The sequence below is a fragment of the Chenopodium album genome, chromosome 9, assembly GCF_948465745.1.
Source record: "Chenopodium album chromosome 9, dcCheAlbu1.1, whole genome shotgun sequence".
Taxonomy (NCBI): domain Eukaryota; kingdom Viridiplantae; phylum Streptophyta; class Magnoliopsida; order Caryophyllales; family Amaranthaceae; genus Chenopodium; species Chenopodium album.
In genome coordinates this window covers 7,468,532-7,528,744 of record NC_137842.1, presented here as the reverse complement: position 1 = coordinate 7,528,744, position 60,213 = coordinate 7,468,532, and the positions used below count along the sequence as shown (strand labels likewise).

The window sequence follows — 60,213 nt, the reverse complement described above, 5'->3', positions numbered from 1 at the left end:
TTAGTGACATGCTAGAGTTTGTTATTAATCTTGTTAGTATCATGCCTAGGATCTTGCTAATTATATTATGCTTTAACATGATTAATTTAATTATGATTATAATTGTTATGATGATGATCATTATGTTGCTTAATTATATTATTATTGTTATTACTTGATCACGCCTTTTATGCATGTTTATAGGGAATTTGTACTTATAATCACGCTTAATTAGATAATTAATAATCTTGTTTAGGCTAATTTGATTATAATTCAAGTGATCGCCAATAATAAGTTTATTTGTGCATTAATGTTCAACCAATATAGATAAACATGTTTAGGGTAAACCTATTGATTGCATGTTAGTAAAAAAGCGCACATGAATACGAGAAGAATAAATTAAAGGCCTATTATTAGGGCAAGTTCAATCTCTTTTAGGTTGGATTTGTACCTTCATCCCCGAACTTTCAGTCATAGTTCCAGACCTATTGGAGTTAACGATCTCCTGGATCGTTAAGGGGTGTAACTTTCACCCTGTGAACGGTTTACAAGTCCCTAAACCTTGTTGGCGACTCTTTTACTCTAGCTTCCTTCCCTTTGGACGTCACCATGCTTAAGTGTATGATCACAGTGGGGGCTCAAGTGTGGGATGGCTTGAAATATTCCCTACAATATGTACCGTTACAATTTTTAGATCAATTCCCTAATATAATTTTCATGGGTATATTTGCCTTTTACTTTTTAATATAAGCATATAAATTTAATTTACATAAACATGTTTAGATTTATTATTTATCAATTTTATTCCTATCTTTATGTGTATTTTTTAATTATTTAATTTTTATTCTTATTCTAAGCATTTTTCGTTGTTATGTCAACCATTGTAACATACGAGCTTGAGAATAAAACTAATGAGTTTTATTATATTGTTATGTATGATTTTATTAATTTTAACATCCCAATTGTTTTGTATTATTAATTCTATTCTTAGACTTATCTAAAAAAATTAAAATAACAAAAAATAATGGTAAAGATCACGTTATAAGAACCGTGCATCGCACGAGCTTACATCTAACAATTATTGTTTTGGGGCAAAAACCTTGATATTCTAATGAGAAGGTTTTATGTAGAACGGACTCACGTGAGACCGGGCTCAGCAACAAAAATCGATAATATTGTCTTATTTCTTGAAAAAAATTATCTTATTCCTGACTAAAATAGTTTTATTTCTGATAAAAAATATGTTATTCCTGACTAAATTAGTCTTATTTCTGATAAAAAAATTATCTTATTCCTAACTAAAATAGTCTTATTTCTGATAAAAATTATCTTATTCCTGACTAAAAATTTATAATTCCTAACAAATATTAAACCAATTAATATTTATCTAATACCTGACCATACTAATCTAAAACCTGACAATGAACGTCTAATACCTTGCCCATCTGATTCAATTCACACCGCATATTGTCAGTGTTATATTCATCCCCATATTCATCCCCTTGTTCTCTAGTGATGTATGTATGTGTTTCTGTGGATTTGACACTTTTCTATTCCGGTGTAGAAGGCGGCTAATGGACTGAAATTCGCTCCAGAAATCGTCGGCGTCATGCTGTCAACAGAAGACGCCATTGAAATTGAGGTCTCTGAAGTTTTATATGGGCTGATGAAGCAATCTCAAGCCCCATCGAAGCAAGAGGTGGGATAATAATTAAATGTTTTAGCTAAATTGGATTCTAGATCTGTTCATGATTCTAAATCAATGGAATTTGTGATGAATTCTCCCTCTTTTTCGGACCAAATTGATGGAATTTGTGATGAATTTCTCCCAAAATCGAAACAGGACAGAGATAATGAAAGTTTCGAAGGTGCGTAAATGAATCGACCCAAAGGTTGAGGATGAAGAAGCAGCATTGTTCTCAAGTCCGGACTCACGTGAGTCCGTTCTACACAAAAGTTTCTTTATTCTAATTAATGTTAGTGCACACGAATGAAAAAATAGGAAAAAAAAAGAAGTTATGGAGTAGTTGATGATAATTTCACAATATTTTAGTTCACGAGAAATTATAAGGTGATAACCAATAGATATCAAAGTCGCATTAAAAAAAAAAACCTTAAACATGGTGCATGTACATTATTACATTATAGATCAGATTTTAATGTTGACTGAAAAATGTATTTACAATTTAAATCCAATTTAAGCTTCAACCTCTAGTTTTGTGTATCTTTAATGATATTCTAATTTATATTTCCATAAATGCAGAATATGGACAAACGATGTTAGGTCATGTTCTGATTGATTGAACTGAACGGAAAATAATGAAGCAAATAGGCCCTTAACCATTGATTTTTTGGTCTTGAAAGAATGTTAACAGTTGATTATCTCATACGAATGTAAAGATAGACAAAGTGAAAACCGATAGATTTAAAAGATCCAGTCTCATAAATAACAAAATCCTTAAACACAATTAATGTACATTATAGATTATATTTTAGCGCTGACTAATTGAAGATAAACACGGTGTGGTTACAATTTAAATCAGGTATTAACTTCAACCTCTAGTATATATATCTTTATTAGTATTCTAATAAATATTAGTGGGCCGCTTCACATAAATGCAAAAATGGACAAACAATGTTAAATAAAAACAAAAACTGAGTATCAAATTCAAATAAATAACAAAAAATCCTTATACAAAGTGCATGTACACAGGCCCGTCGCTGACCCAGGGCAGCCGAGGCACCCGCCTAGGGCCCTAGGATAGAAAGGGCCTCATTTCCATCTTTAAGTCTAAGAGTACAGTTATATTAAGTTTAGAGATGCTTTTGTTAAGATCAATATCTTTGTAGCTTGGTGGTAAGGAACGGTTTGTGAGTACTTGTTGTACTCCTAAGTTAGCAGTTCGAATACTCTTAATACCTCTTCTATATTAACCAAAAAATGTCTAAATATAATAGGGCCCTGATTAATTCTTTCGCCCATGAGCCCCCGAAATCTCAGAAACGGCCCCGCATGTACATTCTAAATTTTAGAGGATTTTAGCCACGAGAGAAGATAGATATAATGTACCATATTCACATTATAAATCAGGATTTAGACTTAAGAGAGATTATCCATTAATATGCGTATTTTTAACTCTCTAAAACCTACAGTACAAAAATCCTACTAGAATGACCCAAACCAACCCACCACAACCCACAAATATAAAAATCCATAATAACCCGAAAACGTAGATTCGTTCAACTCCCACAAACATTTCTCTCTTTCCTTAGTTTCTCTAACCTGCAAAATATCATCATCAACAACATCAACATCATCATTATCAATTCATCTTCATTTTTACTACAACCACCGCATACGGTTGTTGTTGTTGTCGGCGACAAACTCTGTCACCGGCGAATCTGGTCGGAAATTGGATGTTTGAAGTAAAAGCAATCATCAATACTGGGTAGTGACGGCTCCGAAACTTGTCGATCCGGCAACTGTTGTCGCTGTGTTGATTGGCTACTTAAGCTTCTCAAAATGGACAACGATTCGCCTTCGCCGTCTTCATCGTCTCCGTCTCTTTCTCCTCGTCATCGGATTATTCAGGTATTGTGGTTTTATTATTGATTGAATATTGGATGAATTGTTTCAATAATTCATTTTTTTTTGGTAAACGGTATGATAATGTTGTGCTTTTTGGTCAGACTTTGGTTTTTTTTTTTTTTTTTTTTTTTTAATTTGAAATTATTAAATAACATTTTGGAATAATTCTATACTCAGTCATACCTAATTTAATTAATTATGGAATCTGAAGTTAAATTATTATCAAATTTGAAGAGTGATTTTATAATCAATTAGCATATTTTTAGCTGTTTTGCTGGCTGCAAGTATCGTGCTGAACCGTCATTTATTGGCGTCAAAGGTTGTGGCTTTCAGTTTCACTGACATTTGTTGACATTATGGAAGTATTTGTAGCTTGCTTACATAGTTGCCATTAATATTCCTTACTCGACACGACATAAGTCGGAGTTTGGTTGTATCAATAAGGAAATAAAGGCGGTGTAGTTGATATGTTGGGCTGATTGTAATCGTGCACTTGCTTACGAACATGATCTAACATTTTGACACTCTATGATGTTGTAGTGAGATTTTAGAATGAAACACGGTCGGGTTGTTTTGTACCATGATTGGCTGTAGTATAACCATATGTATTGACAATACTGAGGCTATTTCTACTGAAATGATGCTGCAGTTTATCTTGTGGCGAAATTTTGGTGCTTTTCAGTGCATGTTTCTTCTCGTGCATTTTAGATAGAATCTTGGGATTGATTCTTACTTTCTTAGGTTTGTTAGACACATACCTTTCATGGACACTTGCAGTCTTATTTTGGACCAAAAAAAATGCAAAGTTTGATATGATAGTCATGTTTGACACACTTTAATGTCCTACACAATAGATGCAAAAGCTCTATGTGGGTATTAAAGCTAAATTTGTAATTAGAATGGGGTGGAGCTTGGAGATGTTAGGAATTTTGAAATGGGTTGGATAAGTTGTAGGTCAATTCAATGTAGTATGAGCTTTGGTTAAATGATCTTTATGGAGCTGTGGGCCATGACGATAAGAAACATTGTAATCTTGTACTCCCCTTGTCTTTTTTTTTTTTTTTTTTTTTTTTGTTTTTTTTTTTGTTGTAGTATTCTACCACTTTCCATTTTGGGGTCTTTTTGCTTTTTTTAGCAAACTTTTACCATTTTAGCTGATAGTATTTGCATCTTTCCACTCACTATCTCTTACTATATCCATCCTTTTTTCACCCGCCCATCTTTTTGCTCTTTCTTACTATTTTGTTGTACCAACTTTCCTAGAAACAAGAGTCTGCATAAGTAACCAAAAAAAAAAAAAAAAAAAAAAAGGAGTTTGAAGTTCACACAGTAATTCTGTTATCGTATTATTGATAATGTTCAGAAGTGATATCAATTGTCAATTAAAAATATGAGTTATGCATTTCAAAGGAGTTTTGGCTCTGATTTTTTTAAAATTTTATTTTTTATTTTATTTTTTTTTGCTGATGAGGGATTGTCAATTTTTAAATGTCTCCTGCATGCGGAGAAGGTTTGCCTTACACGTGGTGGAAATATTTAGAGTCTCTTTTTTAGGTTGTCGATTTGACAACCTGTACCATTTTCTTAAAAACGATATGAAATCTGCAGTGGAAATATCTTTTTGTTGCATCAGTGCTTCTCACAAGGTTCCTGCCCTAGCGGAGATGGGAATTACCTAACCCTTATTGCGTTGAAGGTGTCTCCATAATACCATTTATAAAAAATATATATGTTGTATCCCTAAGTGATAATGTAGTAATTTTACCTTAAAGAGGATCAGGAAAGAGTCAAAGGGGAGTGCCAATGGCACTTTGGCGAGAAAGTCTTTGATGCATGAGAACTTCAGAGAAACCAAAAAGACAACTCTATCTCATGAGGCCCTGAGTGTCAACATGAAATTCTTGCTCTTTGAATCTCTCTATATCAAGCCATTGGCACAACACTCAATAATGATCCACAAACGCCGAGTGTCAAAGGTTTAATGAGCCACTTGCAAACCTATGCCTAAGCTGATATCTGCTTGTGCTCTTCAAATGTGAAGAACATCAATTGAACTACTATTTCACACCCAAGAAAGATGTGCTATTGTGACACTTTCAGCTCTGTTTAAAATAAAACATCAAATTATCTCTGGCACAATTACTTGCACACAATTGCTCACACACAACTTCTGGTCATGTATTTTTGTACATTCATCTTGATTTCGCATTCTTTAAAATTTTTATTGTCTTCTGTGACAGAGACTGGCAGTAATTGGAGTTCCTGAGGATTATCTTAAAGATCTTCAGTCTGGTTTGATTCGTTTCATAAAATTCAACAAGCATCTGTTGCCTGATATAGTCTCAGCCATTTTGCCTACAGACACAGATATTGAAGGAGTGGTTGGTCAAAAGAAATTTGGGTCTAAGAAGGCTCTGGGTCATCCTAGTTTGAAAGATGTCTATAATGAAAGCATGATTTGGCTTAAGTGGTTGATGTTTGAACATGAACCGAGTATTGCTTTGAAAAACCTGGCTAGTTTGAATGTTGGTCAGCGTGGTGTGTGTGGTTCTGTTTGGGGGAGGAATGATCTAGCATTTCGGTGTAAAACATGTGAGCATGATCCAACTTGTGCAATCTGCATTCCATGTTTCCAGAATGGAAATCACGAGAATCATGACTATTCAATCATATATACTGGAGGGGGTTGCTGTGATTGTGGTGATGAGACTGCCTGGAAACGAGAGGGCTTCTGTTCAAAGCACAAAGGTGCAGAACAAATACAACCTCTCCCAGATGAGATTGGTAATTCAGTTGGACCAGTATTAGATCTTCTTCTCAGGTGTTGGAAAGGTAAGTTATCAGTTGTTGAAAACATGTTGAGAGGGGATTCAGTCACCAAACATGACACCGATCCAAGAATAGTAGCTAATGCGTTTTCCTATGTTGTGGTGGAGATGCTTCTTGATTTTTGCAATCAAAGTGAAAGTTTGCTGAGTTTTGTTTCTAAGCGGTTGTGTGACACAGTTGATTTACTAAATATGTTGGCAAGAGCTGAGAGGTTCTTAGGTGATGATGCCACAAAGATGTTGCATGAGTTGCTATTGAAACTTCTGGCTGAACCCATATTTAAGCTTGAGTTTGCTAAGGCATTCGTTGATTATTACCCTGCTCCTGTGGCTGAGGTTCTAAGGACATCGAGTGATAATGTTCTTAAGAAATACCCTCTAATATCAACATTTTCTGTGCAAATTTTAACTGTGCCAACACTAATACCATACCTTGTTAAAGAACGGAATCTTTTGGCTATGCTTCTGGAATGTCTAGGTGAAATTCTCTTTTCTTGCTGTGGAGAAGATGGTCAGTTTCAGGTAATTTGCTTTTAGTTTATTAAATTTCTGTGCTGTATTTTTTTTGCGTTTATATGCATCGTGATATGAGCCTGGTTTGTTTAGTGTAGAATAATGAACATGCCAGCTTTTTGGTATAATTAGATTCAAACTCTTTAGTTTTGGGGACAGGGTGAGTTAAATATTGAAAGCTTATTAGGATATGATCCATTTAGTATTATCTTGTGCCAATAGTAGTAAATCTTATTAGTTAAAGGGAAAATTGCTTTTAATAATTCCACCTTTGGTCGGTTTGCTATGAATAATCCACCTTTTAATTAATATCTAATAATCCCACCTTTATGTGGTATTCTATTCTACCGGTCCTTTGTGACAAGTAACTTGTAAATTGGGTAAATTTTTTTTATTTTGATTTAAATTACATGTGTTACTACGTGATTGGTCATAAAAATTATTTAAATAATAAAAAACGATGTTAAAAAAAAAAAAAAGAAAATAACCTCAAGCCAACCCCCACCGCCATCTCTCCTCCGGCAGCACCCTCTCCCCACCTCCCACTTCCATTGCCGTTTGACCCCCTTCCTTTCCTCCTTACCCCCACCACGACCACCTAAACCCATAGAATAAAAACACGGTATCGGTCGCGTTCGCGGAAACGGTTGCGGTATCACGGTAACGGAATTGATGCATTAGTCGCAGGCTAGGTCGCGGTTGTAGCGGCAGAATTTTGTTTAAAATTTATTTAAACTAAAAACTATATTTTAGGATTTTATTTTACAATTAAATTTTATAATTAATCAATATAGTTTAAACTTTTTAGCCTAAATAATAGTCGAATTTCACTAAACATAAATTGAAAGAAGTATTACACTAAGTTAAAAGTAGTACACATTTGTACAAAGTAAAGTTAAATACCTATTCAACCAAAAAAAAAAAAAAAAAGAAGTAAAGTTAAAAACTTGGCTAAGTACCTCCACGTGGGGATGTTTAGGTTTTTTTTTTTTTTTTTTTGGTTAAAAACAAAAAACCTGCCCCACTATCCCCATCTACCCCCACTTATGGATTTTTTTAAAATAAAAAAAGTCAGATCTCTTTTCTTTCTCCTGTTCGAGTTCAGCAAAGAACTCTTTTGATTCTAATGGAGGTTTCTCCATTGTTTTATCATTTTTTCCCATTTCATTCTTTATAAAGCAAGAAATTCATTGGAAATTAACGAGCTGTGAGATAAAATCGGTCAATGCGGGCGAAATTTACTTTGTATCGGTTGAATCGGCTAAAATTTCGACGTTTTTAAAAACACCGTGTCAAAGCGGCAAAACTCGGATCGGTAGGCTTGAAATTCGGTATAACCGGCCAAATCGCGACGTACCGGCCACATTTTTATACCATGCCTAAACCCTAATGAAAAACCCACTGCTTCCCTTTTCCCACCACGAAACAGTCCCCCTCCTTTTCCCCCACCATGAAAAAACCACAAAACGAGGTGTGGGAAAAAGAGGGGAGGCTGTTTCGTGGTGGTGGAATGGAGGGGGTGGATTTTTTGTTAGGTTAGTGGTCACGGCGAGGGTACATGGGAAAGGAAGGGGGGTTCGCGGCGTAGGGGAGGGGTTTGGGATTAGGGTGGGTTTGGTTAATTTTTCTTTTTAATTTTTTTTAAAGGTTTTGTTTTATTTTTAAGTTTTTGTTCGATTTTTTAATTTAACTTTTGAACCAATTGCAAAGTGACACTTAACCTATTTATCTATCAAAACTGGTTACCAACGGGTTAGGACCAATAAAAGAGAATGACCTATAAAGGTGGGGTTATTAAATAATACTTCCTCCGCCCCCTAATACAAAACCTCTTTTGGTTTTTGCGCGGGAATTAATAAAATTGTAAATTCTTTAAAGCTAATGATTAAAAGTACATATGTGCATGTGGGGTTATAGAGAGAAAGAAAAAGTAGTTGTGGATAATTGAAGAGATAGAGAGAGGAAGTGTTGAAAATTGATGTTTAAATTACAAAACAGTAAAGGAAAAAAATGACAACTCATAAAAAGAGGATAATAATGTAAAAAAAAAATACAACCTTTAAATAGAAAGAGGCATTGTATTTTGGTTTTCCCAAAAAGAAAATGAGGCTTTGTATTAGGGGACGAAGAGAGTAATCAAATGGTGGGTGTATTAATAGCGAATTGGCAAAAGGTGGGATTATTAAAAACAATTTTTTCTTCGTTAAATCATCTAATAAAGTAATAAGATAATGTAATTTTGTAAATTAAATTATTAAAATTTAAAACTACTTACAACTTACAAGTTAAAAAACCCTAAGTTCCTCTAGGAGGAGGCAGTAGCACTACAAGTGAGGCTAAAGGGGGTTATAAAGTAGGAGATCCAAATCAAGACCACCACTTTACTTTTGAAATTAAAATATTGTTAATTTTAAAGTAATTTTTAAAGATCCGTTCCAAAAAAAAGAAAAAGTAATTTTTTAAGATTGTATTTCAATCTTTATTACATATTTATAAGCTTGTTACATGTTAATTTGGTATTCCTTTGCCTAATTGCCATATGATGACCAAAAAGACCGGTGACATTTATAAATGCATATAATTTTAAATATGTAAGTTTCTTGTCTTGAGTTTCAAGATTCGAAATCAACCTTGTAATGCAATCATACAATTCCTAATACTTCCTTAAAAACTTATTGATTTGGATTATCAATATTTCTCTAGATTTAGAATGTAACCAATCACATGTAGAGATTGAAGTTGAAAATCCCATCTTTTATTAATGCTTATATAGGCTTGTGTGCTGAATTGCTGTGCTCTTTCCCCATTGCAAAAGTCTTAGAAGTAGCCTCCTTTTCTTTATCTAGGGCTTCATAATCACATTCCATAGGTGCCTTTTTTTTTTCCTCAGACTAATCAGGTATAATTCAAAAGAGAGGTTCCCCACCCTTCATTTGTCCACTTGGAAGTATTTTGCTTATGTTCTCAAAGGATTCTTTTGTTTTGTAATTGATCAAGAGTGATGAGTGATGTTACAAATCTAGTAATCGTGAGATTTTACAATTGTGAATCTCGTCATCATAAGGGGTGAAAGTTCGGTTTTTGGTTTGATTTATGGCCCAAACTGAAATAATTCGGTTCTAGATTTTTCAATCCAAATCCAAATCGCACCGAAGTTCTTATACATAAATTAAATCCATTCGAAAATCATATTTTTTTAGCCTAATTTTAGGTTTGCGACATTAACAAGTAAATTATATGATTTTGAAGACATATTAACAATGCATAATTTGACAAATAATCTTAACATTATTTTTTATGGCATTAATTCTTTGAACAATAATTTTGACATACAAATTACATAAAAAAAACCCAAAGATTTTGTTGGCTTGTTGCTTGCTTCCTTACATTCAACCTCTATTTCATCATAAAGAACCCTTTGAAACATGGCGTGGACTAATCCGTTCAAATTGAAGTTCAGAGAGAGAGAGAGAGGAGCTCAATAGTTGCTTAATCTAGAGCAGATAATGAGAGAGGAGATAGAAGTTGCATGAGATCAAATGGGAGAAATAGTGGGAGAAGACTAGAAGAGAGAGGAAGTAGAGTAGCAAATAGAGGAGAGAGTAGCTAAGTATGGGGGCTAGGGTTGTTTTTAGTTTATATATATTAAAGGCATGAAGGGTCTATGTGAAAGGGTGAGATGAGCTTACATATTTTGGCCTAAAATTCGGTTTGGCCAAAACCGAAAATCTAAAACTTTTAAACTTTCCAATATGAAGCCAAACTGTTATTTTTTATTTTTTATTTTTTTTTTAAAAAAAAAAAAAAAAAAAAAAACATCTAATTCGGTTTGGTGTTAATCGGATTACTTTTATCCTTACTCATCACGTTCTAAAGAGAGCTATTGGTATATATATTCTCAATTAAAGGTTGCTACTTTATTCCCCTACACTTTATTTGGCCAATTCCTCTTTTGTTCTAAAGTCTTTCTTCTCTCAAGCATTTTTGACCTTTGGAAGTAATATAATGTCCTCTAACATTAAGCCGAAGTTCACAATATCTTTTTGGACTATCTAATTACACCATTTGTTGTTTAAACTTTTACATCCATTTGTTGCCCTCTGATTTTGCTCCTTAAGTTTGGTTTTAGTGTCATCTATTTTTAATTGGAGAGAATTTCTTAACCCATGCGTACTTATTGGCTTTAATCTGGGACCATTCACCATATTGTTGTTTGTTTTTTCTATCACTTCTAAACTATCAAAAGTAGCTGCATTAAATGCAAAACTACCAAATTGCCATTTTTATTTAATGTGGTTATCACATACCCTAAAGATGCCATTGCTTTTTTTTTTTCTTCGTATCAATGTATATTTGGGATTAGTAACAAGAAAAATGGCCGTAGGCCCCTTTATATCCAACGGGTTTGCAACTTATTTGACCCGAGCTACCCTTACCGAGTTCAATGTTACACAATCCACCTCTTCCTTATCAAATGTCATCAACATCAAGTTTATTATATTTTGGCATTATTAAAAATTAACCTAGCTTAAGTCGTTAGCCATTTGATAACATAAAGGATTTCAGTCATTTCACCTCCTCCCTCACATGCCTAGAATACACCTAGGGTAATTAGCCACATTTCTGAAACCTTCTAGGCTTCTACCAAGAGTTGCTTTAATAGATGTGCTCCTCCCTTTGTCAATCAACACAATGTCTACAATGCCAAATTATCTTTTTCTATGTCGTGGTTCCTAGCCAGAATCAAATCTAATGAATTATAGAAGATGTGTTGGATTCTTCATTCATCATAATAAATAGGAAGAAAGTTGAATTATAAAATTTAAGCTAATATAAAGAAAATTTTGTATCTTACCACCCCTTAAAATACCTTCTTTTGATTTAACCACCCTTTTTTGATGCATTTTAAAATACCACCCCTTAAATGAGAAAAACTTAGATTTCATCACATGTTGTTGGATTCCGGTCATGTTTTCGGCCGTGGGTCCCACTTTTATAACTACCCTTCCTTTTTCTACGATTTACAACAGTAAAATGGCTAATAAACTAATAAACACTGATTAAATGTATAAAACCTTATATGAATATGATTTCTTTGCAATAATATTTCAACTTTAAGAAATCTTCAATTTCATTTACATAAACCTTAATTTCTCCTACCACTCAAATTAACTACTTCACTCAACAATTAAGCAATTAAAGGAGCAATTCACCACATATTCAACAACAATTAACCTAATGATTGGATCGCACATGATTCTCAGACAATGAATGTGAACTCCCCTGCGTGCTTCCAATGAACCACCCATTGCCACCATAGTTGCCGCCCTCCACCCTAAATTTCTGTCGCCGCTTGTGCCAATAATGCAACGACTGATTATTGGTGTCCTAATTTCTCATCTCTCTTGCTTCCGCTTCAACTGCACACAAATTTCCTTGAAAAATCCGTACTTTCACAACCCAAAATCTCACACTTCCTATTTCTCCCACTTTTTCAAAAAAAAAAACCCTTTGTTTTAGCGCTTTTATTCTTCGACCTTTCTATGGTTTTGATGAGATTAATTTCTCCCCATATTAGGTTAGTTGAGAGAAAGAGAGAACAATTTCATTAATGTAAGGGAGATCAAAGGAATTGACAAGAGGTTGTATGAATTCAATGGAGGTTAGAGTAGGGATTTAGTAGTGAACTAGGTTAGATCCTGTGCCATGCACGGTAACTATAATTATATGTAGTTATATATTATTGATTGATAAGAATTATAATCATATATTAGTCGAGAAATAATAAAAGTATGTGATAGGTTGATTTGTATTTGCATGAGTTTCTAATACACAACTAAAACAAAAGTAGGCTAAAAATCCAAGCAATCTTTTTTCTTGTTGAAAAATACGTTATAAATTATTTTAAGAATATATTTTTTTTTTTGAAAGAATTTTAAGAATATATTTTTGGGCTTGTAGTTGCCAAAACTTTTTTAAAAAGATTTTTGAATTCTATTTATATTCATAATAATAGATACCACATTAATGTGGAATATGTATACAAAAATTACTACATTAATATGGAGTATGTATACAAAAATAATTTTTTTTTTTTTATAAATGATTTGTTTTCTTAATAAGTAGTTTTTTTAAATAAAAAAAAATAATAAAAATAACTAAGGACACACCAAGAGATGACACGTGTCATCGATGGTGTGTCTTTTAGTATATAGTATTGATTAAGAAGAATTCGTGGAAATAAAGGTGAAAAGGGGTGGGAAATTAATAAGCGGGGGGTTTGGCAAAGGGTGTTGAAATCTAGCATTTTTAATTATAGGAAAAATGGACAAGAATAATACCAACTTTGCCTCATTTGCCCAAAATAATCCCAAAATTTAATTATTTTTGTAATAATCCAAACTTTGATATGAATTTGCTTCTAATGGTCCTAGCAAGTCTTCAAACTTTTTATAACAAGTTTCTTAATACGTGTTCGTGTCGAAACATGAGTGGACAAAAAAATAAAAATAAAATTATAAAAATTATAAAACAATTAAAAAAAAGTTGTAAGAAAAAAAAAGTAATTAATTAAAGAAAAACCACCCCACCAACTCAACCACCCTCCCCGACGCCTACTCTGCCAACCCGACCCGGCAACCCCCGCCTCCGGCCTTGACCAGGCGCCCAGTTCCCCCCGTACTGATCCCCCTCCCCTGAACCATCCACCCACCCACGCCACCCAAACCAAAACCCCTTTCCCGTCCCAGAGATCGGCTCCATCTCTTATTTCTTTCTTCAAAAGCAGACCATTAGCGGCTGGACATCAAGGCTCGGATAGTCGATCCTACCCTGAGTAAGGGTGCTTTCGGTTTAGGTGGTAATTAGGGTTTTGGGTGTGGGTGGTTTTGGTTCAGTTGAAGTAGGTTGCAGTTCAGGTTGTGGCGGGCGAGTGAGGATAGAAAAGGATAAGGTTCTGATTGGTAGTTATGGCGAGTGAGGATAGAGAAGGATGAGATTTCGGTTGAGGTAGTTATGGTGGCTCAGGAAGGGTGGTGGAGGTGGCTGGGTTGGTGTTAGGTGGTTGGTGGGTGGGGTTAATTTTGTGTTGTTTTTTTTTTTAATTTATTATTTTGAAATTAATTTGTATTGATTTTTTTTTAAAATAGTTAATTAAGTGTTAATTTTTAAACTTATAATTGGCCAATTACGTGGTGACACGTGTAACTTAAACTTTTAATTTTTTTTTACCTAATCAACAGGTTACCGGTCAATTGGGACTATTAGAAGCAAATTCATATTAAAGTTCGGATTATTAAAAAATAATCGAAAGTTGGGATTATTTTGGGCGAATGGGGGAAAGTTGGGATTATTTAAAGCAATTTTTCCTTAATTGTGGGTGATAATATAAAAAAAAAAAAAAGGGGGGGGTGGTTAAATTTAAAATAGGTGTTTTGACAGGTGGGTTTGTATATTATTTCCTGATATAAATGGCGGAGAAGAAAAGGAGTAGTGGGAAAAGAAAAAATGTATAACCTCTTGATTATTTTGTTTGACTAATTAACTGTAGATACGTAGTTTAAAAAACATATGAAAATGATGAGTGGTCGTTAGAAAAAGTAAGAGAGTGAAGATTGGGCGGGAGAATGTAAAAAAGATGATGAATGTAAGAAAAGTAAAGCCCCGTTCACTTCACCTTCTTTTTGCTGAATAGAAATTTTCCTTACTATATTGAAATGAACAATTTTTCCTGAAGTGAAATTTTTTCTTGCATATATTTTATTCAAGATTAAGTGAATAGGGACTAAGAGAGGGTGTAAAAAGGTGGTTTAGTGTAAGATAAAGTAAGAGAGAGAGTTTGAAAAGGTGTAATTATTGAGGTGTGAGATGGTTATGATGGTAAAAGTAGTGTGCCAACAATGGAATGAAGTAAAGTGGGTAGAACTTAAAAAAGCAATAACCATAAACGGAAAGCGAGTAGGACAAAAAAAGGTAGTAAAATATACCAATAGAAGTAGAGGTAGGAAAGTAAGCAGAAAAGAAGAAAAAAACTGGAAAACAGAAGAGAGGAAAGAATCGGAAAGGGCGTGCACAGGGAGTGTTCCCACAATCCAACTGAAAAGTTAAGGAGAAGAAAAAAGGCTGATAAGAAGAAGATATAAAGATCTAGAGGAAAAAAAATTAGATAGTAGAAGAAAGGAAAAATATGCCTGGAATCACCGTCTTTGAAGGACGAGGTTTTGTTTAGCTGGGTGAGCATATGGCTTTTCTTATTTAGTAATGGGTTTTTTTGCTCAGTTAATTGCCTGAATGTTTTGCATCTTTCATTTTCTTCATTTTCTTGAGGAATGTTATATATTTTTTCAAAAAAACCAGCTAGTAGACATTGCTTTACATTTGCATTCTCATGTGTTTGGAAATTTTATGCAGTTTAACAAGTGGGTTGGTGTGTTTGATACATGTAGCCGTGTGATGGAAGACATAAAATTTGTTGTTAGTCATTCTGTGGTAGCCAAGTATGTGACACATGAACGACCAGACATTGTCAAAGTTTGGTTGCAGATTTTGTCTTTAGTGCAAGGCATGAACCCTCAAAAGCGAGAGACTAGCATCCACATTGAAGAAGATCCTGAAAATACACACCTGCCTTTTATTGTGTGCAACTCTATTGCTAGCATCCATTTGCTTCTAGTGAAGAGTGCTTTCTCTGCTGCTCATAGTGAAGATATGGATAAGGAGGCTTCTGTTGAGAAAGAGAAATTAGATACTGATGATGGATATAGTCAGAGACATGCTAAAGTTGGTAGACTTTCTGAAGAAAGCTCCATCTGCAGCTCAGCTGCTGACAATAGTACATCAGAATCTTCATCACAGAAGTTTGATGTTACTTGTAATTTTGTAGTCATACCTGCTGTCTTGCAGTTGACATGTGAATCAACAAAGGCTATTGATGGTTGGTTGGCAGGAAGTAATGTTGTATCTCATGTTAGTAGTGACATTTCATGTTGCAAATTATCAGCGTTCAAGGAAGCCTTGTTGAGTGTCAAGAGGGGAACAAACATTTCAGGTCCATCTGACGGCTCCTCAGTGACAAGTGCCTGTCCAATGGAAACTGGGGATATTGAAAAGGATGCGAGTACTATGGAATCAGGAACATCTGCTGAAAAAGATGCCTTGTCTTTGTTGAGTTTATCTGATTGGCCAGATATTGATTATGATGTAAGTTCACAAGAGATATCATTACATATGCCCTTGCATGGATTACTATCTTTAATTTTGAAGGAGGCTCTTAGGCACTATTATGGTGAATTTGTACTGACAGATAAGGGTGACTTCAGTTATCTGAATCCTTTATCATCTGATCACCTTGATTTCTTCCGAAAATTACTTAGAGGCTGTCATCCCTATGGATTTTCTTCATTCATGATGGAGCATCCACTGCAAAGCAGGGTCTTTTGTTCCCAGGTTCGTGCTGGTATGTGGAGGAAAAATGGTGATGCTGCAATATTGTGTTTCAACTGGTATCGTTCTATTCGCTGGTATGTTTATATGTACGGATTAATAATTATCAACCTATCCAACACTATACATTAATTCTTGATATGGTGTTTCCTTGCACAAGTTGTTGGGTAAGGCTGTGAGAGTGTATGCATATCAGCATATGGGCAGACAAGTATTGTGCATGTATATAAAGGAATTGTGTGTTGCCACTGCTTGCTCATTTGTTTGTCAAAAATTCCCTTCTTTGTTTGCAGGTCTGATCATGAGCTAGAGCTTGATCTATTTTTGCTGCAGCTATGTGCTGCACTTGCTCCAGCTGATCTATATGTAAGAAGAATCTTAGAACGGTTTCAATTGTCCAATTACCTTGCCTTGGATCTCAAGCGTTCTAGTGAGTATGTCATCTCCTCAAACCTCACAGAGATTATTTTTATTTTCTGAAGCACTTCTTTGGATATGGTAATGAACTTGTGCTTTTTGATTGTCCCTTTATGCCTAGTGATTCTTCAATACAACTAAATGATAAAGGCCTTTTTCATTTCATCTGAGAAATAAAGTTTCAGGAAATAATTTTAGAACCTAGGTAATTCCAGACAAGGTGATTTCAGGTGAAAAGAACGAAACCTGTGTGGCTAATCCTGCAACTATTATATGACCTTTGGTGCAATTGCTTGCGTACCCCTTTTGTCATATATGTATTTGTAAAAATGAGCTGAGAGCTCAAACTCTTAGTGAACAGCCGAGTTCAGCTAAATCTTGATGTTCATTTATCTAGTAAACAAAAAATTGGTCTTTGTGTTGACAAACTATATTAGTGTTTATGGATTATCTGATTCTCTGTTAACATGGGGGTGTAAATGAGCTGAGAGCTAGTCTCAAAACTCTTTGTGAACAACTTGAGTTCAGCTAAATCTTATTTATGTTCGTTAATCTAGTAAATGCACTGATGTTTTGAAGCTCGTCTAATAGCGGCGCTTGTATGCTTGTAGGCTAACTTTGCCTTCTTTGGTCTGGGACCCTACGAACTAAGAATTACTTATTTATATATGTTCATGAACAACTTGTTTTTATATGCGTTCATGAACTATTCGTTTGTTAATGCTCATGAAATAGCTTGGTTATTATCGTTAAGAGAGTTCGTTTGTTTTCAAAATAAAATAAAATTGAATGATTATACTACAACCATTTTTAGATATAATCATATGTAGATCTGTTTTTCCATAATATATTTGCATCAAAGGATATTTTTCAAAAACAAATGAGCGGTAGGATAAAGATCTTTTTATAAATAGAAATAAAAACCTGAATATTGTATTTATGTTTTAAGTAACTTTTGAGGCTTTGAAACACAATATTTGTTTATGAATAATACTTTTTTCTAAACAAAGCTTGTTTAGGAACTAAGCTCATTTGTGATCTCAACTCAATTAATTAAGGAGATGTTTATGATTTGAAATTGAGCACAATAGTTACTGAACAGACCGATCTTGAGCAAAACTTTTAGCTCCTGCTTATGCTCCCTTAATTCAAATGAATATGACCATAAATAGGATAGTACTTGTCTTGTTTATACCATATAAGTTATTATGAGGAAACAAAACATGTTGAGTGAAATTTGTTATTCTGTGTTGCCATAATTTGTCGTTACTGAACACCAATGTTGAGGCTTCTGCCTGGGCAGAGTGAGGGAAGCTAGTCATATATGTGCGCATTATTACCTGTATGGCTGGATCTTTTTTTTTTTTTTTTTTTTTTTCTTTTTCTCTGTTCTGGTAGACCCTTAATTCCAAAGGTGTCAGACCAACCTATTGTATAACCTCTGGAAGGATATTTCTGTGAGACACTTGATTTAAGCCATTGTAATCTTGAGTTAATTTATTGCTTGTTCAATACTCTTTTCAACCTTGTTAGAATAAGTGTTTTGTTCGTTGTCTGTCCTAGCCTTTATTTGAGTGTCACTAAGGCTTTCAAAAGAGTTACTGCAGTGATAATTCAAATTAGCACATTTATTTGTATTTTATACCAGTACCTCTTAACTTCTAAATCCTTTATTTTTCTGGACTGACATCATGTATGACTCCACCTGGTCTTTTGCTTCAGTTTAGGCTTGTTTTGTTCCCATGCTTTTTTGCTTAATAATGATGCTTGTCTTATCTTATATATCAAATTGGCTTACTTTTTACTGCCATTTGCAGGTATGAGCCTGTTTTAATGCAAGAGTTGCTTACCCTAATAATTCAACTAGTCAAAGAGAGGCGATTTTGTGGACTGACGGCATCTCAGAGTCTGCAAAGAGAACTGGTTTGCAAGCTTGCAACTGGTGATGCTACTCACAGTGAACTTGTGAAGTCTCTACCTAAGGACCTATCGAAACTGGATCAATTACAGGGGGTCTTAGATAGAATTGCTCATTACTCTAATCCATCAGGATTAAATCAGGTTTGCCTTTTCTTCCTGTTCTTTTTCCCTTTCTATTTCTGTTTTGTGTCTAGATATTTGATGCATCCTTGCTCATAATCTATCATCTATGTATTTCAGGGAAAGTACTCTCTGCAAATGCCATATTGGAAAGAACTAGATCTGTACCATCCATGTTGGAATCCTAGAGACTTGCAGGTTGCTGAGGAAAGATACTCTCGTTTTTGTGGGGTTTCTGCCCTTAGTGCTCAATTGCCTAAGTGGACCAATATTTATCAACCATTGATTGGAATAGCTAGAGTAGCTACCTGCAAGACTATTCTCCAGGTCATTCGGGCTGTCCTCGTTTATGCTGTCTTTACGGATAGATCAACAGAATCACGTGCTCCTGATGGAGTACTTATAACTGCTCTGCACTTGCTTTCTCTAGCACTGGATATTTGTTCTTTAGAGAGAAATTCTGGCCATCAATCTACTCATTGTGGGGAGTGCAGTCTGTTAGTAGATGTTGCAACTGAGGAAATTGAAGTGGCTTTGCATGGTGGATCTAGTTATCAGAGTTTACTGTCACTTCTGGTCTTGTTGATGAGGATGCACAGGAAAGAAAACATGGGCAGCTCAATAGAAGCAGGGAACTTCAAAATTTCTTCCCTTGTAGAAATTCTGCTGAAAAAATTTGCTGACCTAGACTCTAAATGCGTATCAAAACTTCAGCAGTTTGCTCCTGAAATTGTTAACAAAGCTGACGACACAATGAGCAATTCAGCTTCTGATGCTGAGAAGAGGAAGATGAAAGCCAAAGAACAACAAGCTGCCATATTGGTAAGACATCATGTCTCTACTTCCTTTTTCCCTTAAATAAACTTGACTTTTCTTTTGGTTTGGCACTGAGATGAAGTTAATCATGAACTAACTTTGGTTATGGTCAGAGAGAGGTTAAATGCAAGAGAAATTGTTGGGAGGGAGACAAGGAAGTGGTTGATGACTTGATGTGTAAGAAAGGGAAAGGTTTACTTGATAGAGATATGCGGAGTTTGTTTTGGGACCTTTTAAAAAAATTGTGGAGTTTATTCAGGGAATGTTGGGGGGGGGGGGGGGGGGGGAGGGAGGCGGGAGCAATAAAAGTTCAATTTCAGTACTTTTGCATGATAAGATGCTGATTGCTGAAATTGGGTGATTAAGTAGCGCAGGAAACAAAACTCAGCGTCTCAGCTTGTCAAATATGGATTCTTACCTAAGCTGTTTAATTAACAATTTTAATTTGTACAACTTTCAGTTTTAATGTTTATTGTTACAAACTTCACTTGGATAAATCATTGTATAGACCTAGATACTTTCTTGACTTTTTTGTATCACTATTCCATAAAAGTTTCTTGTGATGGTTGTTCATAATATGATTTGCCTTGGTTTGCTGGGCAGGCAAAAATGAAAGCTGAGCAATCTAAATTTCTGGCAACCATGGAGTCTTCAGCTGATGCTGGGTCAGATGATGCTGGTTTTGAGAAAGATGATGCTGGCGCTAATGAACCCCAAGATTCCGAAGAAACACATGTCTGCTGTCTTTGTCATGATCCTAATTCTAGAAACCCAGTATCTTTTCTTATTTTGCTTCAGGTATGCTGATTTCATCCTCTTATATTGCTTTAAGTGTAATGGAAGTCTTTTTTTTGTTTCTTAATGGGATTTTAAAAAAAAAATCAAATTAATTATTTACTTTAACAAAAGGGCTTGCTTGGGTGGTTCAAAAATCATGTTGGAATACGAATTACAAATACTTCTATCTCTTTTGGCTTCTTTTGGAGGTTGAGGAGGTTGGAGTTCATCTGTCAAGTCCTTCTTAATTATAATACGAGAAAGAAAGAGACAGTCATTACATGTTTTTGGGTCAATTCTGTAAGCTGTGACTTTTAACCATCATGGCCGCCCTACCCCACATTTATACCAGTAACATTGGGCATATCAAGAGAGAGGCGGGTTTCATTTTTATTTATTCGTTTCCCTCTTCTTGGGTGATGGCACTATCAAATGTAATTTCCAATGTTTTATTAAATTATAAGGGGCTATGAATGAGAATTTCCCTTTTTCTCTCAATACGACAATCTCTAGACAACTGCATTAGATTTATTTTTATTGTTTTATTAAATTTTTAAAATGGTTGCTGGATACAGTAATAGATATTGTCATCTTTAATCTTCCAAATAGTGGTGAAAACATTAATACTTAGGTTTCCTTTTTTTTTTTTTTTTTTTTTTTTTGCAAATTATAACAGAAATCTAGGATTGTAAACTTTGTTGATAGAGGTCCTCCTTCATGGGAACAAGGCTGGCAGTCTGATGGGCTGGAGAGCTCTGTGTCCACATCTGTGAGGATAGATCCTACAGCTACGGTTGCTAATGCTAGCTCTATGGATAGTTTACCATCTTCTCAGTTGGCACAGTTAGTAGAAGGTGCTGTAGATGAGTTTGCTTCTCAGGGTCACCCTGAAGAACTTCATGCCTTTATAGATTACCTCAAGTCTCAATTTCCCGAGCTTCGAAAAATTAAAAACCCTGGCAAATCTACTGAGAAGAAGGATAAGGCTGTATATTCCCTTGAATCATTGGAGAAAGATTTATTTTGTTCTATTCACAAAGAGGTTAGTGTTCATGATTCTGGTTTTATAAGGGATGGTGAAGGATCCTCTTCGGGTAAGGATGCTGCAAACTCATCTTACCGAGACTCCCTGTTGCTCGGGAAATATATAGCTTCTCTTACAAAAGAGTCTAGGGATCCTTTGCAAAACAGCAATTCCCGTAGAATGGAGCCTGATGTGCAGATTTCGTCTTATGGTGAATTTCGCCCCTTGGGTTGTGATGGGATTCATGTTTCCTCTTGCGGCCATGCAGTTCATCAAGGATGTCTTGATCGTTATTTATCATCATTAAAAGAAAGGTGAGTTCTGCTGGCAGTTCAACTATCCGAGTGATTACTTTTTACCCTTCTGTTTCATTTTTCTGTTAACATTTTAACTCATGCATAGTATACCTTTTGCCGTGTGTTTTTCTTATTCACATTTTAGAAATTTTATGTCCGAAGAACTGTTTAAAAATGTATTTTTTGTAAGAACAACAAAATTAATAAAGGAAAACATGAAATCTCTTTATATGATTGTACTTTCTCCGTTTTTTTAGCTGCATCACTTTGCAAATTGTGGACTCCTAGGCAACTTTTGGAGATGAGAGAGATAGAGGGTGAAGAAAAAAAATTTGGACCCATGTGGTAGGAGAGAGAGAGAGTAACAAAAAAAAAAAAATGATGCAACTAATTTGAAACTTCTGTTTTAGGAAAGTGATGCAGCTAAAAAGAAAGAGGAGAATTATATCTATATTAGGACAGTTACAATGAGAGCATCCATTGTTGCTCAAGGCATTAGTACAATGAGCATAAAATATGTCAGCACAATTGGAAAAGTTCCACTTAGAGCTACAAGTTTAATTAGCAATTTCAGATCATTAGATGAGACAAACCCTCACTTAATGTTATGAGAAAGTGGACCTCAGCTCCTGCCTCATTATAGCTGATTCGCTGTCATTACAACAGTGGGTGTCTCATAATAGACTGTCTACTCTGCAGTGAATTGACTATCTCTCTGTCTGAGGTATACAATATTGGTGATCCTCTAGATGGTGACAAACAATTTAGTGTGCTAGTTTAAAGGAAAAATAGGAAAACACACACTGATGATGCATACTTGCTTCTTTTGGTTGTCAATTTTTATTCTCTGATTTCTCTTCCCATCCTGGAAGAAGAGAGAGAGTGGGAGAGAGGGGGGGGGGGGGGTTGTGATATGAATTATAGATCTGGTTTGAAAACTATCCTTAGTATGTTAGCTGTGTTACCTGGCCACCATGAAGGTTATATCTACTATACGGGGGGTTATGGATCTGGTTTGAAAACTATCCTTAGTATGTTAGCTGTGTTACCTGGCCACCATGAAGGTTATATCTACTATACATATTGGGAGACAACTTTAGTTGTTTTTCCTTATTTTGTGCTGAATTCATGTTTTTATATCTGTATATGTCAATGGTTGGCTATAGTAGCAAATACACATGCACACACACATGCGAGCTCGCGGTCACGCACACACACATGCGCGAGCGCGTGCACGCACATGCACACACTCACATTTCAACTCCCCTTTACCTGTACTTATTAGTGAAGTGCATTAAATGTACTTCTTTTCATTGTTCACTTTCTTTACTCATTTTTTTCCCCTTATGTTTTGTGCATTGCACAATCAATTTTTATTCATGGAAAACAGTTGGTGATAGTATGGTATATTTCTGTGGTGATAGTTTTCTTCTCTTATATATCTGGTCATCTGCTTACCCTATTACTCAGGTCTATTTACAGCTATTTTGATTATTTTGTAATGCAGACTTATAAGAAGAATGGTCTTTGAAGGCGGGCATATTGTTGATCCAGATCAAGTACAGTTTTATAAAATCTTCTGTACTGTTTTTCTCCAGATTTCTGTTATCTTTCACTTATCGCTTTTTTACAGGGTGAGTTTCTCTGTCCAGTATGTCGTCGCCTTGCAAATTCTACACTACCTGCTGTGCCAGGTGATTCTCATAAACTTTGGGAGAAGCCTACGAATTTCAACATCTCTACAGTGCATCCATTTGGTTCTTTGACTGAGTCAAAAAAGGAGAATGATTCCTTGCAGCTTCAATACACCTTGTCTATTTTACAAACTGCAGCTTCTGCTGTTTCAAGGGGTGAAATGCTTAAGGCTTTGCCTATGCAGAGAAACCGAAGGATTAGGCCTAATCTTGAACCTGTCTTTCAATTGTTAAGTGGAATGTATTTTCCAGATAAACAGGATACATTTTCAAGGTCGGGGAGGGTGAGCCCTTCTGTTCTTATGTGGGCCACTCTCAAGTATTCTCTTATCTCAACAGAAATTGCAGCTCGCTGCGGAAAGAGCTCTCTTGGTGCAAGAAATGGTCTAAGCTCTCTGTATGATGAATTTAACTCATCTGGTGGGTTTATACTTCCATTGCTGCTGAAAATCATCCAGAGTACTAGAAGCAAAAATTTGCCTGATTTACTTTTAAGATTTAGAGGTCTTCAACTCTTTTCAGAATCCATTTGCTGTGGCCTAACCCATGGTAAGGGCCACAGGGAAGGTATCAGTGGAGAAGGTAAGAGATTTCCTTTCAAATCTATGTATATTTCCATCATTTCCGTATTCATCTTAAAACTTGAGTGCATTCCCCTTGTCTTTTTGGAATTTTATCTGATATCAATCATATCTTATCAGTGAATATTTGCTCCCCCACCCCCTTCCTATGTATACAGCATAAAACTGTATCTGGAATCGAGTGCATTGCTCGTCTTTTTCTGAAAAATTAGCACTTGCATGTTGCCTAGTCTTGTGTGTTCATGTGAGTTAAGGTTGTCGTAAAATAAAAGGGTAATAACCTTGAAAGTGTTAAAAGTCTTGTGCTTCCCTTGTTGGAGATTTAGGTCTAATTTTGATGTTTCATATCAGGCTTCTGCTTATTTTTAGTTTAGAAAGTACTTCTTTGAATCCTATTGATGATCTTCCCAAAAGGATGTTTGATTTTGTACCTCTTTTTTACCCTGAGGTAGAGGGAGCTCTCTCTCTCTCTCTCTCTCTCTCTGCTTGGTGGGTTGGGGGTTGGGGTGCAGGTATGGCTGTGGCATAAGTGGGTCTTCCACGGTTCCATTAATGTCATCAGTTCCATTAATGTCATATGCACAGAAATGTGGTAATTTATTTTTTTTAGAACATTTCAATTGCTTTAAAAAAAGTGTCAAGCCATTTTATGGTGGCGTAGTATAATTTTACATTTTAGTTAAGCATACTCATTACTTCTGACCCATGGCCCTTCTTTGCTTGGATTCTGCCTTCATTGATTTTAAGCTGGTAGGCTCAGAACCAATTAGGATATTGACCCTGGAGAAGTAAAGTTTCTTGATACTGGTAACTTTGAAGAAATTTCATTATTGATTCGTGCTGTACTGTGTAAAAATTGACGCTTTCTGATGGTGAGAGGCATCGTACATTGTACTTGATGTGATCAATTTGTCTCTTGTGACAGTGTATTTTGATTAAAATATTTATCTAACTTTTTACTAAAGCTTTCTTATTTTTTTATGAAAAGTTAACTGCTCTCATTTTCTGAACCTGGCTCTTAAATTACTGAGCTTATGTCGTGAACATGCTTCCTCTGATTTGTTTGATTTCGCAGGGAGACTTTTGTATTTATTAAAACATACGAATGGGGAGATGGAATATCCTGACATGCAATTTTGGGACCAGGCTTCACATCCTGTTCTTATCCATGATCCTTTCTCAACATTGATGTGGATTCTATTTTGCCTGCCCTATCCATTCTTGTCATCAAAAGAGTGTTTCTTATCTCTTGTGCATACCTTTTATGGTGTTTCTATCATTCAGGTAAGATATCTTAAATCAATAATATAGGTGCTGCAACCGTTGATTCAGCATGTTCATCTCTGAATACTTTTATAACTCTGCAGGCTATACTCACTTACTGCTCATATTCACAATGCAACGTGACTGATTTAGGCTTCCATGATTGCCTGGTTGCTGATATTGCCAAGTTAGCTGGAAAATCTGCCGTTGCAAAGAAATTTTTTGTTTCAAAATATGTTGATCCTTCTTGTCATGTCAAAGACGTGATTGATAATTTAAGCTTACCATATCTGCGAAGATGTCTGTTGTTATGGAAACTTCTGAAGTGTTCTGCAATTTCACCTTCCCTCCCAAGGGTTGGCGACTTTGATAAATCTTTAGATATCTCTGATTGTCAGGAGGCTACTGGTAATTTGGGGGATAGGGATGAGATTAATGAATTGCGCAACATGTTTGGAATTCCTCCTTTGGATATTGCTCTTAAAGATGGAGGTTTACGTTCTATGATGTTAAAATGGTTTGATCATTTTTCTAAAGTGTTTGAAGATCAATGTGTTCAGCGTGTTCTGCATTCAACTCCAGCAGTTCCATTTCAGCTGATGCGTCTTCCTGTTGTTTATCAGGATCTTGTGCAGAGGTTTCCTTTCTTTTTGTTGCTTTATTCTTGCTGTTTTTATATACGAATCCCTGCCTACTAATACTCGTGGACAATATTGAAGTAAATTCGTGTCGTTCTGTAATGGATTTTGGAGATGCCGCTCCTTGAACTTCCGCCATAAATCACGTCTTTCTTGCTTTGTGTCCCATCATCTAGTGGTTACTTGCCGCATTAGAATGTGTTTTCCCCCTTAATATGTCTATTCTTTTTTTCAAAATTGGCCAAAATTACATAACTAATTATGTGAAATTACATAACTAATTACCAAATAAATTAACCACTCATAGGTTTGGTTATATTATGTTGTTAGAATACTTAAACTAATATCAAATGTAAATGAGGCTATAATCCATCATTGTGAAAATTTTCACACACCGCGTTGACAGAATCTGTTACAAGCCGCTTCTACTACAGAACAACTGTTGCCGTGATCGGGACTGCATCTTCAACTCTTTCCTTGCTATTACTATTATGCTAGTATTATGTCGTTATGTGATCATATTTGGTGCTCTGGTTGAATCCAGCTGTTGAATTAGTATTAAGCCTTAATGTAATTATTTATTTTAATTTTAACCATAATTATTGTTCCTGTTGAATCCAACTGTATATTTATGCCAATGTGTATGTTTACGTCTGCTTTATGCTAAAGATCTTAATGTATTGACGCCTTCTTATTCAGGTTTATAAAAGTTCGATGCCCTAATTGTGAAGTTGTGCAAGAAGAACCTGCTTTATGCCTATTGTGTGGTAGACTGTGCTCTCCAGCCTGGAAGTCCTGCTGCAGGTCCAGTATTAATTTTTCATTCTTACTGAATCAGTAGTTTTGATATATATATTTAACTGTTTTGTTATGGCTGCTTTCTGATACTATTGCTCTCTATAGTGAAAGTGGATGTCAAGCTCATGCAGCGTCCTGTGGTGCTGGGACTGGGGTATTCCTTTTAATCAGGGTAGGGTTTCAAAGACTTTTCTATGCTAGTACATATTCTTTGTTATAGTTGTCTTCCTATTGTCAAATTGCTCCCTTTTTAAATGGACTTCATGCCTATCCCCTCACCACCCCCCCCCCCCCCCCTCTCAAATTTTTTTTTTTTGGGGCCGTGTAGGTTTTTGCTAACTTAGTTTCTTACCCCTGTGAATAGAAAACAACGATATTGCTTCAGAGAAATGCACGCCAAGCTCCTTGGCCCTCACCTTACCTTGATGCATATGGTGAAGAGGTACCGAAGATTTATTTGCTCAAGTTGCGCATATAGTTTCTCTTTTTGGAATACATTTACTCACTTTATGTTGATGTTTGGATTGAACCAATGTTATCTAGGGCACGTTAATTCTTTAGGTCAGATAAATAGGCTGTAATAAGCTGTATGTATTTTAAATCAAGAAATTTGCAATGTAGAGAACTTTTGGGTTATCATTACTTAACTCTTTGTACTTTTTTACTTTGCAGGATGTTGAAATGCGTCGGGGCAAACCATTGTTCCTGAATGAAGAACGTTATGCAGCTTTGACATACATGGTGAGGGATGAAAGTCTTCTATATATTACTTTATTTTTGATTGTTTTCCATCATGCCTTATTACAATAATTCAATATCACCTTTTGGCACACTTAAAACTTTTCCATTTAGGTTGCTTCTCATGGCCTCGATCGGAGTTCTAAAGTTCTTCATCAAACCACAATTGGCACCTTTTTCATGGTTTAACTCTTAAATTGGTCCTTCAAAGCTCTAGGTGTGATTACTATCCTGATTTGTGTAAATTTTTATTTTATTTTATTTATTTATTTATTTTTTTTTGTTTACTGAAATTCATGATTAATATCAGACATGTTCCATTCTGCAAGAGCATTTTACATGACATGACATTAAAGGGTAGGAGAATAGGAGATGTAAAGATTCCGCAGGGTCCTTATCTACATTCAAACCCTTGATCTGCAGAGCCCTCGTGCTGGTCAATCATGTAAAGTTCTTCCCTTTTTTTCATTTCCGTATCTTGTATTGTTTATTCTTTTTCTTGTGTAATAGTTTTTGTAATTGCCTGTATTCATATGCTATGTTTCATGGGAGCAGCTGTTCCACATGCCCTAATGTATGATTTCTGGGGATAACAATCATTAGTGTTTCGAGTCCAACAACTACTAAGGGTGTAGTTGTAGTTTGTTAGTTAAGATGAGCTAGTTTACTTCTTGCAAAAATGACACATAAGCTTGCCTTGGGGTGGGGTATGAGGCAACCCTCTTCACTGAATGCTAGTTTCAAGAGAGAAGATAACAATGAGTATGCTAAGCTCATATTGAGATGGTGGACTATCCTGCCATGGTAAGGAACTGCTGATTATGGATAGGGTGTGATTTAAGCTTATGGCCTGCAACTAAGGGTGTGTGAGTGTGTGACTGTGTTCTCCTCACTTGAATTTTACTTATCCATGCTTATTAGCCCTTAGTATAGTGTAACCTATTGGCTCTAGGCTTTACTTGCATGAACTTGTAATTGTGAATTGCAATTGGGTAGCCCATATTGGCACTGAACTTTATCTTTTTTTCCTGAAATTGAAACTTGAGTAAGTGAATTGAACTTTGGCAGCCCTTATTGCCCCGAACTTCACAGTACTTATTTTCCTATAATAAATGTAAATAAAGAGGGGAGGAGTGGGCTTAAATGAGCCAATGTTCTTCTTTCAGCTCAAATATATCCTATACTGCCCATTTCAATAAAAGGTTATGTGGCATGACGCTCATATGCACCCAAACCATTAGTTTGGTAAAATTTGCGCTTGGTAAAAATATTTCCAAAATGCTAATTTTTTTCCTTTATGCATCTCTCCTAATCCCTCCCTAAATGGTCTCTCCTGAAGACTAGTGATTTTTCATGTTGGTGTCCTTGTTTTGAATTGCTTGTACATAAATGAAGAATCTTTTTGGGTATAACGAACCATAGACAAAACTGACGGGTTTTTTGTCTAATCATGGTAATTTACAAATAATCTGTCTAACCATGGTATTTTCTCATAAATAATCTAACCAGGGTATTTTCCTTCTATTTTTCCTATGTGTACACATTAAAGTTAAACTATAAGTGTTTGGTGGAGTTTTCAGTAGAGAGGCCTTGTGGTTCTTACACTATATAGTTAAATTGTTGGTAAACCTGTCTGCTTTCCGCATTTTCTCCAATTGTTAAAAGGAATCCAAACATCAAACGACCTCCAATTGTTAAAACGAATCCAAACATGAAACGACCAGTTTGGTGGGAAGTAATGAACGGTGGTAATGATAATGAGATATGAGTTATTTTGCAAGGAAAATCTCATGGAGATGTTTGGTAATGATTCTTCAAGTCTCATTATCACTTGATCCTTTTTTTTTTTTTTTGGAAATAAGTGCACCATTAGAGTTTTTTGCATACTTATGCGCGAGTTATGTCCAAGGGGGAAGTATGTATTTTTTCCCTCACTCCCAGTCACACTTCTCTAAATGCTATAAACAGTGATGAAAATTTATGAAGAAAAACACAAACTTGGGCTAACTGGGGATAATTTTGTTTACGCAAATATTGTATTAAGTTTTGAATTAGACAAATTGAGATATTTAGTTAACTCTGTAATGGAGGAAATTTTATTTATTTTTTCTTTTTGATGCTTGATTCGACTGTAATTGAGGATGGCCTGCTAGTCTGGGATTTTGGAGTTTTATCTAGTGACTAGTGCTCTTTCAATCTATTAAGGATTCTGCACAATGACTAATGAGCATGGCTTTCTTTGCTAACTCATATCCTTTTTTTTTTTAAGTTGTATCAACTTTTGATCTATGAGTAGTTGAGTACTATGGTGCTGCATGTATTCAATATTTTATTATATTTCAATCAACCTTCATTTTTAGCTTAGAAGATGTTTGTTGTCACTGTTTCGTTTGTCTTTCCTTTTACAGGGACCTTCAGCTTATTTGTAGTTTTTATTTTCCACCGTCTAATGCAGTAATTATGCAACTCGTAAGCTTGTCTTTTATGGATGCTGATGGATGATTCAACTATGTGGCAGGGCTTAGGAAGTTAGGATTACAGCAAGTGAAGAGATGTTGGGTTTAATGTCTCATATATGCAACTGTTGGTCTGTTGTAAAAAATTACTTGCTACATATGCCAGCTTTTATGCTCCCATGTAAAGTTATCTCATTGTTTTTAATATTATTTTGTTTATTTATAATTGATGTTAATCTTTGCTTCTATGTAAATTATTGTGCATAAGAGGAACTGCTTGCTGTTGAATATGTTATTTTAGTCGCAACTTTTAATGTGTTCATGTATCAGGGTCTCTAACCTCTTCGATCCTTAGGGTGCGTTTTATTTTCTATATCTATTTGAAATTGTCCGGTTTTATTATAAAATTACTTTAGTAATAAATTAAATTTCATCATTCCTTACGAACTTTTATCAAAACTTGTTTTCCCGGAATTTATGGGAGTAAGGTGAATAGAATAAGGCCTTAAAGAATCCTAGTCCTAAATACCAGAATCAAGATCCAAGGCCTTCCCCCTCCCCCGATTCTATTCAGGACAGGCGAACCAGAAGGTCTAGTCAGAGCCGCCAGGTTTGGGGGCCCTCCTCACCTCTCCCCTTCCCCCAAAAATTTAAGTTCGTCCTCTGTGAGTCCATAACCCAGTTCCAAACGCCGGGTGGGAAAAACTTCAGTAGTCAGTCACTCATATAGTCCTATTATTCCAAGTATTGTAGGGTTTGTACCACAGGTATATCCATAGTTTCATAGTTAGTACTCCTTTTGTTTTTATTATGTCTGTATTTCTCTTTTGGGTCATGAAAATTAATTCTCTTTTTTATAATTTGTCATCCTTTTCTTTTTCTATTTTGTGACTTTAATTCCCAATATTTTATCTCTCCTAATTCTCAATCACTTTTTCTTTCTCTGTTAACCCCAAAATGAGTTTAAGTTTCTTAATTCCCATACAAAATGAGAAATTTATTAGTTTTAAAAAATCTTTAACTTTCTTAATTCACATACAAAATGAGAAATAGACATATAATAAAAGGACGGAGGGAGTAGTATGTAGGATACTATGTGGTCCTTGTAAGCGTCTATCGTGCATCCCCTCCAAAAAAACACTTCTTTGTAAAAGTGGAGGTATTTTAGTTGCTTTGATTAATAAAAAAAAAAAAAAAAAGGCGGAAAGAACATATATCTTGAAGCAAAAGAACATAAGTGTTTAGAAGAACATAGGTTGGTTTATAAAGAATGTGAAAATTAAGCAAGTCTGATTTTTAAAAAAGGCAAGAGATAAAAAGTACTCCCTCCATTTTTTAAAAAAATGCATCAGTTTGATTTTTACACTATCTACATGTTATGTTTGACTTAATTTTTTTGCTATTTTAAAATAAACAAATGTTATTATATAATCAATATATACTAAAAGACATACCAAAAATGACACGTGTTATTTTCTAGTGTGTCACTTAGTTGTTTTTTTTTTTTATTTAAAAAAAAATATCAAATATTTTACATAAATAAAAGAATTTAAAAAAATCAATGTATCATATCACAATATATATTAATACCATAAACTTAAGTAACAAAAATAAAATCAAATCAAATTCTTATCATAAATTGTTACATACATATTATTATGTACATACAATGTCAATGTGTGTATTCATTGTTATGAAAATGAACATTATGCTACATATCAAATTAACTTACTTGTGGTTCAACATGTTTCTATCAATATATGATTCCCACCAATTACTATGTTGTTCATATTTATCATTCAATATAATTGATGGCATTATCTCCTGTATAAATATAGGCTTAGAGTTTTCATCTCTAAATTATTGCAACGTGTGTTTCACTCTATATAGAACATCACTACAATATATATTGTGTTTGTATATCAATATATATGCATAAAATTATATTGATATTACAAATTTAATGAATGTTCAATTGGCAAAACAAAAATGTACATTCTGTTTTATATAATGAACAAATTATCACAAATAACATGAACATATATATATCACAAATAATGTAAGTGACAATATGTGATTTATTTTTGAATTTTTTTAAAAATAGATCATATTTCAAAATAGAATCATCAAAGGTTTGTGATGAATAAACAATATGTAATTTATTTTTCAACATTTTTTGACATGTGAATGAACATACATTAATATATGTGTGAATAATATACACATATCCAAATGAACATCTATGTATCAAATTCGAATAAGCATCTATCAATATTAGAGCGAAAATGTATGTAATATAATATTCAAATGATGCTCATGAGCATATAATTTAATACGAAGTTAAACATGTATTATTATAGTCTATGTGGATATTTTCAATATGAGAATGAACATGTACGCATTTACATTCAAATAAACATATGTTTAAATATCAGTAAACATTCATTAATATGTAAATATCATAAACAAAATTAGGGTAATATTCTCTCAATAATGAACCCTAAGCTAGCTAGTAGATGTAAGGTAAGAATGTAAATGATCATATACTAATATCATAATGAACATATATTAAATTGAAAATGAACATTTGTTCAGCAACCATCTTCTCCGACGGAACATTCGAAGTGTTCTTTTCTGTTTCATTTCTACAATTTACAAATACCACCAAATATAGTAGATTTTAGTCTATTTTGCACAAAAATAAGTGTAATTATAGTAGATTTTGTTTTAGAATATCAAAACGCATATATATATATATATATATATATATATATATATATATATATATATATATAATCTAGGGTTTACATTCTAAATTTTACTTAAATGGACAAATTCTTACACTTCTTTTTCAGAATTTAGTTGTGATTGACGAACTTTATCTCGAATGTCAGATATTTTTAGATGTTTTTATGCGATTTGCAGTAATTTTGAAGATTTTTTTCCTGAATTGTAGCGATTTTGAGTATTTGAAGAGAGAGAATATGGTGTTGAAGAGAATTGGGGAATTAACTGCAAGTTCTAACTTGCGCGTTTAGTGGAGTGAGTTAGGGCTATTTTGGTAATTGTGGGAGGGGGGGGGGGGTAGGCAGCATTGCCTAGAGAGGGTTGTAGCCCTTGTAGGCATTAGGAATTATGGCCGTAGGTCGTGACATGAACACATTTTGGAATTTTCGGAACGAGCCCGCGGGCGGCACAACAATTTGGCCCCCAAGACGGCTTGAGCCGCTAAAAAAAAACTATAATTCTCTGCATTCCAACGGCTCTAGTTTGCAACAACTCTTTTTTAACGGCTATATTTCCCACTTACCGGCTATATTTTTCTTCCTAAAAGCTAATTCATCCAATCCTCAATAAATACCAATGTTGTTAGTCATTCATCAACTCTTGCGTTATCGGCTTATCGCACTCGTAAAATTTTTAATTATATGCATTGTTACTTTTTGCTAAATAATAATAACGAAGTATAATAATAAAAAAATTTAATTATAATAAAAATAACATAAATAATAATAAAGAACTATAATAATAATAAATAAAAATAATAAAAAGAACTATAATAATTTAATAACAAAAAACATAAACATAAATTAATAAAATTATTTAAATAATATATTGATTTAAAAAAATTATGGGTTGTCCGTTGTCCGTTCTAGCACGTGTAACACCCCCAAATCTCCCTCTACGGAAATACTAGTATAATATGTATAATTATACCATAGAGATAGATTTAGGCGTATTACCGCCGCGTGATTACGCAAGGCTACTCAACTTACTAAAAATAACAATACTTTGCAGCGGAAACTCAAATACTCTTCTTTATTAATAATAACCATAATAGTAACCAATGTTATGAGTACTCAAAATAGATACAAGACCAAATTCCTAATTTAGTGAAAACAATTACCGGGACTCCAATGCATCATTTATTCACTCCAACCTGAAAATAAGCAACACTGCTTACCATTACGGTAAACAGGGCGAACCAAAGCAAATAAGAAGTACGAGTTAGCACAATATGCTAAGTACGACAAGTGCAAGATGATTAAACTCAATTTATTCGCAAACATGCTTTAAAACCAGTTTACAATAAATAATCCAATAATACCAAACTCATGGTGTAAAACCAATTCTCAATATTCCAATAACCAATAAAACAATTGCCAATTATTTAAAACCATTTCCTCATATTAAAAACCAATTCCTCATAATAAACCAATAAAACCAGTAAAACCAATTCCTCTCCTAAGTGTGCACACTCCCCAAGCTAGTCTCCTTATGTTACAAGGCTATTCTTGAGGAAAGACCGGGTCATACAAAGTCCAAGGCCTTATCAATAAACCAAATCCGCATAGTGGGATTACTAACATGCTTATAAAGCATAATAATAAATCAATGATTCAATAAATCTTCTTTTAAATCCAATAATTCAACCTTTAATGAAAACAATCCAAACTCCTTTTCAATAAATCCAACTTGCTTTCAAAATCAATCCTTTTTAAACATGAATAATAAATTAATTAATCAAAACATGATATAAAAATAAATACTCCAATTTAATTATTAAAACCAATACTTTAAACATACTTTTAATTCATAAACCATAATTCAATTCAATTTAATTCAAGCAACCTAAATCGTTCATACATGTTATTCAAATCGATCACTTTCAAGGTATCTAGCCACCTAACGTACCTTGATCTTCGCTTAGCCAACAACACTTCTAAAGAACTCTCAAGTAGCTTGATCAAAAACACCCTACAAATAAATATAACCTTAATCAATATAAGGTTAACAAATAATCACAAATAATTAAATTAAACCCTCCCAACTATGTGTACATGAACCTCTTAAATTAATTCAACATGAACATTATTAAAATCTGGTTTTATATAATTAAAACTACTCATAATAATTTTATATTAATCTCCCATAATAATAATAATAATTGAATAAGAGAAAAGAAGAATAAAAGAATTGGATTTGCGCAGGAAATAATAGGCAGAACTTTCAGAGGCTATAGCTCCGAATTGGGTGATTCTTGAGCCTAACCTCAAGGATTTTTTGAGAGGAACAACTTTCTGTGAAACGTCAATACCCCAAAAACTGACTAGAAGTTCTCGAAAATTGGCTTCAAAGATGAACGGGATGATTTGTGTAAAATTGAGGAAAAGAAAAGAAGAGAATTGGTGTGAAGAATGTGAGAGGTATGAAGGGGTATTTATAGGCTAGTATGAGCATGAATTATGGTAGGAAAATGTAGGAAGTATTATGGTAATTAGGGTTTAAGAGATTACTTGGAGAAGTGAGCAAATATTTAAGGAAAGTTTTGATTTTTGAAGGGATTGTGTATAATTGAATATGGAAGGTATGTATGTCATGAAAAATATTAAGGAAATTGGAATTACTTGGGGAATAATTAAGAAGAATGAATGGCAAGAAAATATAATGATTGGATATAAAAAAGATGGAGAATAATAATTATGGAAAATAGGAGATTTTAAGAAGATAATTAAAAATACAAATTACCAAAATATTTTCCCAAAATCTTCATGGGATGGCCGAAATTTTTGAGCTTTCCTAAGCTCATATTCTCGGCCCTCCTATTTAGTATTTAGGAATATATTTTGCTAGTTTTAAGGAATTAAAAATAATTGTGTAAATAATATTTATTATAATAATAATTAAATAATAAAATACCAAATATTCACCAAATAATTTAACTAAATAAAAATCAGATTTTCACATAGAAAAATCCGAAATTATTAGCTAATTAATTGGGATTTTCGGACCTGTTAAAATAATAATAAAATATAGCTTTTGCCTTAATTAAAATATCCGAAATATATAAATAATCCGATTTTTAAAATAGGATAAATGGATAATAAATCTTATCCAAAATAATGATTAGTTTTCAAAATACTTTTGGCGCCAAAATTCAAATATCATTTTGGTTCCAAGATTTAAATAGTAAGTTGAATTACTAAAATACCCTTTTTAGAAAATAATAATTAATTAGGAAAATACGTATGAAAATACGGGGTATTACAGTCTACCCCCCTTAAAATAAGTTTCGACTCGAAACTTAGCCAAAAGAAACGAAAATCATTTTGAAATTATTGGTTCATGCACATCCTAACTTGACTCAAGACTCCAACTAAACTTAAATAAGACTCGAAATCACTCAAAAATGACTCGAAAAGTAGACGCGCGAAACTCTATCGCCCTCTACCCCCCTTAAAAGAAGTTACGCCCCCGTAACTGGACCACTAACCTTAGGCAAACAACTCTGGGTAGCGTTTCCTCATATCAACCTCAGCTTCCCATGTAGCCTCTTCAGTTTTCTGATTTGACCACAATACTTTCACAATGCTCACATCCTTATTCCTTGTGCTCCTGACCTTAGAGTCAAGAATCTTTACTGGTCTTTCCTCATAAGTCAAATTCTCATCCATCTCAATGGTTTCTGGTTGTAACACAAGTGTCACATCAGGAATATACTTTCGGATTTGGCTCACATGGAACACATTGTGAACCCTTTCAAGCTCGTTAGGCAAATCCAACTTATAAGCCACTTTTTCCACTTTTTGAATGATCTCATAAGGCCCTATGTACTTTGGGATTAAATTCCCTTTCTTCCTGAACCTCGTCACACCTTTCATGGGTGAAATCTTCAACAAAACTTTCTCTCCTACTTCATATTCCTCTTCCCTCCTTTTCAAATCAGCATAACTTTTCTGTCGATCTTGGGCTGCTTTAATCTTTTCTTGGATCAACTTGACCTGCTTCACCATATCCTCAATCATTTCTGGTCCAAGTAACATAGTTTCACTTATATCATTCCAACATACTGGGCTTCTACACTTTCGACCATACAAAGCTTCAAACGGTGTCATCCCAATGCTTGCATGGTAACTGTTGTTATAAGAGAACTATATCAAATCCAAGTGGTCTTCCCAAGACCCTTGATACTCCATCACACAAGCTCTTAACATGTCCTCTAATGTCTGAATCGTTCTTTCTGTCTGACCATCTGTCGCGGGATGAAATGTTGTGCTCATTAACAACTTAGTTCCCATTGCCTTTTGTAAACTTTGCCAAAAGTTAGACAAAAACCTTGAATCTGTATATGAAATGATATCCGTGGGTACCCCATGGTACTTCACCACAAACTTCACATAAGCTCTTCCTAACTGATCCGTGGTCCAAGTACTTCTCATGGGTATGAACGCTGCTGACTTCGTCAACCTGTCCACTATCACCCAAATAGTGTCATTTCCTGCCTTGGTCTTTGGCAAAGCTCCCACAAAATCCATAGAAATCGAATCCCATTTCGACTTGGGCACCTCCAAGGATTGAACCTTTCCTTGAGGCCTGCGATGCTCAATCTTCACCTTCTAGCATGTCAAACACTTAGCCACAAATTCAGCCACTTCTCTCTTCATATTGGGCCACCAAAATGTCTTCTTCATGTCCTTATACAACTTATCCCCTCCAGGATGCATTGAATAGGGAGAATTATGGGCTTCTTCCATAAATCTTTTCTTCAAATCACCACGATTTTGCTGTATACACCATCTTCCTTTAAAACGAATACTTCCCTCATCACCAATGGTGAAATCCAACACTTGCCCTTCATCAATCTTCTTCTTGATTGCTTTCAACTTCTCATCTTCCAATTGGCTATCCCTTATCTCATCATAAATGGATGCTTGAACCACCAAGGCATTCAACATCCTTGCCACTCCACCATGTTCCATCACCTCCAAGTTCAACTTCTGAAATTACACACACAACTGATCTGGGACTACCATCACATTCAGAGTATGTTTTGACTTTCTGCTCAAAGCATCTGCCACCACATTAGCCTTTCCTTCATGATATTGAATATCCAATTTATAATCACTCATATACTACAACCATCGTCTCTGTCTCCCATTCAAGTGCGTCTGGGTGAAAATGTACTTCAAACTCTTATGATCCGTGAAAATCCTACAAGTCACCCCATACAAGTAATGTCTCCAAATCTTCAAGGCAAACACTATTGCAGCTAACTCCAAATCATGGGTTGGGTAATTCCCTTCGTGAACCTTCAACTGCCTCGAGGCATATGCAATCACCCTTCGATTCTGCATCAACACACATCCTAATCCCAACCTTGATGCATCACTATACACGTCATATAGATCACTTCCATCCTGCAAAGCCAACACAGGTGCTGTGGTCAACCTTTCTTTCAAGATCTTAAATGCCTCCTCACACTCTTGGGTCCATGAGAACTTATGCTCTTTCTTCATCAAACTTGTCATGGGCTTCGCGATCCTTGAAAAATCCTTCACAAACCTTCTGTAATAGGCTGCTAAACCCAAGAAACTCCTTACATCCGACACATTCTTTGGGGTTGGCCAATCACTCACAGCTCGAATCTTGCTTGGGTCCACTGAAACTCCGTCCTTGGAAATCACATGGCCCAAAAATGCTACTTTCTCCAACCAAAACTCACACTTAGACCACTTGGCATACAACTGATCGATGCTCTCTTAAACATGACAACACTTGTCTCAAATGCTCCTTATGCTCTTCTTCATCCTTTGAATATATAAAAATATCATCATTCCACTACAAACCTGTCCAAGTATGTCCTGAAAATCCTATGCATCAAGTCCATGAACACTGCAGGTGCATTGGTCAAACCAAATGGCATAACTGTGAACTCATAATGACCATAACGGGTCTTGAAAGCACTCTTTGCAATATCTTGCTCCGCAATTCTCAACTGGTGATAACCCGATCTCAAATCTATCTTTGAGAATACCCCTGCTCCTTTCAACTGGTCAAACAAATCATCGATCCTTGGTAATGGATACTTATTCTTCACTGTCACCTTGTTCAACTCTCGATAATCTATACACAACCTCATACTTCCATCTTTATTGTTCACAAACAATACTGGAGCTCCCCAGGGTAATGAACTAGGCCTAATATAACCTTTCTCCAATAAATCATCCAACTGGGTCTTCAACTCCCTCAACTCAGCTGGAGCCATCCTATATGGAGCCTTGGAAATAGGTTCAGTTCCAAGCACTAGATCGATAGTGAACTCAACATCCCTCACTGGTGGCATACCAGGAATCTCATCCGGAAACACATCTGGAAACTCTTCTACAACAGGAATACCCTTTTCACCTTTCTTTTCCTCACTTTCAACCTCTTGAACACTACACAAAAACAATGGACAACCCTTCTTAACCAGCTTCTGTAGTTGCATTGCAGACACAATTCTCAACCCCGAGCTTTTCCCTTCCTTTTTATATACCACTTTGGTCTTACTTGGGCTAGTCAAGGTGACCTTTTCAGCCGCATAATCAATTTTTGCTTCATACTTTCCCAACCAATCCATACCCAGAATCACATCAAAGTCATTCAAGTCAAACTTGATCAAATCAGCTAGAAACTCAACCCCAGAGATGGAAATAGGAACACTCAAAAACAATCTCGAACAACTCCTCACTTCCCCAGATGGAATAGACACATCTAGAGAAACTGACTCAGGACTCTCTAACCTGAGACTCTCAACTACTTTCTTAGAAATAAAAGAATGCGACGCCCCTGAATCAAACAAGACTTTCACAAGAGAAGAACTTATAAAGAAAACACCAATTACCACATCATTAGAAGACTCAGCCTGCCGACTATTCATCACGAACACACGACCCTTTGGGGCACCTCCCGCACCGCTACTGGTTCCAACCTTGGTTGTCGGTCCACTAGACTGAGGTGGTTTACTAGGTGCACTAGACTCTTTCACCTTCCCAGACTTAACATCAACTTCCTTCTTGAAACACTCGTACTCACGGTGTCCCAACTTCTGACAGTAATGACAAGTTACCGGGTTTCCCTCACAGTCCTTCCCTAGGTGATCTTTCTCACACCGCTTGCAGAAATAACTCCTCTTGGGTTTCTCACCCCTTTGGTTTCCATTCCCTTTATAGTTGGACGACTGTCCCCCATTCCCCTTCCCAAAGTTCCCCTTGTTGTCCCTCCTATCTCCAGAATTCCCTTGGTAATTTCCATTAGGCTTGTGTCTCTTTTCACCCCCGTGAAAAGAGTCCGGGTTCTTCCTTTTCTCTCCTACCTGCTCCATCTCTGTGCCCTTAATTCCGTATAGATGAGCTGCACGACCATAGACTTCATCTAGGGTCTCAAAGGTCACTCCCCCTAGCTTCCCTTGAAGGGTTAAGGTTAGGCCTTGCTCAAATCTCTGAGCTTTGATGGTTTCAGTAGGGACTACTTCCGGGGCAAACCTCATCAACTCAATGAACTTGTTGTAGTATTCACTGATTGACATGTTTCCCATTCTTAGGTTGGTAAACTCCATACACTTCTGCTTTCTAAGGTAGGAAGGGTAAAACTTCTCTCTCAAGGCTTCCTTAAACTCATCCCACCCAAAGTTTAGTCTTTTCAGCAACTCATCCTTTCTTTGGGCCCACCATAAGTCAGCTTCCTCCCTCAAGTAGTAAACCCCATTGTTCACCCTAAGTTCCCTTGGGAAATTGATAGCATCAAACAGGTTGTCAAACTCCCTAATCCAGTTTTCAAGGCTGGCTGGGTCCTCTTTTCTTAAGTAAACAAGTGGTTTAGCTGCAGCTACCCTCTTAAAGACTTCACTATAGGCATCAAGCTTAGGATTTCGGTGTTCCCTGTTCACTACCTTTGTGATGTTCTTAGTAATTTGGGTCAACTGCTTAAGGACCTTTCCAACTTTGGAACCAGTGCGCTTACTCCTTAAATGTTCCCTCATTCTTGGAGACATAATTCATGGGTATGATTATTACACTTGGAAATCAAAACAATTTCTACACATACAAGAATTTAATTCACTTAATAACATAGAGAAAATTCAAATAAGAATAACTTTCATATTATTAATAATTAATAAAGAGTACAACTTTTGCCATCTAAACAATTATTCAAAGCAATAACATAGTCATAATTTAATCATTCAAACAACACTCTCTGCATAGCCATCTTCAATAGGATCATAATCCGGATCATCACTTCTATTGCTTGGTTCAGTCATAAAGGTAGGGTTGTAACCAATGTAACTTGGGGTACGACCTGAATCACACACAAATGCGAAACTCTATCTATCCTATATGCCCTCTTAAGTCTACCCACAATTTTAATTACTATTCCAATTTTAATCTTTTTAGGACCTTGAAAACTGATACCACTTTGTAACACCCCCAAATTTCCCTCTACGGAAATACTAGTATTATCCTTATAATTATACCGTAGTGTAGGCGTCGTTCGAAGTGCGCCTACGTTAAGCATGTGTGAATATGCTTGGCACACTTAGGAAGTAGGAATTGACATAATACGATTAGGGACAAGGAAAGTAGGGAGCCGCCAACAAGTTTTTAAGGAACTTGTAAACCGTTCACGGATCATAAAAGTCAACCACGAATAAAGGGACAACGAAGGCAACAACGATTGACCCGTGAAGGTTACACCCCATTCATAATCCATGAGATTACTAACTCCATATGATTCGGAACCACGAAAGGAGGATCGGGGATGATGGTACGAAGTGAGTCATGGAGTCACATTCGTCCGTATTGGCCTTTACTCGATTCTTATAGTGAAAAAGATTCCTGCGATCTCAAAGGCATACAAACAAAGATTCAATTTGCTCCAAATTATTATTAAGCTAAATTGGTTGAATATTAATGCAACACATAATTCTAAAATATTTGTGATCACTTGATTAAACAATAAGATTAAAAAGGATCCTAAACCGGTTGTCCAAATTATCTTATAAGGCGTGATTTTCAATTACATATTTCCTTTAAACATGCAATATGGTGATCAATAAAAAAAATAATAGAATAACATCAATATTGGAAGCAATTTAGCAATAATTCCAACAATATAAAATCGTTAGAAAAATAATCGAAATAAGAGGAACATAATTCTTACTTTGATTCTGTTTGTTTGCAACAACAAAATAATAAACGAGTTAGTAACTTCAAGGAAATAATAATAAAACAATAATAAAATTAAATTAAATAAAGTAGGGTTGATTTGGGGCCAAACCCTCAAACAGTTCTACCTTTCACGCCTTGGCTTAAGGACAAAACCACGAGTAAAGTATGGACTCCTTGGAGTACTTGAAGAAGGAATTTTGAAATAAGAAGGGTAGGCTAGTGTTTAGGCTAAAGCATAGAAGAGAGAAAAAACTAGAGAATTAATTCATGCCCCGTACATCAGAAATGAGGGGGTATTTATAGAGAAAATGTGCTGAGGGAACACATGGAACCCTAAAATGATAAAAACCCTAAAAAAGTATCTCGCGACATGGAAAACTGTACCGTGACACGGGATGTCCCACCGTCAGACGGGAAACATTCCCGTGACATGGTGCAATTTTTGAGTGACGCGGGAAATATTTAGTAAACGGGAAGAGAACGCGTTAAGGGTTTACGCGGAAAGGACACGGAAATTCCCGTGTCACAGCAGGTTTCCCGTGTCACGAGAAATCCCACCGTCAGACGGGAAGGATTCCCGTGACACGGTGGACTCTTGCCGTGGCGCGGTAATTTTCAGTCCGCTTTTCCGTCTAAATACATTTTTAACCCTAATTTCGTTCAGCATTTTAAGTGCCGATTGATAATTTCGGGCCTTTTCTGATTTATTATTATTTGGACTAAAATAAGCAAATAAAATAAATAAAAGGTTTGGGCCAAAAATAAATAATAAAACAATAAAATAAAAAAGGTTTGGGCTAAAATTAAATAATAAGTTTGGGCTGAAATTAAAACTATGCTTTTACCAAACATCAAGACTAATCCATGGACTATTCAAAAATACGAATTTAATCAAATACGATTTTTTAAGCACTCTCGGGATTAAATACTGAACCCGACCAATAGTGGCGGTGAAAGGTTGTTCATCATCGGGTTTGGTTTTGGGGAGACATTTTTAGGTGTCTACAGAAGCCCCCACTTTGACTGAGTTTGTAGAAACGTCAGTTTCGAAAACGATAGTCAAAGTAGTCGATAGGGACGGAGAATGATTTAAGACGTTCTGCGATCCTAAATCACTCAGTATACGCCGATACCTGTAGAAAAATGTTAATTCCACAAATAAAAGAGTAAAAGTATAGAATACGTATCTGGCACCAGTGTATCGGTGACAAATGAGTTTGGCAGCTTCCTATGCTTGAAGGAATCCACCGGATGACATTTATTGATACGCTTTCCATGCCTGAGGAAAGCCGACTGAGGAGTTTGGTAGTTTTCTAAGCCTGAAGAAACCTACCGGATGATACTTTCCATGCCTGAGGAAAGTCAACATATGAATTTGGTGTCATTTTATGCTTGAAGAAATCCACCGATGGTGCTTTCCATGCTTGAGGAAAGCCGACAAAGGAATTTGGCGGTTTTCTATGCTTGAAGAAAAATCCACCGATAACGCTTTCCATGCTTGAGGAAAGCCGACTTGGCGGTTTTCTATACTTGAAGAAAAATCCACTGATAACGCTTTCCAAGCTTGAGGAAACCGACTTGGCGGTTTTCTATACTTGAAGAAAAAATCCACCGATAATGCTTTCCATGCTTGAGGAAAGCCGATGACTACTATAATTGCTGAAATTTGCAAGTGTATGATGGTTCGATTATCCCCGAACGTGGGCCGCAGATGATTTACACCTTCAAGTCGATTATCCGACCATATTAGGTGTTTGAAATATCGACAAAATTGATTTTGATGCTTCTTAGGGGCAAAAAAGTAATTTTGATACCCTTCAACTGTTAGTTAGAATTTTCCGCGTAATTTTACCGAAAAATTAATTGTCCAATTTGCGCAGAAAATCGTGCAACTTTGGTCAAAATGCCAGGAATATTTGTTGCCAGCTTCGAAAAATGTGCAAGACAACAGCCTAAACTCCGTGCCACGTGGAACCATTTCGTGACACGGTGGTGATTTGCCGTCAGACGGGAGAAATTACCGTGTCGCGGGAATCCTTCTGCCACAAAAATTCCACGCGCCCCGTACCACGCACTTGAAAACCGTTTCTCAGTAACGGGAAATGTGGAACGGTAACGGAGTCGTGCAACGGTTACTTTTGGCTTTAAATATCAGACATTGCTCCCATTTTTGTTCACTCCCCATTTCTCTTTCTTCTCCTGCTCGCACTTATCATCTTCATTTTCCAGTTTCAGCTTCCCAGATTCCTGTGCCATGGTGGCTGGTCACCGGCGCACAGTTGAATTTCCCGGCCGACGGATTGTCTTTCCGTGACACAACGGTTCTGCGGGCTTCTTTTTCTCTTTTTTTTTTTTGCTTTCGCTGCAGCTCATTGTTGTACTACTGTTCGGAGCTCATTGCTGTTTCATCGAAGCTCCGGCGTTTTTGGAATTCCCGTGGCACGGGCTTTACTCTCCGTGACACGGTACCCCATCACCGTGTCGTAGCGTAGCTTGACCGTGTCGCGGCGGCTGCTCTGGTGGCTTCACGTTTTTGCGAATTTTGGAGCTCAAATTTTCATCAATTTGGCTCTAAATTTTTGCTATCTTCTTCATTTTTGGTTCTCCACAAGGATCTATGTAAGTTTCTTTTGATTCTTGTCTCAAATTTTCTTCAAACGAACAATTTCATGTAAAAACCCTTAAAAATCAATTTGGGGATTTTTTGATTTTGAGGCTTATGTTGAAATTCTTGCCATGAATTTACTTGCATATGTGTGTATGTGTGTTTGTGAGCGATTTGAGACAAAAATTGCATGATTTGGTGAAGAATTGAGCAAATCACCATTTTTGGTACTACTTGTGGTAAATGGTGTTTCTTGTTGTTCATGTTGTTCTTTTGCACTTGAAATGATGACTTATTAGTTGTAGATCTTTGTAAAATATGCCATGATGCGTCGATCTATTGTTTTTGTGCAATTTTGAAACATGTTTTGTGTTGTGTATGTACTACATTTTCATGGAGAACATAGTATCATGCAATTAGGAGAACATAGTATTAGTTCGTCATGGAGAAACTAAATACTATAAATAATTCCATTATTTCACCAATTTTTAGCCTTGAGGTAAAAATTTAGCGTATAATGCAATAGATAACTAAATAACTTAGGAAGTGATGCTAAGCATTTAGAATTTTTATTAAAATGCAACTCGATATATATAACTAAATGTCTTAGGAAATGATGCTAAGCATTTAGATTTTTATTTTTATAATAGCATGGCTAGACGACGGGATCGCGATCTTTCTACCCACGGCCGACGTCAGGCTTTTTGGGAGGACACTCCCACGATTCCCGAGGGTATGGATGACGAAGCCTTAGAGTCTGAGCCTTGGGCCTTTACGGGTAGAGGTAGGTGGGTTCCACCCCCGTGGACCTCATACCAGTGGTTTTCTGTCATGAGAACCACGTTTCTCATCGCCCACTTGCCGGCATAGTTGACAGCACGCTTCGCCACCACGGTTCTGGAGCTGGAGATTTGATTCCTCGACTTCACCGGATTATCACAAGGGATCCTGCTACGAACGCCTTATGGGAATCAGCTGGTTTAGTGGAATTTTATTCGGCGGTCGTAGGGTTTTGTAGCCCCCGGGGTTGTGGTGTGACAGTCGTTCGCGCGTTGTTGGAGTATTTTTGGGATACTACCAACACCTTTCACTTTGCTTAGGGGGAGATGACAGTGACCCCTTTGGACTTTAGCATGATTAGCGGTCTGCGCTTCACTGACCGGGCCGTAGCACATATGTCTGATCTTTCTTGGGGAGCGGCTGAGGTAGCCGATTTGTTAGGTCCGATCGTTCAGCATATCAGGACCCAGCCAGTGTCTCGAGGTGGTTCTAGGAGCGGGTGATCAGAGCTGGCTTCGGTTCTAGCCCGTGGTTTTGACATGGAGGAGACATCAGCTGAGCAGCGAGTGCGGATTTTCATTTTGATTCTCATTTCCATGACTCTTTCTCCTAATAGGAGTTCACGTGTACTCCTTTGCTACCTCCCTTCTTTAGTCAGGATCAGTGAGGTAGGATCCTTTAACTGGGCCAGCCTCGGATATGCTGACCTTCTCTTGTCGTTACGTCATGGCTGTAGGCAGCTGAACGATGAGTCCCCTGTCACTGTCTACGGTTTATGGAGAGTTGTAGAGGTGACGATCCTTTCCTCTTCTTGTTTTATTTTAATTTGTTCGACTCATGTGCTCAAAGATTACTTTTCATTGCAGCTATGGTTCTACGAGTACTTCCCAGGATTGGCTCCTCGACGGCGTCGTGGAGCGGTTCATGACTTCCCTGTCGGGGCCAGCTGGCGTGACCGAGGAGAGTCACTGGTGGAGTCTGTCTCTGCGCTGCGCGGGCTGCTACGTCGAGGCACCTCTTCTGTTGGCGTAAGAATTAGTTTTGTAGCTTGTTATTTTCTCTTTGACGTTATTTCCGGTGTTTCATGCCAACTTTTTATGGTTTTCAGGTTGCCATTGATGTCCAATATCGTCCTTGGGCTGGGATGACTAATTTTCCCAAGGCCTTGCAGCTTTCAGCGCACCGCACTGTTTTGGTTGGTACTAGACGCTTTGTCTGGTATCTAGGGGAGCGTGTCGTTCATCAGCACAGTGGTGATGGCTTTGTGGTGCCCTTATCTCCACCGGAGTCGATGATGGACTCGCGCTTGCTTAGGGAGTTGATAAACAGGAGAGAGCGCTACACTTTTTCTTGGCATGAGCTTGTGCGCATGGAGGGTGATTATGCACAGGACTTTCTCCCCTTTCTGGCTCCTCTACCCCGCCTTCCTGAGGTATGATTTCTTTTGAGGAGTTTTATCGCTAGTCTCTGTTAAATAGTCGAATAACTTGATTATTCGATCTTATTTTCAGACGACTGTTCGCCCCGTGGGGAGGATTGAGATTCCGCCTCAATCTTTCCGTTATCCAGGGCCGATTGGTATTACTAAGGACCATATCGCTGACGCGCCAGAGGGTTTCAGATAGACGCATGAGTCTCTGCCTGAGGTTTTTGAGCCGGTAAGCTTTTGATGCATTATTCATCCCTTTTAACACCTGCATTATTCATCCCTTTTAACACCGCTTGTTACTGATTTTTCTTTTGTTTTAGTCTCAGCCTAACCGCCGGGAGATTATGGGATTCATGAAGCTGGTTGACGCTCTGAAGTACAGCATCATCAAGCTTCAGCGTGGTGCGAGTTGTCGGAGCATTTCTGGCGATGTTCTTGAGGTATGTTCAATTTTTCCCATTTCTACCACTTGTTTTATTTTGCATTGTTGACGTCTTTTGATTTTGTATCTTTCAGGAGAAACGGAGGTCCCGCTCGCGCTCGAGGCATAGAGGCTTGGACGAGGGGGAGCCTAGTCGTGGTAGACGATCTCCTGATGTTCATCGGCATTCTCATTCTCCGCGGGATCCTCTGTCGTTCAGGAGGCTCAGTGGCAGCAGCCTCAGTCCTCCCAGCGCTTTCAGGGTCAGGGTCAAAGGCAGCGACATTCGTTTTCACAGCCTTCACAGCCTGAGTTTAAGCCAGTTTTGACTCCCGTGGATCCTGGCTTATTTTCAGCTCCATCGTCTGGGATTCCTCCACCGGTGTCGGGCTTGTTTTCAGTTCCAGTGTATGGGAAGATGCCTCCACTGTCGATTCCCATTTCTTTGAGTCAATCTACACCATTTGTCAGTTGGACGGGTCCTGCTTTGAGTTTGACTGCTGCTGGAGTTACAGGGACTAGTAGGGATACTACTCCTCATACTTAGATGATGGCGGGACTCTTTGGCTCACCGTTCCCATATTCACAGGCTGGAGATGATACTGATCCTAATTCTTCTAGATCTGCAGATTTTTGACCGAGGGTCTTTATTTGTACATATTGTGATGACGCTTGACGCTGCTTATTTATTATGACTCATTTTGTACATTATTCACAATTTATGTATTTATTAGTGTGTTCTTGAGACTCATTGTGTGTGGTTGTGTATTTATTAATGACGCGACAAAAAAACAAAGGTGGAGTAAGTGGAGGGTACCGACCTTCCCCAAAAGGAAAAGAAATAAAAAGAAAAGAAAAAACTGAATAAGTTTTACAACAACTCTAAAATAAATATGTTTGGAAATGGGACGAGGTTTATAACTTCCCCAAAGAAAAATAAAATAATAATAGAAATAAAATAATAAATAATAACGATGAATAAAAATAAATAAATAAATAAATAAATAAGTAAATAAATAAATAGATAAAAATAAGATGATAAAAATAAAAATATTAAAAAAAAAAGTTGAGAATTTTATTAGGGATGAAACTCTCGAAAAACAGAAAAATAAACGGTGAAGATAAAATACTAAAAAAAATCCGAATAGATACAGGAAAAGATAAAAAAAGAAAACGCGTGGGCGCCGCGACACGGCACTGTATACCGTGTCACGGCAAGATCTGCTGTGTCGCGGCACAAATTCCAATGACACGGTGGGATATCCCGTGTCGCGGTACGCGTATTCTACAACGATGTGGTTTACGCGTATAGAAAGATAATTTCTGAGTAGTTCCGAGCGCCTTTGCTATAAAATAGGACCAGTATATTCGTGATATATATGCATAATTACGAAACACAAAATAATTAGAATTTCATATTTCAATAATAATGTCTCAGAATTTTGATAATACATTGCGCGACTGGTCTTATTCTCTGACCAATGCTGACAAAATAGAGTTAGAATTGTTTCATGTCAGGGCTTTACTAGCTTTGAGGCATATAGCGATTGAACATGATTTTCTTAGGGCAGCATTAGACTATTGGAGTCCAGAAACACATTGTTTTAAATTTGATTACGATGAAATCTGTCCCCTACCGGAGGAATTCGGTGCCATCTTTGGATTTCCTGCCAGAAATCTTATTGACATGCCTACCCTACGAGAGTATTATTACCAAGATTTTGAACGCCATCTGAATCTAACAGATCCAAATTTAAATAGAATTGTGTGTGGTAATGAGGTAGACTTAGAAAAACTTGCAAATTTATATTTCAATCGCCCTATCTCTGAGTCTTATCATGTATACCGTAGAAGGGCATATATTTTTTGCATGTTTATCAAGCTTTTATTTGCAAACGGTAGGGTAGGACATGTTGATCTAGCGTCTGTGCTTGAACATGTTGAATCTGGGAGATCTCCTATGCCTACGTGCCTTGGAGAAACATTTCGTGGCCTTGACGAAGCAAAAGCTGACCGGAAAGCCATCAGGAAGGGCTCTCTTAGTACTGCTGCAGGTAAAAATACGCTCCGAGTAGCCCCCGTGACACAAATCAGGCACCGTGTCACGGTGGATCCCTGCCGTGACACGGTGAAATCTACGGTTGATGGAACGTTTAGAACTATTTGAAGCCCCCGACGATATTGAAAAATATGGCCCTAATGATCTAGTCCGCAGGAAGAAGAATTACTCTATGAACATGTCGTATGAAGACTGGAAAAATTTCTTTGCAAAGAGAGAATTTTCCATTCGTTGGGTGGTGCCTTGGTGGAGGCTTACTAGGATGGTTGGTACGAATGATACTCCGTATTGCCGTGTTCCCAGTATCTCAAGACTGACTTTTTATTGTCCCTCTCGACTGATGCGACAGTATGGACTTGAACAAGTAGTTCCATGCTATAACGATAGTCCTCGTGAAGTATCGTTGCATGAAAGTAACGTTCACAAATACGAGACTTATTGGATTTGAAGACCGTTGTGGACCGTTTCTGCAAGTAACCATCCTCCTCCTCCTTTATCTAGTGCATACAAGGCATGGTTGAATCCTAGAAGTAGGAGGGAACGAGTCGGATCACGCAAATCTGATGTGAAGAGTCATATTGGAAATAAGAAAGCGCCTCCTAAAGATCGTCTAGGTCCAAGAACGCAAGGGATTGAGTTTAAGACTCCTATAATGCCAAAAAGGAAGAATTATGTGAAAGGGAAGGGTAAGGAGAAGATGGTTTATAGAGAGAAACAACCAAAGAATTTTAAGAAAGGTGAAAGGGTTGAAAGTTCGACTAGGGGTGTGACGGTTCGGGCTACAAAAGACACATTAATGGTGAAGGCCGACCTAGTTGAAAAAGAGAAGGAGGTTCCTAAGGTGAAGAGGGATTAGATCAGTATTGCGTTGCTTTAATGATTTATAATTTTTTAAAATAAGGCGTATGATGCCAATAATTGTAGTCATATTTATTTAAATAATAATAGCATATTTATTTTCGCATTAAATGAAAAATTACAATTTTTTATTTTTTATTTTTATTTTTTATTTTTTTATTTTTTATATATATCCGAGTCAAGGAGTCGAACGCAATAGAAGAATGAAAATAAAAAAAATCATCGAACAAATAACTGAATTCGCAAAAACTGCGTCACTAAAAAAAATCGAAAAATCTAAAATTCCACCGTGCCACGGTGAAAAATGCCGTGACACATTGGAAATTCCCGCGTCATGGTATTTTCTTTTTTTTTTTTTAGTTCCACCGCGCCACGGTGAAAATCTGCCGTGACACGGTACAGATTCCCGTGGCGCGGCAAACTCTTTTTTTTTTTTTTTTTTGCAATTTCACCGTGCCACGGTGGATTGTCCCGTGACGCGGCAACCCTCTCCTTTTTTTTTAGTTCTGTTTTGTTGTGACGCAATGCTGAACTGGCGCGTATACTTGATCGACGGAGGGAGGATTTTATTTTTTAAAGTGGTCGGGCCCCCTTGAGGGGTTGCCTACGTATCCTTAAAAAGGAATCAGGCCAAACGTAGCTCTATTGGGTCATGAACCCATGCAACTAGGCATAGAATTTCTTGAGTTGATCCAAGTTGGTTAAATTGTGGAAACCGTTACCGTCCATGTTGACCAATTGTGCCGCTCTGCCAGACAAGATGGCTTTAACAATGTACGGACCTGACCAATTTGGTCTGAATTTTCCTCTTGGATCCAACACATTTTTGCGGAGTGCCTTAAGCACCGGGTCACCTTCTTTGATGTTCCTAGTCTTGACCTTTTTATTGAAATGTCGCGCCATACGCTGTTGGTAAGTTTGGACATGATGCAAAGCTGCTAAGCGTTTTTCATCAAGTAAGAATAGTTCATCATATCTTGCTCTAATCCAGTCGACTTCATCTAGTTGGCTTTCCAACGCGAATCGGAGAGAAGGGATTTCGAGTTCTATTGGTTGTAAGCTTCAACTCCATAGACCAAGGAGAAAGGGGTAGCCCCCGTTGATGTACGAACAGAGATTCGATAACCCCAAAGGGCGAAATGTAGCTTACTTGGCCAATCCTTGTAATTTTCTGTCATCTTTTCAATGATAGTTTTCACATTTTTGTTGGCCGATTCGACCACACCATTTGTTTCTGGTCTGTAAGGTGATGATCTGTGATGCTTGATATGATATTTATGTAATAATTCCGCGCATTCGGCTTGGAAATGCGTTCCATTATCGCTGATCATCTCACGAGGTACCCCATAGCGACATATGATATTTTTCTCAATGAATTGAGCTACGTGTTTAGCCGTTAGCTTAGCATATGAGGCAGCTTCGACCCATTTGGTGAAATAGTCGATCGCTACGAGGATGAATTCATGCCCCCCTTGTCCTGGTGGTGTTATTTTTCCAATGATGACGATGCCCCAAGTGGAGAAAGGCCATGGAGAAGTGTATGTGTAGAGAAGCGAAGGTGGAACATGCTGTAAATTTGCGTAGACTTGACACTTCATACATTTCTTGACGTATTCGTGACAATCTCTCTCCATAGTAGTCCAATAATAAACTTGTCGTTGAATCTTTTGGACTAACATCTTTGCATTCATGTGCGTTCCACATATACCGGCATGAAGATTTTCCATGGTTCTGTGTGCTTCTTTCTTGGCTATGCATAAGAAATTTCTCCCCATTGCAGTTCTCTTGTGGAGTTCTCCCCTGATGAGCACATACTGTGAGGCCAGGAGCCTCAAAGCACGGCGTGCCCTTTTATCAGTATAAGGAGGGTATTCTCCTCTTGTCACATAATTAAGGATATCTGTATACCATGGCTCTTCATCTTCTTCTTGTGATTCTTGTTCATCGTCGAGTGCGTGAACATAAGCCGGTTCATATCTTCTTTCTATGGCCAACGACATTCTGATTGTATCCGTTGGAATTCGCACCATTGATGCTAATTTAGCTAGTGCGTCGGCGAATTGGTTTTCTTCTCTCGGCAAATACGTATATTCCACTTCATCTAGTTGCTCCGTGAGAGTTTCTAAATGAGCTTGATACGTAGCGAGACTTTCACTTCTCACCTTCCATCTCTTAGAGATTTGCTTAATGATTAGTGAAGAATCACCGTAGATTCTGAGCTTCTTAATTCCCAAGGCGACAGCTGTTTCTAACCCCAAAATACATGCTTCATATTCTGCTGCATTGTTGGTGACATCAAAATCGAGTTTCATGGAGATTGGGATATGTTCATCATTGGGTGATACGAGTAAGACTCCTACACCACAACCTTTTTGGTTTGAAGCTCCATCGAAATAGAGCGTCCAGTTATCATCTTCGGTCATGAGTAAATCTTCGTCAGGGAAATCGTACTCATTTTCTTCTTTCTCAACTTCTTCTAGCGGAAAGTCTGCTAAGAAGTCAGAAACCGCAAAACCTTTGATGGCTTTTTGTGGTACAAATTTCAAGTCAAACTGAGCAAGATTGACTATCCACCTTGATAATCTGCCGTTGAGTGTTGCTTTTTCGAACAAGTATTTGAGAGGATCCATCTTGGACACGACATGCACTGTATGAGTGAGCATGTAATGTCTTAGTTTCTGCGCAGCCCACACAAGTGCGAGACATAACTTTTCAAGTGGTGTATATCGTGTCTCGTATTCTTGAAGCTTCTTGCTCCAGTAGTAAATTGCATTCTCCTTGCTTTCGATTTCTTGTGCTAGCATTGCCCTCATCGTTTCTCTTGTGACCATAAGGTAGAGTCGAAGAGGAAAGTCAGGTATTGCTGGCGCTAGCACGGGTGGGTTTGCCAGGTACTCTTTGATTTTGTCAAAAGATTTTTGGCAATTCCCATCCCATGTGACTCGGACATTTTTCTTAAGCTTCTTGAATATAGGTTCACATATCGCTGTGAGTTTTGATATAAACCTACTTATATATTGCAACCTTCCAATGAAACCTCGAATCTCCTTCTCATTCTTGGGCGGTGGCATGGCTATGATCGCTTTTACTTTTGTGGGATCTATTTCAATCCCTTGAGAACTGATCACATATCCAAGTAATTTGCCTGACGTGACTCCGAATGCACACTTTGCTGGATTTAATCTCATGTTGTACTTGCGGAGTCTTTCAAAGAACTTGCGAAATGCAATGATATGGCCTGGGCGATATTTAGACTTAACGATCATATCATCCACATAGACCTCCACCTCTATGTGCATCATATCATGTAACAATGCTGTAGCTGCTCTTTGGTAGGTGGCACCCGCGTTTTTCAACCCGAATGGCATTACCGTATAGCAATATGTACCCCATTGTGTGATGAATGTGGTTTTCTCCATATCTTCTTCAGCCATCAATACTTGATTATATCAGGCATAGCCGTCCATGAATGATAGGAGTGCATGGTTTGTTGTGTTATCGACCAGAATGTCAATGTGAGGTAGAGGGAACCTGTAGACACCCATTTGTGTCTCCCCAAAACCAAACCCAGTGATGAGTGCCTTTCACGTCGAATCATAATCGAATGAAACGAAAGTGTGGAAAGGTCTAGTGTTGCGGAAAGTTTTATTTCTTTTCTTTTCTCCCTGTTTTGAAAAACTTTATTTTAAGAAAACAGCTAATCCAGTTTGGTTGGTCCATGATATGGGTCCAATGGTAGTGTAGTTGGATGAAGCTTGCAAAGACCTTTCCAACGATATATTATAAGCCCAATTCCGATGAATATTGAGGAAGGCTTGGCGCCAGACGCTAGCCATTGGCACCTGGCGCTAGCCACTGGTACCTGGCGCCAGCTAGCCAGGGTTGGCGCCAATACTGTTTTGTGATCTTCAGACTCTATTTTGTTAAATTATCTTTTTAAGCTGATTTTCTTTATAAATATCGTATTTAAAACTCCGTTTTCATTCACCAATTCTCCTCATTCTTAAGTTTTCACCAACTCTCTTCATTCGCAAGTTTTCATTCACGAATTCTCATCAACAATTAGTTTTAATTAGCTTTCATCAACATTAATTCTTTAGCATTCAATTCTTTCTTGCTTTTTCATACAAAATTCCGCATTCACAAGATCTAGAAACACCTAGCCATATTCGAAGTTGCCTTCGCCCTAGACGTGAAAGGTTTTAATTTCTGAGGGTTTGGTCCCAAATCTCTCTTTCAATTATTTAATTTAATTGCTTTGATTATTATTTTTCCTTGAAGTTACTAACGCGTGTATTTTGTTATTAGAAAGAGGTACGAGGAAACCAAGTAAGTACTTTAATCGATTTTATTTATGATGTAGAAATCATGTTTATATTGTTATTATGATATTCCTAGTATCATGTCTAGGGTAATTTTAATATTAAATATGATTGTTACGATGCTTCCTATGTGCTTCCTAATATTTATTCATGTTAGTATCATGTTAGGGCTAAAGATTTGATTTTTATTGCTTAGTGACATGCTAGGGTTTGTCATTAATCTTGTTAGTATCATGCCTAGGATCTTGCTATGTTTATTATGCTTTAATATTAACTTGAACATGATTATGATTATAATTGTTATAATTTATGATAATTTATGAATATTATTATTATTATTTTGATAATGATTATTTTTATTCATGATTACTATTATTATTATTATTATTATTATTATTATTATTATTATTATTATTATTATTCATGATTATTATTGATTATGTTGCTTGATACATTATTTATTCTTTATTGCTTGATCACACCTTTTATTGCATGTTAAAGGGAATTTGTACTTGTAATCACGCTTAATAAGATAATTAATAATCTTGTTTAGGGTTAATATGATTATAAATTCAAGTGATCGCCAATAATAGTTTATTTGTGCATTAATGTTCAACCAACATGGATTAAACAGGTTTAGGGTTAACCTATTGATTGTATGTTAGTCAGAAAGCGCACATGAATACGATCAGAATAAAGTAGAGGCCTATTATTAGGGCAGGTTCAATCTCTTTTATGTTGGATTTGTACCATCATCCCCGAACCCTTATTTGGTTCATGACCTTATGGATTTGACGATCTCTTGGATCGTTAAGGGGTGTAACCTTCACCTCGTGAACGGTTTACAAGTTCCTTTAAAACTTGTTGGCGACTCTTTTGCTCTATCTTCTTCCCTTTTGGACGCCACCGTACTTTAGTGTATGATCACAGTGGGGTTCAAGCTAGTGGGATTTTAAAGGCTTGAAATTATTCCCTACAGAACCCATATTTCGGGCTTGCTTTATTGAGATCCCTGTAATCAACACACATTCTGACCCTTCCATCCTTCTTTGGAACTGGAACCACATTTGCTATCCATTCTGGATACTTGGATACTTTGATGAAACCTGTGGCCAGCTGCTTTCGATCTGATTTCTTCTTTGATTTTGAGAGCTACATCCGGTTTCATACGGCGTAGCTTTTGTCTGACAAGCTTCATACCTGGAATGAGTGGTATCGTATGCTGAGCTATATCCCTGTCAATTCCTGGCATATCTTGGTATGACCAAGAAAATAAATCAACAAATTCACTAAGCAAGTTAATTAGCTCTTTGCGTTCATCTTGACTTAGTGTTAATCCAATTTTTACTTCTTTAACAGTCGTATCATTGGAAATATTAACTGTCTCTGTATCTTCGATAACTGCCGTTTTATTTTCGTGTTCTTCCATTGCTTTTATTATTTCTTTGTCATTTTTATCATTAGCAAAGCAATATTAATCAGGGCTAGGGGAATGATACGCATCGTAAGCAAAGGTACTCATTTTATTGAATTCATCGGCTAATACATCAAGAGGGGCAAGGTCAGCTGCGACCTCACCGGAAAGAGAATATTCAACAAGAGACTCAGGATTGGACTCTATAGCGGAAAGAGGGTCGGCCTCAGACTCTAAGGACTCGTCTACAGACTTAGACTCAGACTCAGACTCGGACTCGGACTCGGACCCAGACGACTCAGACTCATCAAACATAGGACCTTCGCCAGCGGTTATTTCCAACTTCTCTCCGCTTGGCGTAGTGATCCTCAATGTCTTGCGCCATCCCTTTGAAATATTATCAGCTTGGACGATTAAATCGGAGGGGTCAAAATCCTTTTTTGCTATAACAGCTTGAACGAGCTCGGAATCATCATTGTAGACGGGCTAAGATTCATTCTTCTCCATTCCAAAAAGAAGATTGATGCATAGATTATCAGAGCTTGGGTTAGCTGGTTTCTCAGCTGTGAAGAGCTCTTCATCAACAAAGTCATAATCGAGGAACATCTCGAATCCTAGTTCACACTTCCCATCGTAGACGAATGGCTCAGGGAATTCATAGCATGGGAAGTCTTCTCCTTCTTTGATGTACTGGCCATTGAGGGTGAATGGATATGGATCCATGGCCATATCCGTCTTCATGATTCGAGCGTTATTGCGAGCCTTCATTTTCAAGAGGGCTTGTTTCACATCTTCTTTTGTTGGCTTGAATCCCAAGCCAAAAGTATCCTTCTTGAGTGCACCAGGATGGCCCCAAAGTTCAGCCATTTTCTTTTTGAGCCCGAGGGTCATTCCAGGGAAATGCCCTTGCTTCTTCATAATCGCATTAATGTTGGTGTTTGAAAAGGGATCAAAGTCGAGATGACACTTCTCCTCTTCTTCGATCACGAGAACATCATCGAGTAAAAACCCCCAAAGATCTTCGTCTTCTTCGTCATGTTCGACATGGACGATATGAGTGTCGATAACTTGAATGCGTATAGGAGAGGCATCAATTGTAATTGGAACCCCTCCAACAATGGCTTTCACTTTCTGGTGCAGCGATGATGGAATCGCCTTTAGCTCATGAAGCCAAGGGCGTCCTAACAACAGATTGAAAGAGGCCTTAATATCTACCACCTGAAACTTGGTGCGACGTTCAATGGCCCCAGTAGTTATGTTTAGTGTGATAGTACCCACAGCTTGACATCAAGTATTATCATAAGCACGAATCCCTTGGGTCGAGGGAGTCAGTTCTTCATTCTTTATGCCCAACTTCTTTGCAGTGCGAAGTGGGCATACATTGATTGCAGAGCCGTTATCAACCAGGCTCATAGGAACATTCATCTGCCTACACACCACAGTGAGGTGTAAGGCCTTATTATGTTGATCCCCTTCCGGGGGCAGATCCTTGTCAGAAAACGAAATCAAATTGCTAGTACTTGGCAATTCAGTAGTGAGAAAGTTAACCAGTCCTTGAGGAGTCATGTCATCATCAACTCCTATTTTCACCAGAGCATTCATCACAGCCTTTCGATGCTCGTGGGAGGTGTCCAAAAGCTTCCATACATTCATCTCCACCTTGGTCTTTTGCAATTGTTTGACCACATCGTTGTTCACAGGGTCGATGGGATCAACTATCGGATGTGATTGTGGTGGAGGTGGAGGTGGACTAGGTTGTTGCAACCGTCAACTTCTGGTGAGAACCTTGACCTCAAGGTCTCCCCAAACATCTTCACCTGTGCCAAGAGATGAACAGGCTATATCCTTGAGATAGACGTCTTCATCGTCACTATCCCAATTCCATTCACTTCTTCAGAACTCGAGACAAATACAACTTCCGGCAGAGGTTCATTCACAGGTTGAATGAGTATTGACGGATCAAAGCAGACTTCATCTCCCATGATAGCCAAAGCATCAGAAAGAGGACCTGTTTGAATGTTAGGCTTCTTGCCCCCTAGAGGAACAGGAAGTTGATTAGCATCAATTAGGTCTTGGATTGCATCCTTCAACCTCCAACACTTCTCAGTATTATGACCCTTGCCTTGATGAAACTTGCAATAAGCATTGGGGTCATAGCTAGTGGTCCTGTTCTCTGGTCGAGGTTCTGGAAATGGTCCAATTGGCATAATCAGTCCTTGACCATGCAAACGGTCAAAAGCCGTGTAGGCGTCGTTCGAAGTGCGCCTACGTTAAGCATGTGTGAATATGCTTGGCACTCATAGGAAGTGGGAATTGACATAATACGATTAGGGACAAGGAAAGTAGGGAGCCACCAACAAGTTTTTAAGGAACTTGTAAACCATTTACGGATCATAAAAGGCAACCATGAATAAGGGACAACGATAGGCAACAACGATTGACTCGTGAAGGTTACACCCCATTCATAATCCATGAGATTACTAACTCCATATGGTTCGGAACCACGAAAGGAGGATCAGGGATGATGGTACGAAGTGAGTCATGGAGTCACATTCGCCCGTATTGGCCTCTACTCGATTCTTATAGTGAAAAGTGATTCCTGCGATCTCAAAGACATACAAACAAAATATTCAATTTGCTCCAAACTATTATTATGCTAAATTGGTTAAATATTAATGCAACACATAATTCTAAAATATTAGTGATCACTTGAATTAATAACAAGATTAAAAAGGAACCTAAACCGGTTGTCCAAATTATCTTATTAGGCGTGATTTTCAATTACATATTCCCTTTAAACATGTAATATGGTGATCAATAAATAGAATAAACATTAATATTGGAAGCAATTCAACAACAAATTGTTAGTCAAATCAAATAATAATAATAATAACCCTAATCATGATACTAGCAATATAAAAATAAAATAAGAGTAATTAAATTAATTAATTACTCATATTCTGCGCGTTCCTTTAAATTGCTACATCATGAATAAACTGTTAGTAACTTCAATAAAAAAATAAATCAAATTGAAACAATTAAATTAAATAAAAAGTAGAGTTGATTTGGTCCAAACTCTCAGTTAATTCTACCTTTCACGCCTTGGTTTAAGTATAGAACTTTAGGTAAATTAAAGTATGGACTCCTTGGAGTGCTTAAAGGAAGAAATAATAAAAGAATGGGGAGGCTAGTGTTTAGACTAAAGAGGGAGAAGAGAATTATTTTATGATCAAGCTTGTTGATATTGGAAAAGGGGAGATATGACCTCTATTTATAGAGAAAAAAGAAGGGTCGAAGAAAACAAGATAAGATCCGAATTAAATCGGAATAAAACTCGATAGACTGCAGTTTTTGCGGTTTTGTTTTTATCATATCTTTTGATCCAGAAATTGGAATAAGATAAATAAGATATGGTTGGAAAGATCTTGAAATCTACTTTCTAACTCCATTAGAATCAGATTAAAATATTTTATAGAACAAAAGATATGGCCGAATTAGTTAGATGGTGTCAGTTTTGGATAGAGTTTGACATTTTATTCATATCTTTTCCGTTATAGCTCAGAATTGATATTATAATATATCAGTGGAAAGATAATTTCAAGGGCTATCCAACCATATAAAATTTGGATAAAAACTATGATGCACGAAAATAATATCTGTCTATCTTTGAACGTCTTTCAATTCGGATAGGATTTTTAAAAAAAGGAGTTTTATTCAATTTCAAACTATTTAATCTTATCTTTTCAAAAAGGATAATTAAGATCTTTTAGAAACTTATAGAAGCTTCAAATTAATCCTAATTGTTTTAGGAATGGGATTAAATAATTTGGACCCTCCTCATGATCATTGGGTCGTAGGTAAGGTGGGCTTAGGTTCGGTTTGGGCTCGATTTAATATTTTGGCCATAACTTATTCGTTATAACTCGGATTTGGGCTTATAATATATCGTTGGAAAGCTCTTTTAAAGACCCATCCAACTATTCAATCAATGGACCCAGATTATGGACCAAAATAAACTGGAATAAACGTTTTTATATAAAAGACATGAAATGAATGATTTTAAAGGACACGAAATGAATTATTTTGGGTTTAAAGGCACGAAAAGAGGAAAATAAGTTATGGTTTGGGGAAATGGGCTAGGAATTGGGTTGGTTTATGAAATGGAAATATGGATTTAAGCACTCCAAAAATTAAATACTCAACCCGACCAATAATGGCGGTGAAAGGTTGTTCATCATCGGGTTTGGTTTTGGGGAGACATTTTTAGGTGTCTACAAGCCGCATCATAAGTCACTCCCAAAGGCGTGTAAACCCTCCTTTTCCTTTGGAATCTTTGAGGAGGATCATTAAGGGCCAGCACATCATTGATATTGATATTGTTGGTAGCATTATTGGGCTTGGAAGACGAAGAAGAAGGAGTGTCGTTCTTCTTGTTTTTCCAAGTGCTGTT

The 60,213-nt window shown here is 36.7% G+C and overlaps 1 protein-coding gene across 3 annotated transcripts; it reads left to right on the top strand.

Annotated features, from left to right (window-relative positions):
• Positions 1–3,182: 3,182 nt before the first annotated feature.
• LOC145558343 (E3 ubiquitin-protein ligase PRT6-like) lies at positions 3,183–30,210 on the top strand. 3 transcript variants are annotated; one of them, XM_081619561.1, is made up of 19 exons: positions 3,183–3,571; positions 5,809–6,918; positions 15,319–16,427; positions 16,644–16,784; positions 18,585–18,828; positions 18,928–19,629; positions 20,227–20,421; positions 21,077–21,738; positions 23,228–23,279; positions 23,354–23,996; positions 25,071–25,279; positions 25,363–25,895; positions 26,596–26,700; positions 26,800–26,866; positions 27,059–27,136; positions 27,367–27,435; positions 27,547–27,649; positions 27,743–27,877; positions 29,951–30,210. In XM_081619561.1, exons 1-17 carry the CDS (start codon positions 3,503–3,505, stop codon positions 27,619–27,621), a joined length of 6,063 nt encoding a protein of 2,020 aa, XP_081475687.1. In that variant the 5' UTR covers positions 3,183–3,502; the 3' UTR covers positions 27,622–27,649; positions 27,743–27,877; positions 29,951–30,210. The 3 variants fall into 3 exon arrangements, with proteins under 3 accessions (XP_081475687.1, XP_081475686.1, XP_081475688.1); XM_081619560.1 differs by having other exon boundaries at positions 29,888–30,210; XM_081619562.1 differs by having other exon boundaries at positions 29,841–30,210.
• The last annotated feature ends 30,003 nt before the right edge of the window (positions 30,211–60,213 follow it).

Bases quoted from the DNA above. Each gene is read 5' to 3' on its own strand.
- LOC145558343 (XM_081619561.1), top strand. From the start codon at position 3,503: ATGGACAACGATTCGCCTTCGCCGTCTTCATCGTCTCCGTCTCTTTCT. The intron at 21,739-23,227 runs GTGAGTTCTGCT...TTTGTAATGCAG, and splicing joins TTATCATCATTAAAAGAAAG to ACTTATAAGAAGAATGGTCT. The intron at 23,997-25,070 runs GTAAGAGATTTC...TTGATTTCGCAG, and splicing joins GGAAGGTATCAGTGGAGAAG to GGAGACTTTTGTATTTATTA.